The sequence below is a fragment of the Spodoptera frugiperda genome, chromosome 6, assembly GCF_023101765.2.
Source record: "Spodoptera frugiperda isolate SF20-4 chromosome 6, AGI-APGP_CSIRO_Sfru_2.0, whole genome shotgun sequence".
In the NCBI taxonomy this organism is placed as follows: domain Eukaryota; kingdom Metazoa; phylum Arthropoda; class Insecta; order Lepidoptera; family Noctuidae; genus Spodoptera; species Spodoptera frugiperda.
In genome coordinates this window covers 2,584,289-2,656,377 of record NC_064217.1, presented here as the reverse complement: position 1 = coordinate 2,656,377, position 72,089 = coordinate 2,584,289, and the positions used below count along the sequence as shown (strand labels likewise).

The 72,089-nt window shown below is 33.6% G+C and overlaps 1 protein-coding gene across 1 annotated transcript; it reads right to left on the bottom strand.

Moving 5' to 3' along the window:
* Nucleotides 1-17,239: 17,239 nt before the first annotated feature.
* LOC118267788 (connectin-like) lies at nucleotides 17,240-67,833 on the bottom strand. The gene is made up of 3 exons (XM_035581977.2): nucleotides 67,574-67,833; nucleotides 21,615-22,687; nucleotides 17,240-20,258 (listed from the first exon to the last, which is right to left on the bottom strand). The coding sequence occupies exons 2-3, from the start codon at nucleotides 22,651-22,653 to the stop codon at nucleotides 19,807-19,809; spliced, it is 1,491 nt and encodes a 496-aa protein (XP_035437870.1). The 5' UTR covers nucleotides 22,654-22,687; nucleotides 67,574-67,833; the 3' UTR covers nucleotides 17,240-19,806.
* Between the last annotated feature and the right edge of the window lie 4,256 nt (nucleotides 67,834-72,089).

Genomic DNA, 72,089 nt, shown 5'->3' with positions numbered 1-72,089 from the left:
TCAGTCATGATTATTAATAATACCTAAGTAGTAATTTTTGTTTATGTTGTTGTAATATAATCATTTTCACAATTCTGCTAAGTTTTCGTCCACGACTCTGACCGTGTTCTGGAAAAGTAATCTATGTCACTCTCTAGCCTCCTAGCAATGTCTAGACATACAAATAAAATAAAACTATAGAAACGCTGCGTTTTAATGTGTACGAAACTTTTCAATGCAGGTTGGTTGGATTTCAGATTTATAATTAGAAATTATAGTAATTCAAACCTAGGCAGATTTGAATCACGATGTTTTCCTTCACCGTTTGTCAGTGGTGTCTAAATAAATTTAAAAAGTACATATCTCAGCAAAAGTCACATTGGTACTTGTCGTTAGTAGGTTTCGAACCGTCTACATCTGGCCACCACGACCACTAAGATAATAAATTCATATTAATTGTGTCTCTCATAAAAACATGATTCAAAAGAAGAAGTTATTTTCCAGTGTAAATACAAAAGTAGACAAAAGTTAAACGAATATTTCTCCTTATTTATTGTCTACATTTAACACTAAGCTTTTGAGTCTAACTGTACTTGAAGACCGCCTACCTACTTAATCTTGTTTCATTTATTCTAGACCAAATAAATACTTAGAAGATTAGGCTTATAAAAATGTAACAAACAGTCTGCGTAAAGTGAGAATGATCATTTTAAATTCTTCTTAGTTTTGATACTTAGTTTTTTATTATGAAAAATGATTGTTAATTAGAACTAATTTCTATCCACCATTTTTATAGTAGACTAGCTTCTGCCCGCGGCTTCCCTCGCATTTGCGTAGAATAAAAAGTAACCTATGGTAGTAAAGAAATTTTATACCGATCCTTTCAGTCGTTTTGACATAATTGAGTAACAAGTTTGTAAGAAAGTGTGTTTATGTATACGGTACACATTAATGATGAAAAGTAGATGAACATTGTATAGTGGCTTATTGTCTACCATACACTCAATATTTCAGTAACTAAAGCATAATAATAATGATGTATGCAGATTGCATTAGCACCATTTAAGGCGCCTAACTTAGTTGAAGAACATTCTAGCAAGTAATTTAGGTTTAACCAAGTATTGTCTAATGAGGCTGGCGGTACCAAAGGTAATTTGTGCAGCAACTTGATTTGTTATTATTATACACTCTTAGTTGAGTTAGTTAACTCAGAGGAAAATTATTCAAGTTATTGTAATGAAGCTATTAAAATAATAACTTTAAAATTGATTACCTCTAACAATGCACATTGTTCCAGTTGTTGTCTTTAACTTAATTCTTGAAAATAATTTTATAACAGTCTCAATAGTAAATGAACCCTCGACATAGGATAAAACTAGAATGGGGCAACGCTTTTTTTTAATATTTAGGGAACAGAGAGTAAAGTTCTCTAAGAAAAGGAGGATCCTACGACCAGGCGAGGTGATCGTGCCTGCCGGGCTTTTGCATAACTGTTTTAATCTGGATTTTCTATCCATGTTTATTCGCATGTAAACTTCATATTATTTGTGATGTAGGACTTATGACATCATCCGTTGATTTGTTCGTTGATCTCGTCTATGTGCGACTTCTGTCATCTATCACTTGTCACGTATAGCCACAAATATATAAAAAAGAAAGAAAATAAACGATTTGCCTTCAAAAACCCAACAAACAAAGTACCCAGCCCAAGCCTAGCCATAGTTATTACGTCAAATAAATATCATAACAGCAACATCCACTGAGTGAGTAGTAAATATGTATTTTTCAATTTCAAACGTAATGGGTAGCCGGGGGCTTTACAGGCTTATAACATTGTTAGTAATAGAATAGTTGGCTTGCCAAAGGCTAGTGCTCAATATAGATAGCGATCCTGTATACCAGCCAATACTTGTTTGTATTGAGTGTCTACATATTTCAGTTCACTTTTTTCCTTGTGTTAGTTTATGTGTGTTTTCATTCACAGTTTTGGTGGTTAAATTGATTATAGGAAATATTTGTTATATTAAATCAAGTGTATGATAAAGTTTGTAGTTTTTGTTTAATTAAAGATCGCAGTTAGTATGCAATTTTATCTTAATTATGTATCTCGATACATCCTGACGAGCAATAATTGCGACCATTTTATATTTTGTTATTAAAATGCTCTCCGTAATTTACTGCGTCAAAAATTAAAGAGAAAAATGTACGAAAGCGAGGCATTTTTATGAAAATATTTTTTGAGGGACTACTTTGCTATAATGTTGGTGTGTTTTTATGTAACTTATCCGCGGGTGGACGCGGGTGGACGCGTGGTCAACGAGTGGACATCACTTGGTCCACGAATTTTCAAGAATAGTCGTTTGTATTTGTTGATTGGCACGCGCAGTCCGTACAGGGCAACCGCGCGAGCAGCGAGTTTGTAAACGAGTGGGTCACCCGTTGACCACCCATGGTCAATGCGGCCAGCGGGGCGATGCTGTTCGCGTGCCGGGTGGCTAGTGTCAGGTGGCTCAAATGAGCGATAACCTATAAGATGCAAATCAAATCTTACAAGAAGCAAAACAATAAACAAATTAATATTCTCATCTCATTCTCACATTTATCATCATCCCTTACTAATTGCGTTCACAAAATAGTGTCGTTAAGTTACAAATCTCTTAACACTACTGCTTAAGTCGGAGCCAATATCAGTGTTAATGTGAAGACCATCTGGCGCCCCCCTCCCGTCCCTAGCGCGATGATAATGTAGCGAGACTAACGCGAGCCATTCTTTGCCCTTTAAATAATGTGTGCTGTTAAGGGGTAGTTGTATGTTCGTAGTTTTTTAACATTTTCTTAGGGTTTTTTACAACCTTGTATAATATAGAATGTTTATTGTAATATGTTTTTATTAACTAAATTATTGTAGTTATTTTATAGAGCTCACATCGCCTAATATTTTGGTTAATTGCGTTTTTGCGACTGCTAAGGTAATGAATTAGGATCAGAACGGGGTAGTTGTTAATCTACAAGAATCTAACACTCCTTCTCGCCTCGTACAAGGTGGGAGAAGTCATTGAATGATTGTCCCCCGTGTAAAAAGGGTCAGAATCAGTAAACATTTTTGGTATACAAAGCTCTCAATATAAGTAGTTGAGCTAAAATTAGCAATTGGCTTGGCTTACTCCATATTATTTCATGAAATTAATATTATAACTGGTGAAAAGTAGACAATAAATAATGTATTGTAATACGAACGTGATTGGATAATCAAAAAGCACAGCATTGTGTTACAGCATTCATTTTGCAGCTATCAAACCGAACTAAAACAAGTACGTAATTAAAATACATATTTTACATCGCCATTAATGCCCATATGATCTGATAGTCCACCCAAAAGCTCGGATTTAGCTGTTAACCGTTGAAAATTATCAATTAATTACATAATTGAAAATTTTACAAACTCATTAAACGAAAACGTATTTTGATAAAGCAATGTTTAATCGAAATAGTTGTATCTATTTAATTTTGTACGTGTATGTAATTTCCAACAATAGGGTTGTTGGTTACGTATTTATAGTGTTATTATGAAGAAGAAATATTTGATTGTTTGTATGCTTTGCATACAACAAATATTTTGGAACGAGCACGTAGATTCACTGACGGACAGACTGATAAAAAGTGCCTGTATAGAAATTATGTAATTGAAATAAATGCTTTGACTTGACGTGAATAGATTTCGAAGTATTTGTACAGCATTATTGAAATTAAATATTTTTTATATACATTGGGACATTTTACATAGGTACTATTTTATAAACACCGGTAAACACTCCCACTAACATACAAAATGATACTTCCACAGCCCTATTAGATGAAAACTACTCGTATAATACGAATAAATTCATTGATAATTTCAACTGTGACCTGGATTCGGGTGTATACTAAATTATTATATTTTATTGAATCACTTTCTAATATTTACATATCAATTCAATTTATTATCACTCGCGTAAATATGATATCGGCAAACTACCGTTATTTCGACGAATCATATTATTTTGAAAGAAAAGAAAGCTCTACACAGAAACGAGTGGAAGGAGGGTAGGGAGGCCTTTGCCCTGCAGTGGGACGACCATGGCTGAAAATAATAAATAATAATAATATTATTTTAGTCAAATCAGAATTATTTTGTTGTTTCATGTTCTAACTAAAGAATTGGTTACTATTATTACCCCTTTTAAGGGAGAAAATTCATCCAATGTCTTCTCCCGCCTTAGGCAAGGCTAGAAGGAGTGTGAGACTCTTAGTGACTAAAAACCACCCCGTTCCTACGCCTGCTTTTCTAGTCGGTGCTCTGGTAAACTCGCTGTTAGGTAGTCCGCAGATCTGGATCAGAAGTTACTATTACTTAGCTGTAAACTTCATTCGTGTAATTTCTAACAAAGTATTAATTGCTTCAATGAATAGGTATATAACAAATAACATAACAGGTGGGTAATTATTGGTAACATTCTTGTAATCACACATTGTCTGCACGGTTGTTATGGTGGCTGGGTTCCATTCTCTTACGCAACAACTCTTTCTGTGATCAAGAAATTGTTGCTTCGGGTCTGAGTGTCATGTGTATGTGAATTTATATATTTTTAAACTCACCCACGACACGAGGAAATCCTAGATAGGGGGCAACGTTTAAAAAATCAATTGCTTTCTGTCCACAGTCCACTGAACGAAAGCATCCCCCTTAGTCCTGCACATAATTACCATCCTAATATACCATCCCAATTTTTACAAACAATAATACGTACCTAAAATATCTAAAACAAATCATAACACGCTAAATAGAACGTCCCCTTAAACTATACATTCAGACTTACAATATTCGTTGCACGTCGTTTACAGCCCGTATTCTTCCAGAAATAGTGTGTCACATTTACAAACATACATTTTGCACTACTCGTTATTATATAGGGGGATATAAGCGTCCAATTTCTCTGTCAAACCGAGTCTATAAATTAAATGCTATTTTGATATTAAATTTTCTAAGATTGGCTCTGTTCTTGAAGTGGTTGGTGGGGTTGCGAGAGTAGGGGTTCTTTGCCGATTATGGCATTAGCAATTTGATTAGTGTAGGAGTATTGAAGAGGAACTTCTTAATTGATGGTAATTAAGCTTAATTATTATTATACTATGTAAAAGGGTTTCCTGGTATAACATAGCGCTCTGTCTATCATACATTTATAGAACCTGTATTTCTATATTTGTGTTACATATAAAAATAATTTCATTTGATTTGATTAATTTATATCCATTGATATAGAACCCAAAAATTTGGTGAGAGATTTTAGTCTGTTTACCTGTATGTTTGTGCGGACACCACATGAAAACTACTAATCCGATTCGAATGCGATTTTAACAAATATATTTTTCTTCTTTCAAGTTAATATCTGGAGTATAAAAAATATTTTATACATATAATAACTCCGAATTTTACGCAAAGCCGCGGGCAAAAGCTAGTCTACAATAAACCTATCAAATATTTCATATCCTTTCCGAATAACCTCTCCCAAAGACAGATATCGAATACCCATCTAGAAGTTACCAAACACCACGACCTCCGAGGTACGTTCTAATTGACAAAGCACCCCATTCTTCATCAAAACAACGGCTTCAACCCCTTACGCTGCATAGTATACCTGCATCGTATTCAAATTCTGATATTAATGCGAACCCCAGGTGTTCGAGCAAGCTGCTCTAAAATACTTTAAGACTTAATGAGGAATTTATACCAGTTTACCTGGAACTTCAGTGTTCCGTGCACTAACATCGCAAAAGATGTAGGATACCTAGATAAGAATGTTAGAGTGTGGTCTGTAAAAAGTGGCTTTTCGAAAGTCATAGTCTAATTTTGGGTTTAAAATGAAGAAAGATATAATAGTAACTCACACTTGGAGTATCTTCTTCTCTTGACATTTTTCTCTATCTCTCTTTTTGTTTCTCTCTCTATTAATCTGTTTCTTTGTTGCTCATAGTAGCTCATACCCAATCACTCACTAGACAAAACACGCTAGCGTTTTTTCTCGCTGATTCTTAAGAAAAACTGTACTGCTACGAGCAGACCGATTACCCGATGGTAAGCAATCACCGCCGCCCATGGAAAAAAATAATGAACAAGAGCGTTGCCGGCCTTTTGGGTTTGGAATTAAAAAAAGGGCTTTAGGAAGATTGGGAATAGGGGTAATTGGGCCTCTGGTAACCTCACTTACACAGCAAAACACAAAATAAGCGATGATTCACGTTGGTTTTTAAGACCGTAGTATCACTCCGGTCAAACCGACCTATTTGCTAAAGCCCACACTTAGGTATGTATTATTGACAAATAATCAACTTAATTAGCCTAGCAAAGCCATTAAAAGTTCCTTACAAAAGACATTACGGAGAATTTGCTTTTAAGAAAGACCCGTATCTAATTCTTTAGTCCTAGAATAGATTTTGTTCTCATAAAATACTGAGCTTTTAATTAATATTATCAATAATTTAACTGACTAATTAATTTTACGGGTAGGCACCTCCAATCGTCCCTTTGTTCACGTTAAACTTCTAATTATGAATCGGTGATATTGACGAGGTTTAATTAAAATTATATTATTATTATTTATACTCTATATATTAGTATTATTAGTAATATACAATTATTTGAAAAGTTTTGTTAATTTGTTCGTTTGTTTGTTTGAACGTGCTTAACTCCGTAGCTACTGATTTGAATAATATTTTTATTGTAGATGGTCCATTTATCGAGGAAGGCTCTAAAATACAGTACGTTACGACACACTACGATCAATAGAAGCTCAGCACCGAAGCTAAATAGTGTTTTGATTTCGGGTTTTTTGAGTGGTGTGGTCTGAGAGATAATCACGCACAATGATACTAAATACATACAGGTCAAACTGAGAACCCCCATTTTTTTTTATTGAAGTCATTAAAAAAGTCACCAAGAAACTAGTCAGCTAATGTGATCAAACTCAGACTAAACGATCGACTTTGTCTTTCAACATAGTATATCAAGGATATCACAAGTATATTGGTTACCCAAAGACAGGACCCCTGCTCTTCCACAAAGAGCTTAAGTAGTTCTACATACCTCTCACTAATTTAAGCTTCAAAGCATATCGTCTTCTATTCTGAGATTCCAAGTGAAATTTAATTGAAGTAAGTTGCATTCTATCTATCTAATAGATAATAGTGAACTTTATATCTTAAGAAATAAGATCACGAATCCTGTCTGAAATTGATAACTATGAAGATCTCGATGTAACGAATTGATCTTTATACTTAGTTTTGTCGTACAATCAACACTGGCCGAATTATATGCGTCTAAAGTTTTGATGACTTGAATGTCTCATACAAAATTAACGTTGTACTTTGACGTCATAGTATGTCTCATATAATATATTTTTTAATGGAGTTCTAATTAATAAGTAGTAGGTTATCATCTAACAATGTTTTAAAACTATTTAAATTTATAAATCCGTAGTAAAGGAGATGGACAAATTTTGCCCCAAGCTGTACATAATTAAAAGTATTACAATTAATTAAATTAAAATAAATAAATAATTGATAATATCTAATAATATTTCATAGCAGTCTCTGAATAAAGTACAAAAATAAAAGAATTTTAAGCGATTTTATCCGTTCAATTTCACTTTAAAAAGCATATTCAATGTTGCCATTTAATAATATCCATGCTTAGAGGAAAATATAACTAAACGCATACAGCAATTAAAATATTAATAACAAAATATTTATTTAAATATATTTTTGACGATAAGTAATCCATTAAACAAACCTTCTTTTAATGATTTTTTAGATCAAAACTGAAAGTACACAGACAATATCATATTTCAATAATTTATTTATATAAAGGTTTTACTTGAATTAACTATTACTAACAACACTCAATGAATCCGTCAAACGTCAAAACTGACATGACATATTATGCACTTGAAGTACTCTTTGTTTATATTGTGTTCACTGTATTTGTTTGCTTCGTATTATTATTTTATGGTGTCGTAGCCCCATGCAAATGCTCCACTAATTATAATAAATATAATATTAGGTTATAATATACCTAATATTCGGACAACTATCACACAACATTGTAAAATCATGATGAAAACTGATTGAAAAAATCAAGAGTTTCAATTCTTTATAACTTTATTCCACGACTGCATAGCTATATGTAACTTACGATTCTTAATTATTGAAGATGTGCCCTATTGAACGACATATACTTCATCTCTGTACATTCTGGGGCACAGGTCCTAAACATTTTTGTCCATCTCCTTTCCTTATTTACGTACGGTAATACTAACACTACCATTCTCCATTCAAATTACTGTTTCATTCATGTTCGCAACAAGGTTTCATACAAAATTTCACATCGTATCGTATTCTAAATCCGTACCTTGGTAAGGATGTCGAGAGTGTGCAAAATATAACCGGTGTATATCATCGTTATCCTGAACCAATTTGCCAGGGGAACGTGCCACGGATTAAATCAAACTGTACGAAAGTTACTCAACAAATTTCACCGGTTTTTTTTTTATATCAATCCCTTGGATTTCGGAATTGGTCAGCGTTACGGTTGGATGTGAATTATATTCGTTCTAAATTGGAAACTGAAATTTGTTGGCCGTTTTGAGTTTTTGACTTGGTGTTCTGTACCCGTGTCCGACTTCGCTCGGATTGGATGCGGCAATTTGTTTGTTAATCGTTTGTTTGAAAGTTTGATCAATGACTCTTCTATAACAATTGATGAGGTTATCCAAAGAAACCTGAAGAATAGGGTTTTATTTATTCATTTTAAAGCACATTCGTGCATGGGTGGACATAATGCTGTTGGCATTTTCTGCCTTTTTGACCCTTGGGTGATGCAAGTAGATTTAGTATTCCGAAACTGAATAATTCACCAGTGCAGTCTTTATATACTGCCAGATTGATGAGGGTCTTTAAGACTGCTTAATTTCTATGCATTCAACAAAAAAGAACGAATCCGCAATCAATCAAGTAACCTATGGATCATATAGATGATGATTATTTCTATAATTTTCTTCTTTTTTTGCCCATTATCATTGAAACAAACCCTTGACCAGTGCAGTAACTTTTATTTCGGCAGTCACTAATGAATGTACCCCAGCACAAACTCCAACCAGGTCTTACCTACATCTGCAGTAGTAATTCCGAGGTGATCCGATCGACACGGCAACAGTATCATGACAAACTGGATCGCTGCCAAGTCAATCCGTTAGTGTTAATGGGAGGCACTACCTGTCAAAGTCAAAGTCAAAGTCAAAGCATTTATTTCAATTAATCCTAAATTAGGCACTTTTGAAACGTCAAATTGAATTGTCCGTCAGTCTGTCCGTCAGTGAAGCTAGGCGCTCGTTCCAAAGTGTTGCTTCGAATGGAGAAGAACGAGCAAGAAACTCCATCGTTACTCTTTTCAAAAAATGTTTTTTACAATATCTCTGATACATTATTTGATCATTTACCTATTGTATATATATGCAGGAACAATGTAACGACAATACGACGTCAAAACTATGGGACAATAAAACCAATTTGTAAAGAATATAAATTAAAAAAGCGGGTTGTTTCAAACATAGTGCCCACATATGTACACTTACAATTTTGAAATAATGCTTCTATACAAATAAAAAATAATCTTTAATTTAATTTTTCAAATAAAAAATAAATAAATAACTGCTTGATGCCACAGGATCCCTAGACTACATTGGAATAAATTAGTACTTTAATTTAACGTGTAACTAGTGATCGTATTAGAGCATTGTCTAGTGTGAGCGAGTGTCCAGTGGAGCCGGACCAACATGCTGCCACACATTTTTATCTTCAATATAATCTGACAGTTTATAATATGCCTGTTTACACAGTTCACGCTTTATACAAGATTTAAATTTTCTCTCGTTCAGATTCAGTATGGTGGTTGGTAGTTTATTGTAACACTTAACACAAAATCCCATGAAGGATTTCTGCACTTTGGACAATCGGAATTGCGGTATAGCTAACTTATTTTTACCTCTCGTATTAAAATTGTGTCTGTCGCTTCTTTTTTCAAACAATTGTTGATTTTTTCTCACGTACATAATATTTTCGTAAATGAATTGAGAAGGCACTGTAAGAATGTTTATAGTTTTAAATAGTTCTCTCAAAGATTCGCGACGGGGCAAGTTATATATTGCTCGAATAGCTCGCTTTTGCAAAATAAAAATTGATTCTACATCCGCAGCTCGCCCCCACAGCAAAATGCCGTAAGACATTATGCTGTGAAAATAACTAAAATAAACAAGCCTTGCCGTACCTACGTCCGTTAGCTGCCTAATCTGTCTAACTGCATAAGCAGCTGAGCTTAGTCTCCCCGAAAGTGCTTTTATATGGGGCCCCCATTGTAATCTGTCATCTAATGTGATACCCAAAAATACAGTCTCCTTAACAAATTCTAACTTTTGTCCGTTCAAAGCAACATAACATTCGTTATTTTGTACGTTTGGCAAGCAAAATTTAATACATTTGGTTTTTTTCTCATTAAGCGCCAAGTTATTAATAGTAAACCACTCATAGACTCGAAGAATGGAGCTGTTTACGTCGTCAAAATTATTCATACGTCGACCTATTTTAAAAATCAGTGATGTATCATCTGCAAACAGAACCATTTTTGGTTCATTTTCGAATATGAGTGGCAAATCGTTTATGTACACTAAAAAGAGGAAAGGACCCAATATTGAACCTTGAGGAACGCCCATTTTTATCTCAGACCCTTGTGAATTAACACCGTTAATATGAACTTTTAGCTGCCTATCTCCTAGATATGATTTCAATAGACGGAGCGCAGTGTTTCTAATCCCGTAATGATTTAATTTCAGCAAAAGTGTCTCGTGGTCAACGCAATCAAATGCTTTTGAGAGGTCACAAAAAACACCTATGGCATCCTGTGCTTCCTCCCAGGCACCAAATATTTCTTTCATTAAAGTAACACCGGCGTCAGTTGTACAACGACCTTTAGTGAAACCATACTGCTGATGGTGGAAGATGGAGTTTTTATTAAAATGATGAAGCATCTGAGACAGTATCAACTTTTCAAACACTTTGCTAAGGACCGGCAAGATAGATACAGGCCTATAATTATTAGGTTCTGTGGTTTCGCCGCTTTTAAATAGTGGGAAAACCTTGCTATATTTCATAAGGTCAGGAAAAACACCGTCATCTATACTTTTATTAAAAATCATAGCCAGATAGGGCGCTATAGTTTGAATAATTGTTTTGCAGACTTTCACTGATAGTCCCCAAAGATCTTCAGTTGATTTTATTTTAATTTCTTTAAAGACCTTTACGATCTCTAGAGGATTCGTATATTGAAAAATAAAGTCATGTTGACATGATTTTACATTTTTTTTAAGCAAACTAGCTGAGAGTGTAGCTGAAGAATTTAAATCTCTAGTTATTTTAATAGGAATATTAGTAAAAAAATTTTCAAACTCCTGTGCTACATCACATTTTGAAGAAATTTGTCCAATTTCAGATCTTAATTTAATTTCTGAATTATGTATTTTTTCCTACCAGTCTCATTTTGTATAATTTTCCATTTGTGTATATATTATGTGCCGGTATTTCGAATTGAAATGTTAGAATTATTTGTTGTTATTGATGGGCTTGGTGAAACTGAGCTTAAAGGTTAAGATGTTCACATCTATATTTTCAGTGGAGGGTTTTTTCTAACTTACATACATAATACGTAATTTTGTAATTTTGCACCAGTTGTACTACAAACTTTCTGCCGTACTCAGATACATTTAATGATTACTTAAACTGTACATAAAGATTTTGTTCCGGAAATGCTAACGACTATTAAATGTCTCTGAGTACGGCGGGTATTTTGATCCAAGTAAAAGAAATGGTTGGAATTCAGATCATCAATCGAATTAGTGATTTCATGACGTATTTGAGTTCACTTGACTAATGATACAAGACTGAATCTACTAAGTATGAACAAAGTCAGACTGATGATGATGAGTATCATGTATGCAACTAACTTACAAAACAAATTCATACTCAGCCTTTTTTCCCTTCCAATTAAACATAACCACATTACCACCTCTAGCAGTCTAAACACTCCTCGTCCCCACAAATAAACATCAACATTCAAGGCTTTCATTAATATCGCACAAAACTTTGTTCCAACAAAGATACACGACCGGTGCCCATGTCAAGCAACAAACACGTTTCGCTTCAAGCCCTACGTTATTATAAAATTAAAATTAAAGTACAAAAACCCTTAGTAACTAGGTGAATAGCGTATTGAAATTTCTCATAATGAAACTCCTTGCAAGTTTAGTTTATAAAAACATGATTCACAATTTTACAAGGGTTGTTATAAGTTTAAATGAACAAGACTAACTTCGTAACTTACCAATCTGTTGAAGTAGATATTTTTGGTGCTTATACAGGCAGTGGATTGGAGTAATTAATATTGTTATTATTAAATTTTGCTTTTGATATTCTGTAGACTTTTTTTACGGGGAAAAATATTAATAATGATTTATACATCATGTATGCTGTAAAGCGCAGAGGGTTCTCTGGACGCACGTCGCTTTTAAACAATCGTTTTCAAGGTCATTGGAGGAGGAATACTTTTTTATACTTTATAAAATGTTTTTCGGCCACCATTACTGGTGGTAAGCATTGGTATTGCCGGCAATGAAGCACGCCTACCTATGAGCAACCTGTTTACTCAGAACTTGAAGACACCAAAATTGTATTTTGGTGGAAGTACATAATTATGTTTAATAGTGAACATCTTGTGTGTGAAATGGTTATAATCATAATGATGATTCGGACGATGATATATTCTAAAAGATGCGTTTTATTATGAAATACAGAATACTAAAGTACTCTGTTACTGAAAAAGACAATTCCATGAAGCTCATTATTTCTTTTTAACATTATTTTTATAACTAATTAAATCGTTTATTTAGTTCGCTCTCTAATAGGTTTAATCGATCTTATTTCTCCATTTCGAAAAAGGCTTGCAAACACTCGATAACACGGGCGTTCTCTGAGAGAGTACTTCACTCTTTGGAAAACTAACCCTGTGTCAGCCTCAGGTCAGTTCCGAAGTAGTTTTAGGTACTATTTTAAGGAAATTGCTTGAGAATTTATAGAGTCAACACTTCGAACAGTAGACGAGGGTTGGCCTTTTCTTAAGGTAAATATTATTATATGTATATAATATAACGTATTAATGTTTGTCAGCCTCGATAAACTGTACCTTCGTTTTTCGAGACATTATGCCAGGTGATCATGTTGAAATGCTAAAACTTATCGATACTGAAATAATAATAGGTATTTACGAACTTAACTGTTGAAAAAGTTTCAATATTTAAATGTGCGTAACGTACTATTTTTTTAACACGTGGCACATATCGTATACCGTACATGTCATTGAAAAGTAAATACTAACTTAATATAATTAGCAAAATCAGTTCAAAGATCCTGTATTACCTTTAAAAATTTTTTTTTGTTACTTCCACACTTACACATAGAAAATATAATAACGTGCCGTCACACCCTATTTTGAAAAGCTAAAAAGCTTTTACCCCTCAATTGAAATTTTACTCACAAACCTCTTTTATTAGAAGCAAAGATAAATTCACAACTTTTTCGAGAACCTATTTAATCAATGGTTGTTTAAAACAATATTTATTTTAACTGTGAACAAAGTCAATAAACAAATGCTATTGTTCCTGGTTGTTAATGATTTGCCTTTATTTTACTCTTTAATTGAAGACTGATGCGAATTCACAATATTGTTTAGTTAAGACAACGAATTCGGAAAGCCTTTAAAGGTACGCGCCCACAGGCCCGCATCGTACGCATCGCACGCACCGCACGCAACGGATTTCAGTTTGTGTTGTATAGAAACTCACACAACTGCGTCCACTGATCCGCATCGTGCGTGCGATGCTACGATGCCCTGTGTTACCTTAAAGGAAAAAAGAAAAATTGTTACACGTGCTGCATATTTCTCGTGTTTCTTATTATTGTTTAAATAATAACTTTTGTGAGACATACTAAATTAATTATTGTTTTGGCTCTCTCGTTAACAGAGTGACGGTCGCCGCGTCTTGTGTCACGGGATGCTGCTCATGACTATGAGTCTTAGAATGGCTTAAAAGTATTTGAGTTCCTCGTCAGATAGTTACGTGTGTATATTAATTAATCATTGTTTAATAACATATTGTTTAAAGGATGTTTGTTCAATTAGTATCACAGCATTTATTTAAAACTTTAATAAAGAACTACTGAGCTTGCAATATTATTATCGGATACTTTAAAAATACTTTATTAAGCCTGTTATTTTCCAAATAAAATGGCGTAAGTCTTTTCGTGAGTAAGAAAGACCTTTACCAAAAAAATCACAAAGATTAAATTTCGTCCTAGACCGCCCTAATGTACAAGACGTTAGTGATAAACTAAATAAATAAAATATTACCAGTTTTAGGTACTCCTAGCTTAGGTGAGTGACAGTGCCACTCACTCCATTTTACCAAAGCCTACAGAATACTAAATTGATGAAAATTGTCACGTAAAATAGCCTAAAATGTTTCAGTGGGCGTTAACAGGAGTAACTCAAGAATGTTTCTTTAAGCCTGGGGCCTGAAGTAAAAATAGACAATATTTAGGGCCAATAAATATTTTTTTAGGGCCCAATAATTGACAGACTTAGAGCTGTGTTATTATTTTCGCTTCTAATTAAGTAGAGGTCTTGTAGACTGCCAGTCTTTTTTATGAAATAGGAGGCAAACGAACAGTCAAATCATCTGAAGGTAAGCGATTAACGTCACCCATAGACACCCGCAACACCAGAGGAGTCACAGGTGCGTTGCTGGTCTTTTATCATATTTTAATGAGCTATGAAAAGAAAAGCGAAAGAGGTTTGTAAGATTCGTAGCAATAGACGTTCCATTATTTTCCCTGCCTGTGTGTACACACATCATAATATGGTCCATGTTATACTTATGTATGTTTTATGACATGTACAATAATTATCCAATTTATTCTCGTAATAAAAATATATTGAAAAATACTTCATTTAAAAATTAATTCCAATAACACTTCCTCCAGTAGGTTACGCAATTAAATACAGAAAAAATCTAGCATATAATCATAGCCTGACTAACGATTAAATGACTAATTTCAATTTTATATATAGAAGATATATATTCCACTATTCCACTTGTACTGCTTCTAGGTCTTCAACTACATTACAGTATCTACAATCTAATCTGAAGCTACCTCGCCTGAGACCTACTTTACCAACTGTCAAAAACAACGCACGACAAAGGTAGACATCATGTTCTTGTTTTTTTTTCTTTGATCGCCACAGACATTAATTATGCATTCCGGTCACAATTCATTTCGTACGTTTCTACCTTTTCGGTTTATTTTGATGACAATTATATGAGAAAGAAAGAAAGAAAAAAATGTACCAGTTTCTTTAGGTGTACGTTTTTGTATCAAGATTTTTAATAGAAAGAGGAATTATTGTTTTGCTTCGCTTTTTAATCATTTGAACAATGATTTATTCTCCTTTGTTAATAATGGTGATGTTCCTGAAATAGATTCGTTTGTTATTTTCCAGACAGAGCTAAATCCTTGTATTGTTATAAGATCAAAGTTCTTTAAGTAGTAACCTACGAAAGTGATGTCAGATTTGACCACATTTCACGCACACAACAGCCACTACTAAATAATATAAGATAATATATTACCTTTATATGGAATTAAACATCTTTAGAAAGCATTGTATACAGACCTACGTAATGTTTCATTGATATTAATTGTAGTATTGAAGCCATTATTTATTATCTCTGTAAACACAAGAAAACATATACGGTATCTTAAAAGAAAAATGCTTTAAACTACAACAAACCATAGAAAAATAGACTTTATAATCACATTAGGTCTTCTTTTATACTCTAGACATGGGTATTATCATCTATTAAACACCTAGTACATTGTACGAACCTAAGTACCACTTAAAAAATCAATGTCTGTCATATCATTATGATGGCGCCGTAGTGATTTATAAAGTACTATACCTTGTTGCCAAGGCTCACCAACAATGAACTGTTTAGTACAGTCAATAAAAAGGCTCTAACGTATATATAACCTTCGATTTTATTATTAACTAGCTTCTGTCTTCAATATTATAGACTGAAAACATATGTTCCAGTTTTCAAAACCATTTCATCATCATCATATCAGCCACAAGACGTCCACTGCTAAACATAGGCCTTCCCCAATGACTTCTAGATAGGCCGGTTGGAAGCAACCTGCATCCAGTAGTTCCCTGCAATCTCAATCTGCTCGTCCGTCCACCTTGTGGGTGGACGTCCTTTGCTGTGCTTGCTGGTACGTGGTTTCCACTAGAATCTTTCTGCCTCAAAATCCTGTTTTGACCCCAATGTGGGAAATTCTCATGGAGCCTCGTTGTCTGTTCATTATTTCTCGAAATTAGTGATTGAGACAAACATACAAACAGAACAAAAATAATGTCCAAAAACACTTGGTTATTGTTCTTTTAAGTACATATTTACAATAAAAAAATATAAAACATGTTTCAACAAAGAAATAAAACGTCCAATTTGGAAAAGTATCAATTTATTGTTTCCACACTCTGAATAGAAGTTAGATAATTGGTAATGAAGATGTGTTTATTTACATTGTGAAGAAAAAAATGTGTGAAGAAAGCGTAAAATAAATTGTTTATTAATATTTGGTTGAATATTCAGACACTGCTCAGAGCTGTTATCATTAACAAATTGGATAGGAAAGGCGTGGAATAAAAAGACAGTGTTTTAAAAAAAAACCTTTTCTCCTGATTTCTCCTGTGTCGTGGGGGCGTATGATTTGATATGGGTACTTGGGTAGTGGTTGAATATTCGACCATAAATGTTTAATTAAATCTTTGGTATGTTATTCATAAAAGTAGATCTATTTATTTTGTAGCAAAAGGTCCATTTTATATAATTTAAATAATTTTCTTACAAGCTTAAAGACAATAGAAAGTAAAATATAAACTAAACTGAAGACTTACTATTTAATATTAAATAATTAGGTACTTCAACTATTTCTAAGTAATTGCTAAGAACTGGTGTAAGTAGCTATTAAATGACTAAGCAAAAAATTGACATACTGCTGTAGCAGTATCACCTAATGTCTTCATTAGTATGGTATGGCATAAATAAATAAATACGTCTTACGATGGCTCAATATACAGTAATTTGTAAATCAATTTAGGCAATTTAGTAATAACGGGTTAATAGCCTATAAAACTGCTTGTTATTTTGATTTTTTAATTAATGTACTGGAGACATGTTAGTCACCAAGTTTAACGTTTTAATTTAGGCTTTAATCAATGTCCAATAGCCCGCATCGACTTATGTATTTAATGTTAAAAAAAACATAATAAATTACTTAACCAAAAATCACAATTCACTCAATGGAGAAAAACTCTAATAGTTTCGAGTCACCAGAAGGACTCTTCACCATGAGCAGCGTATGCAGACGCGGCGACTACGGCGATTTACGTGAGTGAACCGTGATTTTTGGTTAATTTAATATGTCTAATGATACTTATTATAAAAAAGGCATAATAATGCAATAATATATGTTTTTAAAGCAACTGTTTCAGAAAGTTTGAAAAAATCTAAATATCGGAATGGACCTTCTGCCAATATTACAACAATGTAACCCGATAAAATGAATTCAAAACTTCAACAATAAAAAAAGAACTCTTAGGTCTAATACAGTCTTTTGAAAATAAAATGGAAAGAGAAAAAAAAAACTAACGAATCTATTCAGAAATCAAACGTTTCAAAACTATTGACAAAGTTTAGGTTTTAATGGGAATCGCTGAAGAGACACAATTTTCAATCATCGTCTGTGACGAACCGAATTCTATTTCAAGGATTTGCCCAAAGTTGAGGGCTGATTAATTAATTGAAATGTATAAACTTTATTAATTATAATTTCTATTGACATGTCAGGGTTAAACGATTTATTTTTGGATTGATTGGAGTAAATTCCTTGGTTTGAAAACGACAAGAAACAGGTCTCTCAGTTTCACATGTAGACTTTTTTTCTGAACAGTGGATGTAAGACTAAACTCAGTGACATTATTAGATCTATTCCTATAAAAATCTGGCTTGTTGGTTGGGCTTGTTGGTTGTCTGGACCAACAAGCCAGATTTTTATAGGAACTTAGCACAACTGCTAAGTAAGCTTTGGCTTGGACAAAGTATTATTAATTTCTTTTTCAATTTTGTGAAAATACTGGAAGTGTCCAAACCCAAATTCCTAATCTGCGACAGTCTAGCGACTACACAACCAAACAATCAGTATTTAAAACAATATTTATTTTCATTGTCATTGTCTGTTTACTAGACAACAATTTGATATTTATGACTAAAGTAGCAATATATTATTTACTGTTATTAGCTAGGCAACATTTTTTAAATGAGTTCAAGGTCAAATATAATGAAAGTCACTCGTCGATAGCATGAATATCACTCATATTGCTGCCTTTGAACATTTGTTGCCAAGAAACAATATACAGGTCAATGAACTAGCTTTAATATAGACTGATTTTTATATCAATAAAACAGTAAGGTTAGTTACACCACTTAAAACATATTCTTCGTATTAATTTTATGAGTAGTCTCGGTAAAATATAATGAGAAAATAATTAAAAAGAGATGTGATGTAGTGGACAAACGTTATTGAAAGCATTATTTTGATAACCATCACAACCTCAAGCTGCCTCTATGATTATTCACTTATAATAAAAATGTGTCAAATGTTTGAGATAAAATTAAGACCTACACGCTTTAGAAACATGACATAGCAAATAATTATTACGAATTAATTGAAAAAAAAAACTCTTAAAAATATGATCAAATGGTTGAAATTCTAATGAAAATCATGGTAAGTACAAATCAAGACTGCGGTACATCGTCATTGAAATTTCTAGTTTATGTTCAAAATCTTAAGTTACATTTTCATTCACCGCAATTAATGTTCTTTGCCATGCCATTAAAGCGCTCGAGGTTCATATAAAATAAGTATTTAAGTTCACACTGATTCCTTAATGCTACGGTGAAGTGATAAATAATTAAAATTGATTCAAAGCATGCAACATTGTTCTTACACTCTTAACCATACTTAACTGCAATAACAAATACCATTCTTTCATAAATTGTAATAATGTAAAATTCTTAGTATACTGCAAAACTTACTTAGGTCATGAATGTTATGTACAGAGAAAATATGACTTACATGAGTGTATTTTATATACAGCATTAGCTCTTTGGGTCCAAATTCACCTAAATCTATCAATTCCTATACATAGCCTAAGATCTAAGACTTAAAGAAATCAGTGAAAAAGATGATTATACAAGACTAATTTAGTAAAAAAGACCTTACGTATAAGAAAATATGTATTAATATCTAGTACCTATAAACTCAGGTCACGTATATGCATTGCACTTGTATAAGACACGTGAGCAAATATCGCACTCACTAAAGCAAATCAATTCCAATCGACTTCGAAATGGAAAATTAATTACAATTTAAGTTCAAACTATGAATAAAATTCACAATATTCAAGTCTATTTTAATAATAACGTGTGTAATGAATTTAATAATATGAATGAAGCTCAATAATAAATGCATAATGAAAATCACAGAATTATTTACATTTCAATTTGTACGCTACAATATTGCTAGTGCGGTGAGTAGCACGTTCAGTGTTGTTGCTACTAGCATATGGCTTGATGAAGTCTTGTAGTACTTGACCTCGTCTTGGGTGGGTGGTGAAAACGATGCCTCGTAAATTAAACGGTTCGGACAAGGAAGCATCTCCGTTGGTATTTCAAGCAATTTCCTCTTGTACTCAATTTTAGTATCATCATTGTCGGTTTCTTGGTCTTGCATCGCATCGTCGTAATGCTTCTCTTCGAATTCATCTTCTTCATAATCAATCTCCTTTTTGTATGAACCTTGAATAGCTTTTTGTGGCTTTTCTATTTTTAACGTACCTATGTTCGTCTTAGTGTCCATGATGCAGTTGAGGCGGGACAGCGAGGCTTTGACGCGTTTGCTTTTCGTTTCGTTGCGCAGCTTGTGTAACCAGGACAGACGGCAGTCACAGGTCAGCTTATTGCCTGGAGAAAAGAGTCGTGTTATGATATTGATAAAAATAGATTGTTTTTATATAAGGAAAGCGTTTGTAAATGGCGTCTCTAAAATAAAGAATTACTTTAAACAGTGAAAGATGATTAAAAAATAATTTCCTGCTAAGGGTATTTTGATAATCTGGCTTAGAATGAAATTCTATTAACTTTTTGCGGAAGAACCATCCAACAAAACCTGAGTCAGATTAAAATGAACTCTATTATATTCATCACTGAATATTTCTTTGATAAACCAAAACCCGTGTAACAGGAGTAGGTTCATCTCTACAACGAACGAGCTAACAGAACAAAACTACATTAACAGTGGACAAAGGGTATTAAATCATAGAGTGCAATGGCTGGCCAGTTGCAGAAAATATAACATCTAGTCCGCAACAAAATATAGATGCTATTAAATTGTCACAGGGCACTTAAACACAGTATTTCAAGACCTGATTCATTGTAGTTGGAGGTACTACCGTCTCTGGACAGTTTAAGTATGCGGATTGTGGACGGTGTTTTTTGGCCAGTTAGTTTGTTGTAAGTAGATTTTGTTTGAAGATTAATGGGAGTTTGTGGCGCAGTGTATGAGACTGTGCTGTTGTAAGAATGGTTTTTCTATGTTTTAGAGGCAGTTTTGTACAAGAAACCTACAAACCGACTTTTTTTAAATACCAATAATCTCTAAAAAATGTCTTCTACTGAAAATGTAATAAGATTTTATTCAAAGCAATCACTCCTAACGCCTCACCTATAAAATACAAATACATCACGATAACCAAAGAACCGTGTCATAATAGCGTTGGCAACTAATCGTGCGGTTAATTGAACCATTCCGGTTAATTTTCAACGCGGGATATGTTACCCAACGGGTTACTGAAGGAGCATACATCACTGCGGTCCGGTAATTAACCGCTCACACAGATGTTATTAATGATAGTTTTTTTACCGTTTTATGACCCCTCGAAACGGTAGTTTGCATTTTAAATGATATCCTCGCTCAAACGTGTAGCACTGCATTAATTATAATGAGTCCATTATGTAATACACGTTTCACATAAATTATACCTTTATTCATTACATAAGCAATACGTTTCCCTTTTAATGTCAAACAAAATTGTTTCCTGTTTCTAACTTTCCTACAAAGATGTGAGCAGGTCGAGTTGTCACGACGTTCTCATTTGTTCGACTCCTGCCACGGTTCAAAAGCGTTAGCGGAAACAAAGAACAAAATTCGTATTTATCTTAACAAATGTCAGCAGTTACAAAGTACATTGACATTTGTTAGGGATTACAAAACTGAAAGCAAAGACGAATGACGAACAAACTTGTCAAAATTAAACTCACCGTCTAAAGAGATTAACGCATAATTGGACTTCATGTTCTCCAAAACATTTTGCACTGCTTCTTGTTTCAATGTTTCCAAGTTATTGTTCCTCAAATCCAAAATATTCAACTTTTGAATATCATCGAGCACGCCGTCGTCTAATGTCCCCAACTTATTATCGGCCAGCGAAAGTTTTCGCAGCTGAGTCAATCCACCGAAACCCCTCTCGGATATAAATTCTATTTCGTTGCCGTCCAGGTAAAGTTCTTGAAGGCTCCAAAGTTCCGCGAAGGCAAGGTCCCCTATCATCGTTAATTTATTGTTTCTCATATCCAACGTGATCAGATTAGACAGGCCTTGGAAGTTTTCCCTAATGACAACTGTCAACTGATTGTTGTCGAGGTCCAATTTTATGAGATTGTTCAGATGTTTGAAACATCCGTCGTGGAGAACGCTAATTATGTTCTTCGACAGATACAGCCTCTGCAAATTGGGTAGGACGTAGAACACGTCCCGTTTCAATTCAGATATCTGATTTTCCACTAAGCTGACGTTTGACAGCATTATTAGATGGGCGAATGACATCTTTTCCAATTTCGCTATTTTGTTCTTCGGCAGGGTTATTTCCCGGAGCGTGGTGGAGTTGGTGAACGCAAATGATGGTATACTATAGATGTTGGCGTACTGGATGTTGAGGTACTGTAATCGTTCCAGCCTAACGATCACTTTTGCGGGTATGTACGTCAATCCGCCGTCGGCTCTGACGTTGAATGTTAACTTTTCTATTTTTGGTTGTGAATAAAAATTGGACCAGAACGGATCGTCTTCAGCTATCCCGCCGTTGAATACCCAACAATCGGCCTTTGTGGCGGTTTTTATCTTTATACTCTCGCAGTAACAATGAACTTTGGACCCTCGGTCCTGTATATCACAAATATTAACGTAGTGTGAGTAAATCTTGTCGTTCTTCCATCGTCTTTTGTCGTTCTGTCGACTCTCAGTTACATTTATTTCGACTGTAGCGAAGGCAATCATTAGGATCAGATATTTAAGGTCCATCTTTGTTCCCTTTTCACATCAGAGCGATTTTTATCTGTAACAAAAGAGAGAGCATTTAGTGAGAACCTTTTGTTTTCTTTATCCGTATTTTGTACATTAGCGAAGTCGATGATTCGATTCTATGGAAGTCGGATAAGCTGTTATTACGACGTCACTAATTGACACTCGGAACTACAATTATTTAGAGATTTAAGCGCTAACAATACGTGTTTACGACCGTTTGTTGTTATATAGTTGGACCTAATGAGTCTATTTATAACTTGGAGCGAAATTCTGTACTACAATAAAATTACTTTGAACATAATTAATATATTAGTACAATCCGTTTTCTTTTCTCGGCACATACTTTTTACACAAACCTGATTCTATTTTAGTGACTGCATAAACAATCTAAAGTAACTTTTGCAATAAATTGGTATGACTATCCAAAAACGTGTTTAATTTTAAATTGGAATACTTTAAAATTAATACAATGTTTGACAAAATCAGCGAGTATTACTGGTAAGTTCAATGACCTATTTATAAAAGCCCACATGACATGAAATTGAAGATGTTATGACGTTATTAAGTAACATTTTTAATTCCTTCTAATAATCCTTTAGAGCCGCCTGCATCCTGCCGCGGAACTAATTAAGCTTAATAAGACAATTATAAAGACGTTTTGTTTTAACTCTTGTTGTTGCATTTCGTTCTAGTTACTAATGCGGAACGGAATGGCGTAATGTTTTGATACATAGGTACATGATGCAGTACCTATATACGGAGTTATTTAGTGAGTAGTATATAAGCGGTTTACCTGATACCATTTTAGTTGTTTTTTTAAAGTATAAGCCGGTAAACGAGTAGACGAATCACCTGATGGTAAGCAATCACCGCCACACATGGATACCCGAAACACTAAAGGTGTTACTAGTGTCTCCAGAGAACGTTTGCATAAATTTTCAAACTGGATACATTTTAATAACAACGTAATAGCATGCTAAATAAACTACCGTGAGTAGATAAGTATTGGCAAACCCCCATTAATTATTATCACATTTTCTACTACCGTGCTTCTTCTACTGACTTCAAACATTGTGCACATATCTATAAAACAACTATAGTACACAGAGCAATGGGGTTACATATCCTGTGATCACTCAAAGCCTCCTTTGAGCTCTTGAGCCAGTTCTCCCCTAAGCAGGGTGCCCTCAATACCAACCCTTTAGGCTTCAATCTGTAGCGGTCATATGAAGTGCCTGCTGTGCCCTTTGAAGTAACTAGCATTATGCTATATGACTAAGCTATTTGTTTAACACACTCTTGTTAGGGAAGGGATTATTGAATTCGCTGAGGTTGCAATATGTAACTGGTTATGGTATCTGGTCGTATTTGATGTTGGTTGTCACTGTTAGTGATGTTCTTCGCATAGATTGAGACAGTTTTGTTTTTAGTGATTTATCATTGAATATTATAATAGCACTAATAATTTACTAGCTATTGTTAAAAATCTCCATTCTCTTACAGTATTTTTAGTACATTATTGGAAATATGCTATTAAACTAACAGGACATAGCAGAAAAAATATTATAATTAAAGATTTCGTGGTATTATTGAGAATTACCCGGAGCTGCGGTCTACCTAGCGGGCTAACCGGGGCTCCGGTTCGAAAAGCAGAAGTAGGAATGCGGTGGTTTTTATTCAATAAGAGATTGACACTCCCTCTCGCCTCGCCCAAGGCGAGACAAGACATTGGATGATTTTTTCACTCAAAAAAAAAGTGTCGAGAATTAACCCGATGATTGAACACAATAAACATAATCAACAGACGAGTTTAGGTAATAGGAGAATAGGTAATAACTATGAAACAATCGAGGCAGTCAATTTCCAAATTAGTTCCATTAAATTATTACCGAAGTCCTTTTCACCATTCTCTATAATATTGTCCCAAACTAAACAATTTCACAATAGAAACATAGAAATTAACATTGAAAATGAGCGTGACTTCCACACATTATATTTCGAATGAAACAATCGAAAATTGGAATGAATCGATATTTCGCCGTTACCTTGAGAATATTATAATAAGAATTAATTGCCGGCCATATTGTATTGTGTGACAGTGTTTCTCTGTAATAATAATTATTGGAATATTTCGTTCGGAAAAAGAGAATTTTTGTTTTTCTGTTGTATCTAGGTATTTATGGGAATGAAGTTTATTTATCATTTTTATGGAATGCTTTGACGAATGAATACATTTATTATTCTATTAATTTGAAATTCAAAAAGAATTTGTTAATATTAATACTAGTTTTTTTATTAATAACAGACTTTTAACATATAATAAGACGGCTAGCTAGTAGCGACCAATCATCATCACATCACACATCGACAGCCTATAAGTGGCCACTGCTGACTGAAGGCTTCTTCTCGCACGGAGAAGGTTTGAGCATTAATCACCACGCTTGCTCAATACGTGTTGGTGATTTTAAACTAATGATGGGAAACTATAAGTTCAGGTTTTCTCACAATGTTTTTCTTCACCGTTTGTCACCGGTGTCTGAATAATCTTAGAAAGTATTTTTAACTCGAAAAAGTCACATTAGTATTTGCCTTTGGGCAGGTTTCACCTCGCCTTAACCCGCACCCTCGTGCATGAGAAGCGGGCGTTTTAAACCTCCGGGTCACTATGACCTTCAACCCACTACGACCGACCAATACTAACCTATAACTACCGCTAAGCATTTTTTAATTAAGTTATGTACGAAGTTATAAATAACTAATCGTATACAATAACTTCACCCCCGAATGTGATTTCAACCTAAAAATAAAAGTTTCGTAACCATTAACCTACATACGAAATAATTGCCGCAGACTGAGTAATTAACTTCACCAAATGACTGACTGACTGACTTATTGTATTTAAAAACGTCTTATAAATTGACATAATTGTCTTAGTTATGATTGCAATGACATTGCGACAATTGTCATAGAACATTATGTTATAGACTTTAGTTCTAATTGCTAGATATTGTAAATGGTCTATTGTATTTTAAAAAGAAATCGAAAATTGTAATTTGGAATATTGTCTTCGAGTACCTTTTGAAGAATTAACCTGTAGCTACTCTGTTATTACTTGATAGTATAACATTATCAACCAAATTAAGTTAACAATACAAATTATAAAAAAATAGATGATTACTTTATTAGACCTATTAAAAATATTATGCAATCAAATGGATGGATTAACAAGAAAATAGTTATCTATAGTGGTAAAAGTATAGGTAAAATTCAAGTCTTACAATTTTCACGAAATTTGAAAAACTTTACTTAGACTTAGACTAAAACTCTTTTTCGCTTCACCCAAGGCTAGGAGAAGTCACTGGATGATGATGTTTTTCCCCTTTAAAAAAGCCTCTAGGTTAGAAATTTCAGGGCAATTGGGGAGGGGTGTAATTAGGCCTCCGGTCAATTCGGACTTTCAGATAGGTCGTAAAAAGATCATAGTTAAACAATATATTTAATTGTTTGTATTTTATATCGAAAACAAACCTCTTCAAGTCATTAACTGGTCCAGTATAACTCATCATCATCAAACACAAGCCAAACTTGTACTGCAGTACAGTCACGGAACTCCTACTAAACGTCAATTAAATGTAACACTACCGAAGTTTACGCTCTTAATGTTGACCATTAAATTTCATTTAGCCTGCTAACGACTTTCATTATAAAGCATGCAGTACTGGTTTATGAGTAAGTATCCAACAAACGGACGACCGTATTTACGTTTATAATTAACACGTGACCATACATCTAAATGCTAGATGCGCCTCGTGAACAGAACTAATGTTTGAGTATAAGAGCGCCATCTCTCGGCACTAAAGGAAACTAAAAGCATTTGTTGAAATGTTAAGAACTGAGATGTGAGTTTGAAACTTAATGTCCATTACCAAGTCGTGTTTGTCTTTTAAATTAAATTGATATTTGTGACCTTTTTGTTACACTCTAAAGGCTATTCAAGTTGACGATATGAGTTTAGCTAGCATTAAGGATAATATGGCGAAAACTAAAAGCAACAAAGTCAACACTATAGTTTCTTAACAACATAGGTTTCTTCATACATTTTTTTTTCCTTTACAGGTAGCCTTTCGTACACTAATTCGCAAGTACCTAACCAACCAAATTGTCGCATGTCTCTTCCAGCTCATTAACTCTACGTTCCAAAGATAATTAAGCTAGTGCATTGTGCATAAGACCACCTACGGGTGTAAACAGCCTTTTGACTAACAGACTGTGTAACTGGGGACCCCGGCCCCTAGGATCATCGTCTAATAAATTTATAGCGCTACTTATGACACACACACAAGCGACAATCAACCTTAAAATGAAACACTTAAGGTTCGTTTCCCAATGTGTGGTAGCGTAATTTTATATAAACTGCAGGTACAAAGATGTAGTAGTTGGATTAGAGTGTGTATGACCATGTTTATTATTTATAAAAGGATATTTCGTGCTGGAAAAATGTTGGAGATAATACAGTTTGGAGGGAATTAGGAGGACATTGCACTTTGGCTTCGAATTACGAGGAGATTGAGTAATTTTATGTTTTAAGGACCATCCTCTTGTATAACTTTATATTAAAGTTTAAACCACATGATATGAAGCCATAAAGGACTTGAATTACGTCGTTGTTGTGTACGACCAAACTACGATGTATAAGAGAATCATGTACATAAACCGAGACATAAACTAGGGATGTTTTACCGAGTCAGAAGCAAAATCATAGAACATGTTGATACACATGACATATAATATTTATGTTAAGAATATTTTGAAAATAACAATGTTATTATTTGTTTTTTATTATGTACCATTTTACAGCTACTATTCTTGAAGGAAATAAGATGTAGTTTTAAAACCTGTAATAAGTCAGTCTGCTCAGCTGAGTCAGTCTGGTTATAATGGAAAAAACTAACTACCAAATTAATAAATTAAGCCCGGTATCTCATGCTACTTTTTATGTTATTTTGTTTTGGGTTTATGTCGAAATTCTATTCTTTATAGCCTATAGAATAATATGGAGTCGATTCGTTAGCACCAATAACCAAAATATACGAAAATATAGCAAGCATAGAAGAGGCTTCAGAATGTCATTTATCAAGCACGTCACAATTAAAACTACTAAACAAACCTTACCTAGACAAATCGGGTCAAAAAGAATTAAGCGAAAATAATCCAAAGATACCCAAACGTTTTCGTTAGACGTAACCGTTCCCCGGTATAATTCCCAAAACGTACTCGAAGCCTCACTCCGAAGCTCGGCGGAATGAGCCGAAAAACTCTTCGGTTTTAAAAAGTACGCTTCAATTTAATACTGCAGTGCTAACTGCTTTGCGGCTTAAAGTGAGTACGATTTCTTTTAGCCAGTTATGTTACGGAATCATGCAATGCATTTTATTTTTGCTTAAAATTAAAAATAAGTTAAGTTTCGCTGATTTATTATAAACTTTTTCTAAGTGCTATTTTTATGGAATAAGCTGGTAAACGAGCAGACGGAACACCTGATGGTAAGAAATCACCGCCGCCCGTGAACACTTGAAACACCAGTGGCGTTGCCGGATTTTGGGGGTTAGGAATTTAAGGGTTGTTGGAGAATCGGGGATTGGGAAGGGAAATGGTAATTGGGCCTTCGGTAACCTCACTCACACAACGAAAGCGTTGTTTCACGTCGGTTTTCTGTGAGGCCGTGGTATCACTTTGGTCGGTCGGGCCTTTCGTGCCGAAGCATGGCTCTCTAACACTTAAATATTATAAAAGTATGCAACTGTTAAAAAGGTGTCATATTTTATGAATTAATAAAAAACTCTTTTATATCAGCTAATAAAAAAAAAAACAAACACAATGATCTAAAAGATTAGTTATATTGACACTGACTATCTTACTTTGGAGAATGTTTACTTAATCTTTAAGATAAGGTTATTTTTTTACTTTCCATATTATTAAACGTACGAGATAAAGCTACACTCTCCGTGATATTGTATGAATTTAAATTTCTTTCTGTACTAGTTCAAGTAAGAATGAGGTCACTGCTGCCTTAGCTTAACATTGATCATTAAGTATCTATGTAAGTAAACGGCGACGACAGACTAGTAAGACTAGATATGTGGGCGACACATGACAAATGACAGATAACAAAGGTCGCACATACAGGATCGATGAACAAATCAACGGATGACGTCATAATATCCCAATCTCAATGAATATCTGTTGGGCAGAAAGCCCGCCAGCCACGATCACCTCGCCTGATCCTCCTTTCCTTAGGGAACTTTACTCTCTGTTCCTTAAAGGTAAATGTTTATATCACCACTCTTTTTCTTCTTCAGGTGTTCTTACTGGTTCTTACTGAGTGACTTATATACGAAGTGAGTGCTGATAATATACATAGTTCTGTAGATTAGACATTTACCTGAAATATAAATTACTTCACTGTTTGTTCCAAAAATTCTTATTTACTCCCATAATAATACAACAATTTTCTAAACTACGAAACAGAAAATGTTTGTACGCAACCTACAAAACCGGAGTTTAAACTATGTATGCATGCATGCTATAGAATACTGTTTTTAGTAACTCGTTCGTCGTACAAAGTTTGTTGAACAGGGAACGTATCAGGGCGGCAAAAAAGTTGGACTGCATGAGTTGTGGACCATATAGTACATAGTTTTATTTTGCTAGTTGCGCTTGTGAAATCATATGTGACGTCTTTTCCCTGTTTAGCTGACAGTAATGCATTTTGTTTGTTGATTTATTTTTATTACAGCGATGTCTGGTGCGTTGTGGTTTATTTTACTACAGTGCCCTTAGTACGAGTTTGCTTTACGTTGAACGAGTTTGAAACAAAGCACTGTTCGGGCTCTGATTGGTTGATTTATTCGAGCTGGCCAATCGAGTTTCGTTTCAATTACTTTAAACATAAAGCAAACTCATACTAAGGGTATAGTTCAGGATATTTGGTGAGATGTAACTAATTAGAGTTGCTAATACCATTTTCATGACCGTGCTAGCAATCTTCGTAATACAAGAAATCTCTGTTATGGCTAACAGTGTATTCACACAATGTTATGAAAACGTTTATGAGTACAAAGATAGTACGTGTGAGTAGAAAATAGTGTGCAACTAAACTCATTAAAACTTATATGATTATATCATCATGAGCGAATTTATTAAGCCACATTCAAAAACATTTTCACTAATCAACATCAAACAAATTTCCCTGACATTATCAAAGTAAATTTACCACAAAAGATATACAAAATCCATCGGCCATTTCCGACGTAAAATTATGCGGTCACCTTGAACTTATTTCTCGGCAATCACCGCTAATTGAACTATATCCTCATCTTGAGGCAATTTATTATGTAAATAAATAGCAGATCTTTTTGATTGTGGGCCAGGGGCCGTCCCTAATTAAGGGCGGTTACACACGCGAAAATCCGGTAGCCGAAACTGACCACAAATCGCAAAATCCGAACGTCAATTCATGAGTGCCTAGCTTTAATTAAATGTTTGATTTCAACGTTTTAAGTTTGTATTTCTAGTTCGGTTGAAATATTAATCCTTAGTTAAATAAAAAGTTATTATTTTGATCCCTTCTTGGGATCATACTGTTTTTGTTGAGGCAATTATGATGGGAACGATTGAGGAAAACACTTCGTTTCTAAATGAGTAGTGGATGCGTGATTCGTTATATCCCCATTAAGGCATGTGTTAGTTTTGTTTGTCGTTAATGTAAATCTAAAATAAATAAATATAATATAAATTGCAGAGAATAGGTACAGCAGCTATTGCACCAATTCTATTTCACAAAACATTTATTCTACATTCCCCATATCACTTCACTATTACAAACGCGTTACGCTACGAAAAGTTCGAACCGCAACCCGAAAAAAAAACACAACAATCAAAAATTCGTCGAAATTTTTCATTCGGAGAACAAAAGCTGCGGTATCGGCACAAAACCCAATTCACCCCTATCGAACTAACAATTTCCCGTACAAATACGGTTCGTGGCCCAAAATCATAGGTAACCCTCGACATTCAAGTGTCAGCGTTCAGTCCTGATTAAGCCGACCGCACCGGCCCGGATTGTCGAGTTAATTGCACGGTAAAAACCGGTACGGTCGAACTACAATGGCTTCATTAGTGGATGCAGAACCGGATTTCAATTTGTACGGCACGCTAAAATCGGGAGTCATAATTGACAAATATGGAAGTTATCAGGGGACAATTTAATTGTGGTGATTGAGTTCGTTTTTGTGAATGAGTCTTTATTCGTTGAGTACTAAAGAACATTTTTCTTTGTTTTAAGTAAGTAGCTGGTTTAAGTTTTATTAACACTTTCTATGTTTATGGAATCGACTACCTCTTTTGTTGGTTGAGTGGACATAAGCGCGATTGTGGAGCAGATGTCGGTTTGGACATATTTGTTTTAAAGACGTTCGTTCGATTTTTAAAGATTCCCAATCTTTTCACATTCACATTTAGTTATGTAATAAATAACAATGAATCTAGAATTTTTAACCAATAAAAAGTGAGTAATGGAATAAAAATCGTGATTTAATATTCAATTTCAAACACCAAACTACGTATGTAGGTAATTCTTGCAATAAATGAAAAATTTGCGTAGCCGCGTAGCTGCTACGCATATTCGTAGCATTATCTCGTAGCACTAATTTGTAACACTAACTACCAGTTTCATGTAACGAAACATTTTGTGATGTTATAGCAAGGTGAATGAATACCAAAATTAATTAGCATCGGCCTGTTTCAAATGCCAAAGGAACATGGGCCTTTTGTACGTCAGATTACAGTTCCGAATATTGGGATTGGAAGCGAATAGGTAAAGGGAAGTTGATGACAGTGTATTGAATTTGTAACGTGATGATTTTGGTGTACGTTATGTATAGGTACAAAGGATACTGGTAATTAATATATAGAGATGTGATTTCAAAATATAGTGTTTGGAAGTATTTTCGAAACTGTCATTTGATCTCAGTGTTGATCATAAAAATGTCTGTCAAATTAATAATACATTTTTATAAGGAAACAAATCATCAAAGTTACTACTAAGCAATACAAAATGAGCGGCGCCCGTAAACGCGCAGAATCCAAACTCTAAGCAATACGGTCAATTTTTGAAAACCCTAAAAAAAAAATTAAGTTTTTTTCCGACGCAGGAATATGAACCCTTGTTCGACATTAGTGAGAAATTATTTTTTTACTTCTCAGACTAACATAACGGGACAAAAACATTATTCCCAGTTTTCAGGTTCAATGGTCAGCATTTCATCGAGAAATAAATTGTCAAGGGGGTAACAGACAAACTTTCGCATGCTATTAACAAACTGTTATACATTTTATTTGCTTTTCATTTACTTTCAAACACTCAAAGGACCGAACAACGCCTTTCTATAATCATTCGTATATTTGTTCAAAAATCTTTTTTAATGATATGTATTTTATATCTGTTGGTATATGTGCGTTGCGCGCATATAAAGGGTGTCCCAACAAGAACGCAAGATTTAAATTTTAAATAAAACGCAGATATTATTAAAAAAAACGTGAAAGCTTTATAATATCGTAAAGTAGAGAGGATGAGGTTATCTATGGAAAAAACATCGGGCAGATGGCTGCCGCTGGTTTGCTGAAACATACGCGATCTTTCAATGAAAAAAAGCGAGTTTTCAATGACTGTTTCATGCATAAATTTCATCTCGCTGCGGTAACAAAGATACAAACATTTCGGATTAATACAAGATAAGTTTTATTTTAAGGCTTTCGTCGTCGGCTTATCGCATAAACCATCGACTTTAAGAAACCCCAAAGAAAAAGTCTAATGGTGATAAATCAATAATCAGGCGGGCAATTCTGGTCTCCAAAGTGAAATAACACGACCGGGACAACTGATGCAGCAATTCAATTGTTTTTCTATGAATGTGGTGCATCTTGTTGAAACCACATACCCTCCAAATCCATTTCTTCAATTCGAGGTACGAAAAGACTGGTTATCATTTTACGATACCGAACACCATGATTGACTGTTTGCGCTTGACCTATTTTTAATCGTGTAGCGCTCCCTTTTTACTAACCTCGTACCTTATACTAACAAACAATAACACTTGTTCAAATGTCAAACAAGGATACTTCGAATGCCGCCAAATTTAAATCTTGCGTTCTTATTGGGACACCCGTTAGAAATATGCGCTGTAAAATAATATTATATTTTTTATTAATTTCCATGTTTTTTTTTTCCTTGTGGATGCAAGTGCTGATATTTTTTTGTATATCAAACATAACTTAGTTAAATGTGTTTCTTTACTAACATTTTTAACCGAGAATGCGGGCAAAGACGCTAGCAGAAGCTGGTATTAAATAAGTTTTAATTTTTAATTAAGAGAACGACAGAACTTCAACTGCCAAATATTAAAAAAACAGAACTTCAACTAGCCAAATCTTTATATATATAATTCTTCTGTAAGTGTGTAACTGAACTTCTTTTAAACGACTGGACTTTATGATGAAATTTTTTGTGTGTGTTCAAGGGGATCTAGAATGGTTTAGGTTCACAAACAATGTTTTTTTTTAATAATTTTTAATTTATTAGTAGTTGTTGATTTTGGAATGTTTTACATTGATCGGACAGACGGCGCTACCATCGCAGTGTCAAATATTAATGACGTTAGATATTGTCATAACATTTGTATAATAATAATATAATTTTCATCAAAATGGTCCAGAATGTTTTAGCTTACGAGTATTAAAAAAATTTTAAAATTTTCAAATTAAAGACGTGTTGACAGGACAACTCAGTCGGGTCCGCTAGTATTAAAAAAAGTTAGTGGTATATGTATTATAACTGTGTCATTCCAGACCATAATCTACCCCTATTCCAAATTTCATCTCGATTCCTTCAGCTGTTTTAACGAGAAGGAGTAACAAAGATACAAACATAAAAACATTCGGAATTATAATATTAGTAAGATAAGTTATATTTAGAATAAGCCTATTCCATGTCCAGTTTGCCAAAAATAAATCGAGATATCGTTCCCCCAGAGAGATAAAGCTCTCTGTTCGTAGCTTATATAATTTAAAGTATATTCAAGTAAATATTGAAGAATGCAAAGAAACTTATTTACGTGCGTACAAAATTAAGGCAATACATTATTCTATTAAGCAACATAACGTATGATAACAACAATCTTACGAAATAAAATATAAATATTCCACAGCAAAAAACTAGGTCATACATTTGAAGTCTGATTTAGTTTTCTTCACATAATAATAAGTGCTAGTCTAGAGTACTTTTTCGTCTGTGTCTAATAAAAGATGTCTAGGTACTCAGCACAAAAAATATGTGAGACAAAGTCTAGAAATCTAGATTTTGTAACTAAACTGTGATATATGAACGTCCTTCAGGGACTACTCTGTGAAAATCTGTGTACCCAATGTCAGAAGTAACTCGAGTATTTATTTAAGTTGAATTATTACTAAAAGTTTATATATTGTGTCATGTCTTACACGATGGATGGTGTTTATATTTAGGTTTATATTTTGTACGAATAAAATAAAAATAATATTATTAAAAACGCCTGAGTGGGTTGGTTAAGTAAAACTTCGCGAACTATTTGAATGAATTCAAATTGTCATAGAAACTCGTTACTTTATTTTGTGGAAAATAAATGTGGATATTAATGATCGTCAAAGACAAAACATTTTTCTTTTTATGAAAACGTGCCCCACACTTGAATTTTCTCCTATGTCGTGGGTGCTTTTACAAACATACACATCACACCCACACCCGAAACAACAATTATCTTTATCTATATTTACTCTAACTGTAATGACTAACTGCAAAATGAACGTTTAACTACAAACTGCCGAATTTTAATCAACAACATTAGAACAATATATAGATACTCGTAAAACCAAATCATAAATAAAATTCATAGAAATAAAATAAACAATTTCAAAATTTCATTTTCAAGAAATTTACGCGGTTCCATAAAAATACTCGTATTTCATTAAAATATTTATAATTCATAACAACTTTATTAATACAAATATTTGACTAAAAATGAATACAAGGGGCATTTCTCGTTAAAGTCAATATTTAATACAATAAATTATACAGTAGAGTTATTTTATTCGCGCATTTTAATAAAATTAAAAACCCTCTCTATAGTTCTATAATTAAATATTCGGAGAACTATGAAATCAAAATGTATATAATCGTTCTTTTATTTCAAAAATTAATTTCTGTGGAAATAATTGTGTGAATATTACACTGTATATGTATGATTCATAGTGACTTTGACTCCAGTGTATAGCATTAAGAAGTAAGTAAATATGTTATATGTCTATAATAACTTCGTAATACGTAGAATATCAATTATTTTCATTCATGTTACTATTCGAATAGTCTCAAAGTACTCTTTAAATTCCCCTAGAAGCCTTCAACTCAAATGTCAACTTCTTATAACTAGCAGTTTGACAATCGATCATTTAATCACTCATTCGGTTCCCTAGATAAATAGTATTTGAAGTAAACAGAAAATTCAACGTACAAGTTTAAAATATGTCATACAATGTTAATCACTCACTCGTTCGGCACCCAAGGCGATATGTCTGTCACAAAACCCTATTACTACTTAAAACTTTAGGCACATTTGAAATGAATCTTCTTATTAAGATCAAGCACTCTAAATACAACTTAATAGCACATCTAATATGCATCAAATTAATCTGCAAATTGCCCCTAATAAGCCACTAATTTATCCTACTCAACGATAGTCAAATTAAGACTGAAAATCTGTAGTAAATGTAGCAGCTCATTCGATTAAAATTTTCATAGGTTGGGAGCGATTTAACGAAATTTTACATGAAGAGTGGAGAAACTTCGTTGTAAATTAGGCGAAGTTGCTCGCTCTAGTCTATGGATATGAAATTAAATACTAACTTTTATACCGAGTAGGTAGCTTGTTTATCAGTATCTAGAACTTAAGCGCTGATTATGAATTTGGTTTCTATTAATTTATGAGTTTCAAGTTCGAGGCGGCTTTAAGGAGAGTGAGAGTAAAAGTTGTGTCGATATTCAATGTAAACTGTTGGAAATGTTATTTGTATTTTGTAAGATATCAACCACTAGGAATGAGATAGGCATCCTGAGGTGCCAGGAGGTACCAATGGTATCAAAAGCATTTATCTTTTTGTCGAAGATTGTGAATAGTGCACAGATGAAAATTAAGTATTTGGGGAATATTATCGTATTAATAATGTATTTTGACATCATTATTATGTTAAATATTATACTTAACTATGCATTCTTATTACTAATGCTTTATTACTACTTAAGTACTTACCCAAGTTTAAGAACATGGTTTTAACATGCAATACTAAGAATACCTTCTTCTATTTACTGTTTCGATTCGTGGAACGTTACGCCATTGAAATATTAAATGCAAAACAGTGGGCGGTCCCATTTAAATGTAACACGCATTTGCATAAAATAATTATTATTAGAATACATTAATGATTTATTTTCTTGGAAAAAATTAGCTAGTTTCAGGCGAAATATTTATCAATGAGTAAATATAAAATATGGTTCATTTTTTCGCTCATTTAAATGAAAAGTAATTAGTATATTTTCTCACAAAATTTCAGGTTTACTAATTGAGAAAGCGTATTTTCTCTTAAACTTATTTTTTTTTCAATTATATGTTCAATTAGGCACAACGTTTGGAGTTCGGTAAACCAAACTTCAAATTACGTTAGGAAATACACCTGGAACCTATGTCGAGCAACCAATCGTTAAGTAAAAGAGACACAACTGAGAAATAATAATACTTTAATTTGAATTAAGCAATGACTTATTCCAAGTAAGACCATTCATAAATATTAATCTCCCAAAAAGACTCGCATTAACACCAATAAATAATTCAAACGTCCATCCGAAAATAATCAATTAAAATAATTAATAGTCATCGCGATTACTTATTATCCAATTTTAATAACGTATGTGGTTGGATCCCCTACTATATGTTTTAATTAACTCGATAGCTGAACGTTTAATTATAATAAATGTGAATTTTTATAGCGATAAGTCTGTGGTGAGGGTTCGGGAATGTATGATTGTCTGTGAATCACATTTAATAACGACAAGGCAAGTACCAATGTGACCCGGAGCCTCGGACTACCGGATTTACCGGGGCTCCGGCTCAAAAAGCTGGAGTAGGAACGAGGTGATTTTAGTCTATAAGAGTCTGACACTATCTCTCGCCTCGCCCAAGGCGGGAGAAGTCATTGGATGATTATCCTCCTTTAAAAAAGGACTACCATTGTGACATTTTCCAAGTTTTTCCATGTTATATGTACTTTCAAAGATTATTTAAACATCACTGACAAACGGTGAAGGAAAACATCATGAGGAAAACTGGGCTTATAATTTCTAATTATAAGTTTGAAATCGCATTGAACAAATGTGGTGAATAATGCTTAAACCTTCTCCGTGCTAAAAGAGGCTTTTGTCAACAGTGGCTACTTATACTGTTGATGTGTCATCATACATCACATCTGATTTGTAATACATAATATGAATGAATTCGAATTATGCTAGTAGCTGTATAATATTACCAAATTACACAAAACAAAGTAGATATATTATAAATACATTAATTTCTGGTATAGGTACCCATTGATGGGGAAACGAACATTTCAACAGCTAACATAAAGTAAATTTCCTCATAGCAACGTCGACTTTAAAACTTTTATTGACCCTTGAGAAAAGTTGAGTATTTTGTTACCATCCAATATTTGAATAAAAATGTCATTAAAATTTCAATTTGTCTGGCTTCTATACGTTAAGGGACATTAGGACAGGGGTACGAATTAAGAAAAGAGATTTTTCTCCCACATAGAGTATAATATTTTTAAACATTAACACTCCGTAACGAGTACCACAGTACAACTTCTTTAAAGGCCTAATTTTTCAACAAGAGGCAAGATAAGTTTTATCGGATCTAATGTCAATTTTATTCTAAAGTTAAGAATTATCGGTAGATTGAAAAATCAGACATAAGAGGTGTAGCGTTTTGTACAAGTTAAATTACGAGTCCTAAATGTAATAAGAGGCAGTGTTAGTAATAATATAATATTATTATTTCACCTTGTCATATATACCTATGCCTATGATGCAATCTAAAGTTCCTACCAGCGAATATGGTCTAAAAAACTTTTGTTAAGTAAAGGGAACCACCTTCAATTTTCTTTCCATTTCACCCCTTAAACCTTCTACTAAATTATAAAATACTGTGCTGAAAACAGACTCAAGATCGGTTCAGCCAAACGCGAGTTAATCGCGCACATACATACGTACAGGTCAAACTGAGAACCTATTTTTTTGTAGTCGCTTAAAAATGATATAATTATTTTTCTTCAACCCAATTATGGCTATCATATTTATTCACACAATAATAGCAAGAGTATCAATGAATAAAAAAATACAGTCAGTAATACCAAAAGTGTAGTATGAAGTAATTTGGCACGAGCGCGAGATCAACACGCCAATGTTTGGTCAGCGTTCGTTATTGAAGTTTACGCAGTAATGAAAATTACTTTCAGTAAACGATTTTATTCATTATTTTTTATTTTACTTAAGAATGTGATTTAAATAAACATTCGATGGTTATTTTTAATAGTATCTTTTAACGGTGAATTGTGAAGTTTTTTTTTATGGTATAAACGAGTAGACGGATAACCTAATATAATCAGCAATTGCCGCCGCCCATGGATACCCGAAACACCAGAGGCGTTACAAGTGCCTCCAGTAACCTCACTCATATAACGAAACACAACGCAAGCATTGTTGTTGGACATTGTAGAAACCGAAAAATACAGGAATCGATTTCGCCCTGGCCCAGCAGTCGCACTTGCAACCACAAGACCAACGAGGCAGTCTAACAACGCAACATAAAACTAGTTTCTTATAATATTGTAATTCAAGTACACCTCTACCTTGTAACTTATTATTAACGAATGCAAACATACAACTTAAACTGCTTCTTTTTTAAAAAGCCAATAAATTTAAAATAGCGTAGGTATATCAGAAATCTATCAGAATGTAACATTCATGAAGCCAAGTGATTTATTTATTCACTATCGTATCGTACGACCTCTGCGTTTATTTTAAAATTCAATTTTGTCCTGTTTGTACCTATCTAAAGATACGTCATACAACTTACAGGTAGGTTACATAATGAATAAAAAAATACAACCTTTTCAAGCAAACTCTGGTCTCGGTGTCATGTGTATGTGAACTAGTATGATTGTAAACGCGCCGACGACACTAAAGGCAATCTGAGTGTGGGGCAATTTTTTTTTTAAACAAAAAAACAAAACTGTTCGATTAAATCTCTACTAGTTTCAAGTCACATGGGGACTCACATTCATGAGTTATGCCTCAATAATGTTATTATACCAAAACGTTTTGTTCATTCATGAATTCATCTCTGATCTTTGACCTTTAGAAAGGAATGTACTAGGCGAAATATAAAATCTGGATGGAATTGGGTGGAAGAGAAATTATTTTCCAAATGACTCACGACATATACGTACCTACATGTTCAACATGTATGTTATGTTGTAATTATATTATGTTAATCTAAGACTCTATTCCATTGTGACTAGAAATTGCCTGAAAAGAAAATATATTTCTTTGTATTAATTTTTCACTGATATGAATACTTAATACTTAGACCTAGCTTTTTACAAGAAACACTATTAAATTCTCGATACGTGATCAGTAAATGAAACAAAATAACAAATTCAATAACAAAATCTTGAATATCGACTTTCGTAATTCATTTTAGTTTTCAATGTAATTACGAAACTGATAAGTTTGATTGATTGCTATTGTTTCTTTGTGTTTTTGAAATATTTTATTACACCATTTGTTTTTAGTTATAATCATTAGTAGGTATATGTTTGTTGCAGCCAGACTTACAATGAAAAAATGTATTAAGAAAAAAAATACGTAAAAATATTAGGTGCACACATATGCTGTTGAATAGGTTTACTATCTTAACTGGTATTTACGTTGGCCTCAATACTGACAAAAATATTTAATATGGTGTTTATATAAAATAATCACACATCATATTCATCAGTCAACAGTTTTCATTCTGCGATTAATGTAATCACCAAAAATCAGACTTTCAACACTTTGACCCATTGAACCTTAACCTTTCGTATGTATATAAGACAACAATAGAAAACATATTGTGTCTCGTGTGGATCCGCATTCCGGCACACGAAGGGTTAATACTTACATCTTCAAACCAATCACTTCACTAGTGACTGGCACTACAATCTAAGAATTTTATCTTTAAATAAACTATTTTTATTTAAGAGAGAGGCCGGCACAAAAGCAAATTGATCACCTGTTCTTGTGCACCTGATTCATCAGTATGAATCACCTGATGGTAAGAAATCAGTACCGCCTCTTGACACACGCAACACCTAAGGCGTTACCAATGCCTTACCAACATTTTGTGTTAGAGGATCTTCGATCAAAATGTCACATAAAAGGCTTAAACAAAAGCTAACACCAAATCAATGAGTTTTTAATGATAATGTAAAGTGTTAGTAGTAATTTAATTATGAAAGAACACGCGAGCCAGTGCCGGAGTATATTATAAACAATATTTTGTCACACCTCTACACATACCCTACCTGAGATCATACTTCAGATAGTAACGTTGTATATGGTGGGTTGAGAAGGTTCACTTTGAAAAGTTACGTTAAAATGCTTATCGACGACGAGAGAAAAGACATAGGCACTCTTTTAGTGTTTTTTTTCTTTTTCTTCTCAGATAAACTATATGTGATTATGTTTAAAGTTTTATAGATATGATATGGTAAACATAAGCATAACTTTCATAGGTAAAATTGCGTTAAAATAATGACTTGAAACTGCGAACAGTCTACGGGTAATCATCAAGCATCAAAGCAAAGCATCTTTTTGACGGCCTTGATTTATTGCAATCATCAAAGTATGAGGATAGGCAAACTTCTCCTTACACCGTAGGCATTTTAATCTTTCACTCAGCATTTCTACGATTTTACACATATAATATCAATAAAATAATAGACAAGATTAAAACAAAAGCCCAATTATTTAGTACAAATTTACTATTTACACTTTACTACGTAATAAAACCTGGAAATCAAAGTTAAACTACTGTCTTTTCCACATGTTGCCGACAGACAGGTGTGTCGTAATAATATATGAGCTGAGTCGAGGTCAACCCTGCACTATATCAAATCTTTTGTGAAGAATTGCGTGCGGGGTAAACTGGGTTCAGTACATAAATAATAATTAGTGCCCTCACTGGCTTAGCCGTAATATGATTTAGCTGGAGAAAGAAGCCAATATTGATATTGTTTTTATATTATTATATTAATATTCTCGAGGCTGTAGACATGAGAGTGTTTGATATGACTTTTTGTCTCTTATTTTATTAGGTTTATGTAAGATTTCATTGTGTTATTGTGTGAAAAGATCGCAGTAGTAAAGTTATTCTCTCTAGCATATCGAACACTATTAATTCAAGTGTTCATAGTAAAATATCACTTTGGCCATTTCATAATATTATAATCATAAAGCGACTAGATTGCCAATATATTAATGAAGGGTATGCATGAAAAGACTGATGACTGTCGATGAAGCGAAAGAGGTATGTAAGATTCATAACAATTGGCGTTCTATTGTCTCTGCTTACCCCCATGGGAGACAGGCGTGAAGTTATGTATGGATGGAAATCTAAATAAATCTACGACTGTTTATCTCTTCTAAAATCCACTTCGAGGAATCTTTTACTAATTCGTTATGTCAAAACGATTTACGTCAATAATATAAAATTTTAAGACTATAAAACAATGTCTTTCTTTTTTATCTGTTAATAGAAATCTGAAAGAAAAACGTGGGTGTAAGACACCCACGGTTTCTTACAATATCTATAAACAACAGCGTACTTCAATTTTATTTAAACTATACCAAAGACATAGCAAAGGTTTTGAAATCAAATCCCGAATGGAATAATGGATTTTCTGAGAAATATACTGATCACTCAATGGAGCGAAGAAAATAGCTAGGTACAATGGAAATGCTTAGATTTCTTACGTATACGTGGGTGGATGTTTTTGTATAAAACTGAATGTACTACCTTTTTCAGTATTTATGTTCATAGAAAGGATAAAAATCGAGACTTTTTCCAAATATTCAAAGTCAAAGCATTTATATCAATTAATCCTAAATTAGGCACTTTTGAAACGTCAAATTGAATTGTCCGTCAGTCTGTCTGTCAGTGAAGCTAGGTGTATCATATTTCGAGAACAAATCCAGATTCCTTGATATTTACTGATAATTTGTCGCCAAACATACTAAATTAACTTACTAAAAATATGATTAAGATTAAGATTATGATAAGAATAATGATTTATTCACATTAATATTCTGAAAAAAAAACTTTACATTAGTTAAAGTAGTTTCGTATCACAGAGGGACTCTTTGTCATGAGCAGCGTGTGCGCACGAGGCGACGTAGCGTAGCCTATTTATTTCAGCCTTCTTGATAATTTCAATAGGTATCCATTAGCGACTATTTGCCAGGACACTGAACGGCATCCGACTTTAATGGGAGAAAGATCTGCCAACAAAAAATAACTACAAATGTTTTACCTTACTTTTTTTTTTTTTTTTTTTTGAGGGGGGAAAATCATCCAATGACTTTTCTCGCCTTGGGCGAGGCGAGAGGGAGTGTCAGACTCTTACTGACTAAAAACCACCCCGTTCCTTCTCCTGCTTTTCGAGCCGGAGCCCCGGTAAACCCGCTAGGTAGTCCGCAGCTCCGGATCGTAGGCAAATTTAACGATACCCACAAATATAAGTTAAATATTTAATTTTCTAACTTACTCCTAGGTAGATTTCTCTCCCTTCTGTTTGTTTACATTGCTTACAATCTAGAAGTTACCTTTATAGATCTTATACTGGAATGTTGGTAACAATATTTACATTCTGTCGAACTTTATTAAGACCATGAACTCTTTCCTTTGTTAGAAAGTTCAATGACATTATTTATACAACGGCTCAGTGAATAGCCCGTGTAACCTCAGATTGATTACCGCTTGTCACATTATTTTTTAAGAAACTGTATTATATTTCCTCAGACTTAAAGACATAGTGTGTTTTATTATAACTTTCGTGAGACATACTAAAATTATATAAATATGTTATGGGCTTACTCACGTAATTGTTTGACGGAGAACTCGACTAGTTTCAAGCCATGCTGGAGGCTCATATTCATGAACAGCATTTCGTGTCATGTTCGCGCTGCTACTCGTAGCTACTCATATGAGCATATGAGCCTCTGGCATGGCTTGAAACTAGTCGAGTTCCTCGTCAAACAGTTACGTGAGTAAGCCGATAACATAATAACTGACATATTGAGGTGCTGTTAAAAGTATGGTTTACACGCTCTAAAAGTCGTGAGAGAAGAAAATTTTAGTAAAAATATAAATTCTTAACAATGAGCTCGTAAAATAAATACATAGCAAGTTTATATCGCGCTCGTGAAAATAATCGTTTCAAAAAGTTCGGACGGACAATCGCACGTCAAACCGACACATGTGACGCCCGCCTTAGATTTAAACATCGATATATAATTTGGTGATCAATCAAACACGTAGACCCGTTTTTTGATTGATAACTCTTTATTTCCCAACGGTCGGTTGACATATGTTACAAGTAAAAACATACCTAAATTCTATTTGATTACACAAATATGATAAAATACAAATAACAGCCGACGAGATTACGGTCGCAAACCGACGAAAAAAAATGCTCCACTGACATAAAACTCGGCAAAAAAACAGTATAAAAAATTCGTAAAATTGTCAAAACAGGCGTCAGAACTTAAAATTACGAACAAAAAATTTTCGTTTGGAACATTTGTGTGGAATGACGTAATATATCGTGTAAAATATGGGCACACGTGGCGTGGTGTGCGTGACACCCCTTGCTCTGCTTTATTAGCTTTAGTAACGCTTCGGGCGTCGTGTACTCCTGGTACCTTAGTTAAACAAATAGTACATTTTTATGTTGAAATATTATTCGTAGTTTTTTATTTATATTTAAAGTCTAATTAATTAACGAGCCTGTCCTCTTTTTTCATTGAGAATTTTAATTAAAAACGTTTTCCGTTATATTTTTTGACAATGATATATTATGTTTATGCCAGCTTATTAAGTAATTATTAGCTTCAAGAACGGCGCTAGGACACGTTTTAAAAAAAATACAAGTAATGTCATAGTTTCATAGTCATATGCCCGAATACTCAAACGCTACTTAATTTTAAGACGCTCCCAAATGTAGTTCTGTCACCAGTAATTCTTAATAAAATGACAAAGACAGAACGATATTTAAGTACAACTTAAAATTGAGTAGCGTTTGAGTATTAGGGCAATAGTTTCATATCACGGAATTTAACAATAGACTCACTTTGACAAAAAACTGTTGTCTGACAAAGATAGAATTATGCACCAACATTTTGACAGTCACAAAATAACTAACAACGACTAAACAGAGAGGATTCTATATAAATCATTACTCTTAACAAGGATATATTGAAACCGCGTCACACCACAACTGTAGCGTAAAACCAAATATTATTTTAAACACCGAAAAAAGTCTCATGAAATATTACCACACGTGTCGTTGGATGCGTGACAGCCCCCTTTTGTCCCGGTTTATTATAACACACGGTTAATTATCTCGACAACTGACGCCTCGGGTTTTTGTTCATAAACTTTACAAGCCTTACAAAAGTCTAATGCATGGCACGCTACTCTATTCACTTAACCCTTGAACAGTGCAGTATAAGTATAGCTACATATAAACTTGAAGAGCGTTTACACGGCACGGGTTTTCATATAAACTATTTAGGCTAAATAAACAAAAATTACAGTCAGTTCCATGAATTTCCAGTCTTCTTTGGTTCATGATAACTACATAGCATTTAACCGACTTCAAAAAAGAGATTGTCGGCTGAACCTGTATCTATGTATGTTTTACACGCGATTATCTTGCAATTGGCTAAACCAATTTTAATACGGTTTTCAGCATAGTATTTTTCAAATTTAGGTTCTCCTAAGTTTAAACCTTCTCGTTTTAAGGAAAATACGTGACTTAAAAAATGGAAGCGATTAAGAAAATTGAAGGCGTTTCCCAATTATTTTAAATGGAAATCTAGTGCATTCTGCACTGCTTTCTAATTACTTTTAAATTTCAAATGGAAACTGTAATTTCTGTTTTTAATGGCTTTAAACAATTTTACATACTAACTTACATTTGACGAAGTTAGATAATCCCACGTCATAACAATAATAATCATGTTTTTATTCAATTATAGTTTGCACACCCACACACGTTACGTCTGAAATACATGTCTAGGGCAAAGTTTATCAAAATAAAACCTTAATTTTATATTATAACATTCTATTTTAGTCCTAATAATTGAATTAAGAAAGGCGAAAATAGATCGTCTTGAAGTATACTTATAGAAAAAGTTTAATAAAACAAATCTTGGCTACTTCATTTAATTACGTTGGCGTTTTGTATATTATATTATATTTGTTTTCTATTTGCCAGTGTTAATATACTTATAAAGTAATGTTTTTTTTTTTTATCAAATATCTGCTCTCGGCCTCTGTTATTATAGCAGTCATATTATTATGAATTGCGTCGTTGGTCGAGTGATCGCAATTGTAACTACCGGGTAAGCGGTCTTTGGGTTCGCTTTCTATGTTGGGAAAAGTATTACTGGGCTTTTTTCAGTTTTTCGAAAATATCTCAGTAGTAACACGGACACGGCATTGTGCCTGGTATATGCCAATAGACTCATCCACTATTATATGGGACTTATAACACAAGTGGTAAAAAGTGGGTATACATTGTACATTGGCATTACGTGTTGTAATGTGCACCTCTGATTATGGTCTAATGGACTGATAGGCTACTTTTTATCCCACGGGAACGCAAACAAAGCTACTAGCAGAAGCTAGTAATTTGATAAACAAAAATCACCAGAGTAACATCAAAAGTTAGCAACTTAAATCGAATCATCAAAAAAAAAAAAATTGCAATGTCACGCCTTTTATCCCCGAAGGTGTAGGCAAAGGTGCACATTACGGCACGTAGAAAAAAAATATATATTCGAAAAATCTTCCAAACATTTTCCCTCGCTTCATACGTGTAATATTGGATGTAATCTTCGTCACATTTGACACATGACACGACATGTGTAATTAAAACCGATTTTCGGTGATCAATCACCGACGTGATCGACCGTGACCTATCTAATGACGTCACAGGGCGCCAATTGATATCGATTACATTTTGACACCTCAAGTGTTTGTGAAGATTATGCTTTTACGAGGATTTAATTGTTGTTGATTGCCTCGTTGGTCGAGTGTTCGCAAGTGCCGGGCAAGGCATTTCGGGTACGATTCCCGGGTCTTGCAAAGAATTACTGGGCAAAAAATTGCTCGGTAGTACCACTGAGTCTGGAATTGTTCCCAGTATATGGCAATAGGCTCACCGCCTATTATTGAGTAGGTGTCGACGCGAAACTCGAAGTACCGCGAGAAGCTGCTCATGAATATGACCTTCTAGCATGGCTTGAAACTAGTTGAGTTCCTCGTCAAATAATTAATTAAGTGAGTAAGCACGAAAAACATAATAATTCAAAGTCAAAGTCAAAATCATTTATTTCAAATAGACCAGGAAGGCACTTTTGAACGTCAAAGCAAATATAATAATATTAATAACGTCTGTCTGTCGGTCAGTCAATTGATCTGTCTACTTGGTTGTTTAAAACCGTGGTTAACATTAGCATTCCCTATTACAAAACAAATAATACTATGTGTCAATTTACAACTATTGAGTACTAAACCCCTTTATTCCCCTTTAGAGGGAATAAAACAAGTCATTAAGTGATAAAGACGTACTCGATGCAGCTTGTATCGCACCTCGGTACTAAACTTACCACTAAGAACATTATGATAGGATGTTAGGAACTTTAATGGTTCTATCGATTATGATTTAAGATATGCAGAGTATGGACGATAAACTGAATGAAAATGTGCATTATTTAGGTACTTAATCGAGATATTTTAATAGGGATATTATTGTTAGAGTAGTAGGTAAGATTTAGATTTTTTTCTGGAGTGACTTATTTTTTACAAGCTCGCTACATATTCCTAACTATTTGCAATAGTTCATGTTAACCATTTTTTTTTCATAGATACTGCTATGAAAAAAAATCTAGCAAAAATAGTGCCAAACCATGAAACCAAGTTTTACACTATTTTACATTCATTGGTCTGAACTTTTATACATACATTTATTCCAATCGTGGATTTAATCACATTGGCCAAAGCTATTACGAATAGGTGACAATTTGAATGAGAGAGGGAATGTAAATGACGTTACTAAATTATGGAAAACTAATAAACTGATTTATGTACATTTGACCACACAACTGCCATTACCAATTCTCTTTACACGGTCAAAGCCAAGGCCAGACTCGTTGAAGTAAATATCTCCTACGTATACCCAAATTAGAACATAATATACCCACTACACATATTGGTATCACTCCAAAATTCTAAATTGAAATCTATAGGTACCATCCCAAAGGAATACCTCAACCAATTATCGAAAACTTAATTCGAACCGAACGCCACATACATACGTTTCAATTTGGCTTACCATTCGAAGTTAGATATAACCGTAAAGTTTTATTGTTACTCGTTAGATCCTATTAAACCGTATCGGACTTGCAGTTTAACTTTGCTAAATGTTACGGGTTAAGGTTTCGTTGTTTTTGAATTTTAAACTGGGCTTTTCAATGGGCCAATTGGAAATGTTGGTTAATTGAAAGGACTACGTGCGGTTTAGAGTTTATTAAAATAGAATACTTATAATCAAAAGTAAAATTCTTATTAATAGTCTCCTTGTAAAAAAATTAACAGTTCTTATAAAAGATATGTAATGACCTTCACCTTATGATATCAAAGAAAATGAACATGAATTTTAGATGAGCTACTTAAAAAGTAACAGAAATCACACATTTGTAGGCCTAATCAAATAAAATTAAGCCTTAACTTACTATGTAAAAGGTCCAAAATTCTGTGAAACACAAGTTATTAAAATATTAAAATTGAAACTGTCATTTACAAGATGGCTTGAATAAAAAAAAAAATGTTTTCTAAATTAAAAACACGAATTCGCCATTTACCTAATCATCAAAAAATTAAAGAAGAAGTTAAAAAAAATAAAATCTTTAATAAACGCCAAGCAAGCTGGCGAGAGAAAACTGTAGCCCGTTTTACATCTTAAACATTTAACTTGTGAAAAGTGGGCGAAAATGAGTCGCGACCTAATTTCCTACATTTTCGGTTTACGCTAGTGAAATTTTTCTAATATCCGTAAAGTAGCCTTAACTGTTACCTAGACACTTTTAACTAGAAACAACATAGGTTTAACAGGAGAACGAAAGAAAACAACATCATTGGCTTAAGAGGAGAATAGAAAAAATCTGCTAATCCCATAGAAATACGGTGTAAGTTAGGTACAGCTTATATCAGAGAAAAATAACAGATTCTAATAAATCATAATAGACTTTTAATAAATAAAAAACATAACCTAAGAAGTTTTATTATAGTATACTTTTAATCCTTTTGCTCTTTCATTATCGTCATCACCACGATCATCAGGCTTTTTTCATCCACTGCGGCTTATGCCTTAGGGTGCTTTCCACCAGAGATTTGCTACGTAACTATGCTACGAAAATGTAATAGCTAAGTTGTAAAACTATGTGACCGTTTTTACAGCAAAGTAGCTATGCGAGGAAGATGCGCAGCTACAATATAGCCATCCATAGCACACATCTTTCCGTATAAAAAACATAGTTTAGCTGAGTCCGTTTCCACCAGTGCTAAGCTATGTGTACCAATAAATATGACTGGTGGATCCCCAATATACCTTCAGCAACGTAGCATAGCATATACTTATCTGGTAGAACGCATCCACAGCAATGTAGCATAGCACATCTTTGATAGAAAAGCACCCTAATACTCGACAACCACTTAACAAACAAAGCGAGCAAACCACAACAATAATATCCACAAAATCAATTTCAATACTTATTACATCTATCACGCACAGAAATCCGGTTTTGTTTCAGTACTCGTCGTGATTACCTGATTTGACTCGGTTACAATGTCTATTTCGATATCGTCCTGCAATTTAGTATGCAGGCGGGAACTACCTCAAGCAATCCAATCAACTGACTTCAATAGAATACTATCCTATTCCAATCTGGACCTTAGTTTACAAAAGACCTTATTGATTGTGTCATGAAATTGAGAGTAATACCCGAAATTAATCAAAGGTGACGTGAATAGTAAATGTACAAAGGTTTCCTATAAACCCGTAGTAGGTATAGGTAGGTAGTAATATTTCTACTAGTGTAACTGGATTGGATTTCCCAGAAATCGACTACTTAGATTAGGGATATTTTTGAAATCGAGAGACGCATATTGAAGTGTTTTCTGAAAACACACTAATTAATATAAATGTGAAAGTTTATTTGTTTGTCCTTCAAACACGCTGGAACTAGTAAACCGATTTTGATGAAATTCGCTATACAGACAGGGTATGAGCTGACTTGTGTGTAAGGATAATTTTTATCCCAAGGGAACATGGCAGAAGCTAGTCTTTTATAACTATAACTTCTGAATTAGAATCAAGTCACAACAACTTAAGTCAAATCTAAAGCATTTATATCAGTTATTTCGTTTGTATATTTCGGTTGTATGTGAAAACAGGTATAATATACAGTAATGTCACTTATCCTATCAGTAAATACAAGTATATAAAACTGGATATCAGTAACACAGTTGGCCGGTTGCCGAAAATACGAATAAGAGACACGTATCTAAAGCACTTCTGTGCAAGCAGAAACGTTTCAATGTATGTAGTTCTATTTTCTCTTTTATTTTCTGTAACATCTTCCTTTCTTTCTGACACACTATTTAAAAAGTGTAAAAGAAATGATAATATGTAATAAATACAAAGTTCAAATGTAAACAGTGAAAATGTGTAGTTAAAATTATTATGTTATCGGCTTACTCACGTAACTGTTTGACGAGGAACTCGACTAGTTTCAAGCCATGCTAAAGGCTTCATATTCATGAGCAGCATTCCGCGACACATGACGCGGCGATTGTCGTGTGTCTACGCGACAAGCCGATAACATAATAATTAATTTAGTATATCTCACGAAAGTTATAATAAAATTAAAATTATTTTTGTCTCCGCTAGCATTTTAAACTTCCTTGACGATAGAACTAACGTAGGTACATGCAGCAACGAACGCTTCCTTCATAGCAACAAAATATTAAGACGAAGCTGTATTTTACATGGCGAAACTCATGAATAAACTGAGTGTCATAACTTGGCTACGAACATAATGTGAATTTACGATCCTACCAATGTGTATTATCATAAACCTTGTTCTAGCAACGTATAAAACTTACAATTTCAGAAACAATCGAATTGCAATCGATTTTCTCTCGAACATATCACAATCGATTGTTGGAATTGTAGGCAGAAACTATTTTGAATTTAGAAGTCAATGTAGAATTGTAGCGTCATAGAACAACCATTAGTGATTAATGCGCGAATGAAAAGTTATAATTTTTAGAGACTATACAACGAGACTACAAGAGAGACTATAGATCATAATTATGTTACTGGGTATGAAATGTGTATGACAACATTTTAAGTTATAAATTCTGCCAAAAGGGTTCAATAAAAATGACCACGTGTAAAATGAGGAACTTACTTACTGCACGTAAAAATATACTAAGAATGAATTGAACAAAAAGCACTTTTGAATGAGCAATTTTAAAGTTACCTAAGCCAAATTGGATAAAATGAAATTTTCAAAAGCATTACAAAACTAGAAGAAGGATAAAAGAAAGAAAATTTTGCAACGTGAACAACTTATACCAAAAATCCTCTACCGGGAAGTCAATGCAGATTGTAGAGCTGCAACATTTAATCGTAAGCTAAAAGCAACAACAGCATTTTTGTTCCGATGTCGTGTATCCGACACATTTTACTATCCGACAGCATTTTGCCCGAATATTCTACGCTAGAGAATCAATTTAAAAACAAAAGCGCGCGGGAATCGATACTGTATCGTTGCTGACACGTTTAGCAGGGAGCACTCTACTACTCGGCTCACTTGGTAACTTTTAGAATACCGGTAGAACATGTGTTTAAGTTAATTTTATTAAAGTGATATGAAATGTATCGTCACGCCTTTTATCCCTGAAGGAGTAGGCAGATGTGCACATTACTTCATTAAAACGTATAATTTGAAATTATAAGTTCAGATTTCTTTTACCATATGAGTAAAACAATAGTATTTTATTTTTACTAAACAATTTTATTTAGACATGTTTGTTTGTTCGGACCAAATTTAGTAATTGGAATATTTTACCCCCTCCCTGACGTCCGATCAATCTGAAGTACACGCTTATAGTATACTTGATAACCATAAAACATAAGTCCATTAAAATCGTTTAACATAAAACATAATATACTATTACTTACTGTTAGATGAATAAATCTATTCATTCAATTTGTATTTTAGATAAAATATCTACTAAAACACGACATCAATGTAAGAATAAATGTCTGATATAAAGTTTATTCACACAGTTCTCTTATCAATGGAGTCCTTGACACATCCAACGCGTGTTATATTTAAGCTAAATTATTCTCAGAACGTTTACCAAGAACGGTTCAGTTACATTAAACAAATATTATGAAAATGAATGTGTGAACGATTAAATTTGACATTGAGCACGCTTGTAAAGAAACAAAGTGAAATAATGTTGATTTAATGTTTCTAAGAAGTAGGGTTCACAAGTTTAAGCCATTATAAACTTTACAAGTTACGCAATAGATTTCATTTTTGCATAAATTTGAAAGGGAAAAACGATCGCAATTATATTTTATAGCTTTGTAAATATTGTTTGTTTTTCACTAATAAAATAAATAATTTACTTTATCATTTTTAAAGATAACATACGATCCGAATTTCCCGTGTTTTCGTGGTACAAAAGTACAAAAAGTACCTTATCACTCAAGTCAGCTGTCCTAAAGAAAGCTGTTCCTGTCAAAATAATTTCAGCAGTTTCGGCACGATTGACGGATAAACATCTAAACAAACAAACGCCTCTAACAGCCATCAGACCACCACAGATGGGGCCCAGTAGGGTTGATGCCTGATCCGGAGCCGTGGACTACCTAGCGGGTTTACTGGAACTCCGGCTCTAGAAATAGGAGAAGGAACGGGGTGGTTTTTAGTCAGTAAGAGTCTGACAATACCTCTCGCCTCCCACCCTTAAAAAAACATCATAATATAATCTCTATCACTCGAAGAAATTATAAGACTTACAATCATCGTTTATTTCTATGACCATCCACCAACACACTTAAAATTCTAAGAATACATTCAATACTTAACCACACAACTTCAAATAATAAATACAATCATGTATTGGAAACTAGACGTACCTAATAATGGTCGCACTTAGCATGTACAGGCTTCTCAAACATAGCCAATCATATTGGAGTGCTCTAGTACTGTTATCTAACTTCTGATAATCTTGTTATTAAACTGAGTATTATGTGTATGCTTATGTCATATTATTGTGAAGTCTCAATAGTATAGAAGGTATTGTTGCTTAAGATGTATTTTATTAGTTTAGTAGAATTTCTTCTATAGTTTCCTAATATCAATATAGGTTATCAAAATAAGTTCAGGATCAACCTAAAATATACTCAGATATAATGCTCAAAGTCAAAATCAAAGAGAAAGTCAAAGTCAAAGTAAATTCAAAGTCAAAATCATTTATTTCAATTAGACTTTTGAACGTTCATACTATTAAATCCACTGAAGTACCATTTATGCTATAAACAGTTCAAATAAAATTTATTTTCAAATCCTTAACCAACCAATGAGATAATCACATGCCAACCAAGTACACTCACACACTCGCAATGCAATATAAACCCATCATTCCACATAGATAAACAAAAGAAAAACAGTAGAATGTAAAGCACAGTACACACTAGTGGAATACGTGTAGTCGACATTTACTTTGAACACACGCTTTGTATCAGGACAAACAAATGGCACTTAATGATGTCGCGGTCAACAAAAAAGGGTCCTGTGTGTAAGCACCCGTTTTCATAGAATCCTAGGTACGTACTATTTCACACAATGGATGTTGGTATGTAAAATAGTTGGAGATTTATAGGCTATTGTAAAAAAGTTTGTGAATGTTCTTTTTGGGTGAAAATGGGTATGACGTAATATACCTATATAAGAGTTTTAACCTTTGAAAAACTGGTTGAAGATGATCGACGATAAGGGTCGTCGCACACATAAACAGCACGGATACGGTACGGCTGTGGCACAGCGTTTTTTTATGCTGCAAGCGCACTGTCAGCGCCCGGACCTCGCGCTTGCAGCCTTTCTGTATTGACGTTATGATATATATCATACGAGTTTGTTTGATTGTTTGTTTGTTTGTTTGAAGATTTAATGTACAAATTTAAATGACAAATTTCTTGCTGAAAGTGTGATATGTCCTTAAATCTTTTCTTAACAGTAACGTTCAACCCAACATTCCTGGCCTGACTATTATGTGTGAGAATTTTGGAATTAATCTCAAGTACACTTTACCTAATTCTGTATGAATTGAAAAACTCTATAATATTTTACTCCAATGAATTTTAAACCTGGTGCTCCATCGTTTCCCTAGCGACTAGATTTGAAACATTTTGTAATTAATTCTCAGCAAAAACAATTTGGCTAGCAACCTCTTCTATTGGAATTTAACAACAAACAATTTAGAAATTCCTGTTTCAACAACAAACAGCAAATACTCCAGGAAATTTCATGGATATAAACCTAGTATTTAAAATATAAACCTACCAAATTATATTCAAATTAGCTCAGACTTATAGCGTGATAAATTCGTCCAACATTTCCGAATAAATTACGAAAATTGTTTCACAAAAAATATTTCTCAGAAAATTGCTATTCTTTCTTTTATTTAAAAACAAATGAACATTGATTAGAAATGGTTCATTTAATAATGGATTCACGGTCAACGAACTGTCCTTGATAAAATCGTTTTTAATCAAAAATATGTTTTATGGAGCTTCTAATAAGAGTGGTTTTCAAATACTACGAACACCCCATAGATCTAATGTCAAGATAATCTATACCATAGTTATTATATTCAACAGCTTCTAATAAACACCCTACAATTTATGAATTAAAAATTTAATAAATAATTAGTCAAGTACGAATGGAACTAGTATACTGAGTTCCGTAAATAAACTTTCATTATTTTCTATAATGCCATTAAAAAATCGTTTGCGGATAATGTTTCCTATTAGGTACATTCCCCGTCACATAATATTTTTCCCCATCATCGATTCTATGAGTTCTTTATTTCAAATATTAAGGTAGGTATGACTTCTAGGAAGAACAGACCTTCCTATTTGATTGTTATTATTTTTTCCATAACTGTAGTTGTTTGCAGAATTACGCGTCATTATCACAAAAACATACGAAAAATGTAACGTAAAATTCTATTGCCATATAGCAATAAGCTCACCCCCTATTACATGAAACTTATAACACAACTAGTGGAAAATGGTTGGACTTAATATATTCGGCATTACGAGTATTACGAGCCACCTCAACATACCTACATTACATTGGGTATAAAAGGCGATATAAAAAAAATCCATTCAGTTTAATTTTCTTTTTGACATACATAACCCTAAAACGAAGTATAATTACAGTGTATATACAACGCGATACGGCGCTAATTCTATGCAAATCACCATAGGACAATCACGCTCAATCAATAATTAAAATATACAAGTCGACGTCGACAGCGTGAAACTCATGAATATTCACGTGATTACGGATTGTCACGAATAATTCTCCTGCGTGTACCTACAACAGTTTTTAAGAGAATTCAACAATTATATTTATGTGTTAAAGATGGAGATTTTCTTTATCATATTTTAATAATATGAAGTTTAATGATGTAAGTAATATTAACGATATGTATCTTTTAGGGTTTCCAATTAGAGTACAATTCATCCATCATTAAGTCTAGAATTCGAGCTCTGGTATATAGTGAAAAGTACTGAAATGGAACCTAGGTCATTGATAGATGAACATTTGGAAGTTATAATTTTTAAAACAATTTTATAATTGTATATCAAGAAGAAGCTCAAAAGGTGTTCATCATAAAAACATTAAATGAACATAAAATCGAAATAGATTCGCTTCTTTATAAAATCAACCCACATAGCCCCTACAAAATTTAACAAACATAACAATTTCAATACTCAACCCTATAATAATGCAAATACGATTCAAAACTCAGTAAAAGGAAATATGACATTTAAAGACGTTTGATACGGTTTCTGATCTAAGGAAATACTAAAGACGCTCCTGATTTGTGATATAAGCCTAACTGTCAGGAACAAATGCCTTTGTAATTAAGCTATCGACGAAGATAACGAGGATTAAAGGAGTGTACCTCATTCTCTACAATATTATCAAAGAGAGATAAATCGCTTTCAAGTAGTGCGATGAATAATGTAGTAAGAAGGTATACGTAGCTTACAAATCTTTGCATAGTTGTGAATCCAACATTTTGTAGCTTTTTTTTTTGAGGGAGGAAAATCATCCAGTGACTTCTCCCGTCTTGAGCGAGGCGAGAGGGAGTCAGACTCTTACTGACTAAAAACCACCCCGTTCCTACTCCTGCTTTTCGAGCCGGAGCCCCGGTAACCCGCTAGGCAGTCCGCAGCTCTGGGTCGGCATCAGCCCTATTGGGCCCCATCCATTTTGTAGCTTACATAATATATGGTTAGGCGTGAAATGTCTTTATTTTATCTATACCGCTCGAGGTTTTGTTATGTATATGGTGTTGAAAAAATTACAACTGAAAACGGGTTATTCGAAAAAAATTACAATTTCTGTAAATACATACGAAAATTAATGCTCAATATAAAAAAAAATGATTAATCAATGTTTCGTATTACTTTGAAAATTACCTGTAAAATTAGTACGAGAACGAAAACGAATGAACGAAACGAAAGCGCGTTCGGCGCTCTGATTGGCCGGCTCAAATAAACCAACCACCGTACTAAAGTATTTACTACTTAATATTATTTTAAGACGAATTTTTCAATCATTAAGCATAATATATTGTTCCATCACATAATTATAATTACACATACAATACATAAAACTAATAAATCAAAGCCTACACGCACACAGACGCACACAGCTGACGTATCAAGTGCTATACGAACTTCAGTGAGTATTTGCAAAAATAAAAAGAAAATCTAATTGAAAAAAAAATGCTTTGACTTTGATCACGGTCCTTCATTACTTGTCGAACGCCTAAGGCTTTGGACAGACAGACAGAGGTTCTCTACTAGGGCTTTTTTACAACAAAAAATTACATGCGAATCGTAGCACAGATGGGTTTCTGTTAAGTCTTGTGTGGTAATCTGGAGAATAATGATGACTCGATCTCCTTCCCTTCTATAATAATGACATTTACGAGTTGTTGTGACATGATATAAGCTATCACACTAACATAATAAACGTGTAAGTTTGTTTGTATATTTCTATGTCAATCACGCTAAAACTACTGAACGGATTCTGAAAAATTTGGCATACAGACAGGATATTAGCGGACTTGGGTGATAGGATATTTTTTATCCCACGGGAACGCGGGCGAAGCCGCTGGCAGAAGCTTGTACCATAATAATTGATTGATATTGTCAATCCTCTACTTAGAGTTTTATTACTCGTTAGACAATTACACAGATCTGATCACAAAAAACAATTAATTTAGATTGCTAAAGGTGTACAGAACATAGCACAAAATTACTGTATATAAATACAACATCAACGAAAACGAAAAATTCAATTATAAACCTTATCCTCTACACAATAAGATAAATTCTCAATTCAAGCATTCATGTCTCCGCTCAAGTACTTTGCAAGTTTCATTTAGTTTTATAAAGAAAAATATTGCACTTTCAAATGGTACGCTAAGCTTGTCTTGGGAATATGTCTCTGGTATAAATATTTTACTTGGAGCGAAAGGGTGGGTGTGCAAAGCCATCGCCTCAGGAATACATACGAGCCTCTCATACCTTTTGTCAGACTTATTTCTTTATAGACAAGGCCTTACTATAAATGTGTTGGATTTTTGTTTAATAAAATCGAATTTTCTTATTGGGAGGTTAAATTGATCTAGCAGTGACAAGCAAAACTAGAAACCACACAACTTAAATTTGAATCACTCAAGTACTCCTCAGTTTAAGAATAGAGGTTGAATATAGAATAGAGTGTAACATAATCATGAAGAACTGAAACAAAAAGAACTGAATTTGTTTGACTTTGAAAGCTAAAAGATCTCAGTCACAACCTTCTTGGAAAAACAGCTGTTACATTACATAACAATCTATTTTCTCTCACTAACCTACTTCCACAGTAACAATATAAGACTAACATTGTCATAGTACAGTTACAAGTCCAGTCTCCAAATAAACTTACTTCATAATAAACAGTCTGTATTTTCAAGGCATTCAAACAAACAGACGCTTCCGTCTCGACCAGCCGTGCCAAGCGATCCAATATTTTCTTCATATTGTGCCCCCCTCCCCACTGGCCCAGTATTACAATATCTTTGTCCAACTTGACTGCCGGTCGCTGCATTCAAGTCGCGTCTATTTGATGTCCAACCTAACAGGTGGTTACACCTGTCGACATTTTCCAGATATTACACATTGGAACTTTAATAAAAACGTACAGAATTCTTGGGTCACTTTGGTTCTTTAGCAATTTTGTTGCGCGTGAATGGGCTCCGGTTATGCCTTTTGCGATTGTGTCCTTGAATGAAGGTTTACCTTGTTGAGGGAAGGAGATTTTGGTGTGGTTCGAGCCAATGGTTCTGGGTTAGTATAATCTGGCTAGAATGTAATATGAAAACGCTGGCACTGACCTTTGTTTTTTGCAGCTCATTGGGTCTTATTTAGTAAAAAAATATAATGTAATGTGTGTTTATGACATCCTACATACAAATAATAAAACAAATGTTAACCGACTTATATTCCTCAAGGCCCCCTTTCATCATCAGAACACAACCAATAACTATAACAAACTAGTTTAAATCCAATTAACAAGGAGTTATTGATCCAACAACATGTTTCCCCATACAAAACTGGATTAACAAAGTTAAACACATAAAGCTCACATTGGCTTGAATGAGTTTTAAATACATTCCATATAAAACGTCTATATTTTAATGTCCCAAAAGATCAATTTTCAAAGCATTTTCCTCTTTGCGTGAAACTTAATTTCCTTGCCCCATGGGCATCATAAGTGTTTGGCTCAGTTGAAATACGTAAAATTTAAACCAAATCCATTAGGTGTTCAGAATGTTCAAACAAACTTGTGGCTCAAACCACTTTTCTGGCATCTCCCTTGGGTTATAGGTAGACAGGAACAATTTGCGTTTGTGACGACACTCAATACTTTTTCGCGTATAATTGAGGAAAATGTTTTCAAATAAACTGTAATGATATTTATTTTTAAATTGTTCTGAGAACAAAAGTAGATTATTGTTTTATTTATGGACAATAAATATTGCCTTTTAATTCGACTTTATTTTTTATGGTAGATAGCACCAAGACTATACCTATATCTTGATCGATATATTAATACTAACTTTCTTAAACATACATAGATTTCGCTACTGTTACTAAATGAAGAAAACTAATAAATACCTATTTGGACAATCCCTTCTTCAGAAGCCAAACAAATAAGTATAATTATATTACTTTCATTAACCTTACTGGAAATATGTCAAAAAAGGCTAAATATACAATTATGGATGTCAAGGAAGCCAAATGTATTACGCGATATTAGATTACAATACTCAAATAGTCTTTGGTTTTACAAAATATAACTCATACGACTATAATCATATTAACGCCAGTCTTACATATATACCTTGTAAACATATATAAGTAGTAACATAGGTATATCTACAATCAGGAAAACACAATTTTCTATTTTATCACTAAAGTCAAACGGTCGCTTTTGCCATGCAGTGCAGTGACCCAAAAGCATTTTGTCCATATAGATATTATCCATACAAGTCTGATGTGTACGCTTAATGATCTGAACACAAATTTGTCTTTGGTGATAAATGGATTTCAACCTTTTCTATGTATATTTAATGTCGTTAATGACATGGCATGGCGATAACAGATTCTTGTGTATTTTGTATGTATTTACATTTACCAATGCATTTCTGGGTTAATCGAATAAACCTTTATTTACTTATATACGGCATGATTTATAAGGCGGTCTTAAATCGATAGTGGCGCCAACCAATAAGAACTAAACATTGTAGGTTTTTACAAAACTTTTAACATTATACGAAACGTCACGCCTTTTATCCCGATGGGGTAGGCAGAGATGCACATTGCGGCACGTAATTCCGCTATACAATGTACACCCACTTTTCACCATTTGTGTTATAAATCCCATGTAATAGGGGGTGAGCCTTTTAGCTACTATAATAGTAGGAAATAAAATAGTATGAAACATTAACTGTAAGTATGCCTAAGACCTTCTAAAAATAATGTCCTTGATTAGTAAATCATCTAACCTTCCAATCATCTTGAAACTTAAACAGTAACAATTAATCAAAATCCTCGAACCCAGAAACAGCTTATCGAAAACTATCGCAAACTCTTCAAGAAGGCAAACTTATATTTATCCAATATCCTGTTAAACCTAGTATCCATTTTCAATCAGTACCACAATATTATACTCCTTTAATTACCGTACACAGGGTGTGCTATATGTATGAAATGAAGTATACCTTATAGACTTTAACTTGGCCAAGTCAAAGGTTTTGAAAAACGGATCATATGTTCTCATAAAAAAAAAACAATTATTTAGGAAACATGTTATTGATAACCCTAATTTACATAGCTACCTACGTGCACAGTTGTAGCTAGTAGGCCCTGCGCCTTAAATACCTTAACGCGTGAATAATATCATCAGCGAAAAGTTCTCACTCTAATCTTTAAAGCAAAACAATTATCAAACCGTTACACATAATATGTAACTCATTACCGATGCAATAGATTTGTAACATACTTTTGCATATTGAAAGTATAATTTCATATTTATAAGACACGCTGTATATCCCTTTAATTACCGTATATTAATGCTCCCCTACTTGACGATAAGGAACTAATTGCTTACAAATTAACAGGAAAACTAGTTCATTTAAACTTGCAGTAACGCTATATGGGTTAAACTTCAGGCACCCTAATTAGCCACAGTTTATTGACAGGTTTTACATAAACTGAGAATTAATTAACTTTTCTACGTTTGTGGTTGTTGGTTTTACTCGTAGTCATTTTAGGGTTAGATTAAAATACTTTTTGGTTCAGAGTCTAATTGCTATAGAGGATGCGGTAATAAAATATTTGCCATTTTTATATGGATGAATATATTTCTTTGTTATTTCAAATTCGTGCATTGGTGGACTTAATGACCATTGAAAAAAATATATAAAATGTTAATAATATTATATTAAATGTTAATATAGTTTTATATTTGAAACAGTTCCATCTAATATTTATCTCATTCACATTGACAACAAAATAAGTGGCCACTGCTGACCAAAGGCCTCTCCTCCCACGGAGAAGCTATGAGCAATAAACACTACACTTGCTCAATGCGGGTTGGCGATTTTAAACTTATAGTCACTGACTAACGGTGTGACAGTCAGTGGTGTCTAAATAATCTTAGAAAGTACATATAATTCGGAAAAAGTCACATTGGTACTTTACCGTTGGTAGGTTTTATGCATGAGAAGCGGGCGTCTTAAACCTCCGGGCCACCATGGCATTGCCGCTTTTATATCGCAATTAATAACTAAATTCACAGACTTGAACAATGAAAAGCGTCATTAGAAAATTAGTTGTCTAGAATCTAGAATGTACTAAAGACAAATTTAGTTACAACTTCAATGATCTATTAACTCAAAGACATCATAATAGACTACCGTTAACATTGTTGCTAGTGCAAATTGGCAATCTCGTTCACAATGACAAGCCATCATGCACAACTTGAATGGTGTTGGAATGACAGATTACATAAAATAGCAGGCTTGGGATGTTGTAAACACGCTGTCAGTGTTTGGACTAGGAATATAATATTAGTTCTATTATGGAACTAGCCTTATAACATAGTGACTGCCTCGTCGCAAGTGCGACTGCCAGGCAAGCAGTCTTGGGCTCATTTCCCGGCTCACTCAAAGTATTGCTGGGCTTTTTTCGACTTTTCGAAAATTTCTCAGTAGTAATACAGAGTCTGGAATTGTGCCCAGTATATGGCAATAGGCTCACCGCCTGTTATATGGAACTATAACACAAATGGTTAAATTGAAAAGTGGGTGTACATTATACAGTGACTACCGCATTGCGTGCCCTACCCCTTCGGGGATAAACGACGTGACGACACAACAACAACTTTATATCATAATATACAACATCAACAGCCCGTGACAGCCCACTGCTGGACTATGGGCTTCGTTTACGTAAGAGAGATTTCTGAAAATCTTCATGTTTGGAGGATAACTTAAAAATCATTTTTAAAAAGGTTCAGATTTAGTGAACGTTACTTGTTCTTTGTTACATTTGTATTCCTTTAGTTGATTCATACTTGTACTTGTTTTCCAAACAAAACAATAACAAACGTTATTCGAAAGTAACAAGTATACTCAATTTATTGAGTTCGTAACAGATAAATTGTTTCCTGAAACTTAGGAATAAATAAAAAAGTCGTGACTTCTGGGAATTGCTGTCAAGACTATCGACCTCACTCAATTACGAATAAAACTTATATTAACTTTTCGTATAAGATAATAAGACAGTGAACAGACAATGCGGACATATTTTCTTCTCGATAAAATCACAGAGTAAAAATAACTAATTTATTAATGCTAGTAGCTAGCACTTTGCTCGAGATTCTTTTCTTAGGCGATAATTTAATGTTTCTTAGAAGCGTCGTTTGAAAGAATAAGTTTGCAGAATGAGCACAGTTTGCATGGTACTGACACACCTTATCTGAAAAATATTTTTTTATGAGAGCTTTGTCAAAGATTACCTACATGTGCGATTGTACGCGTCTCTAGTTCCTATTAGTAACTTATTAAAAACATAATTTGGTTTGAATTTCCCAACTTAGTTAAGATAATCAGGACGCTAAATAAAAACAAAATTTTAACTAATTATTATGGTACGGCGCGCGTAGGCAAACGGCGCAGCGTAGCGATTAGTTGCTACGAACGCTACGAGTTCGTAGCCCGCTCGTAGACTTGCTACGAACGGAGTTTTTTTTGTGAATACCCTCAAAGTTATAACTCAAAGTGGATTACCCTTACGAAACTCCATTATCCCTTCATAACTAAACAGCGGGTGTACAAAAGGTAAGTTAAATTAAACTGTAAATATTTAATAATACAGTTTCATTTCGTTTGTTTTAAGACTTCACTTGCAAAGTTTAAACAATAAAATTCACAATAGTTAAATGGAAGTGGGTTAAAGTTATGAAGTTGTAACTTTGTATTTCTTTTAATAAAATAAAACATAAGTTATGAAAATGTTGTGCAAATGTTTTATCTTGAAATACAGTTCGTAGTTCTAATTAGTTCATGTGTTTGTAAACTTGTCTCTTTTAGCTCTCGATGTCTTCATATTTTTGTCACAAAATAAAAAAAAATCCTGTTACGTATATGTAATAAGAAAAAAAATTAACCGAAGCACTGTAGCAAGACAGGCCGGAGGTTATGTATGTATGTATGTATTTACTTTAGGCAAAGTATAAACTGAACTTATTTTCATCAGTAAATGTACTGTTTATAACATGGAAAAGTTAACCCAATGACCTTATGTTATTATTACCAAAATCATTCAAAACTCAAAACACATAATACCGTGTTCTGTGCTACCTAAGAATCAAACCCGGCACCACTTGCTCTAAATGTCAAAATCATTACTTAAATTCTGCAAATAAAAAGAAATACATCAATATATTATATCCCCATGGTAACTAATAAAACTTAGCACAGTACATACATATAGCGCCCCGCGGCGTTGCGGCTTGATTATTTATTACACCGAACATCATTCGGCACTGGGCCCATTTGTTTTAATGACCTATTTTACCCAAATAACTATAACGCACGCATACAGACTGTGTTACACGTAAAACGTGGAATTTTTAATTTTTTACCAAACTGTAATATGCTTATAATGGTTATAAAATTATAATGTGTACGGTGTAGTCTTTGTTTTTTTGGGAAAAGTTGTGACCCATTTTCTGTGTTTAGGTGCCAGAGGTGTTTAGTTGAACTGTTCAATGTATTGTACTGGATAGAAATTGGTTGCAGTATTTTGTTTATATTATAAAACTTAACATACACACTATACCCAACACAATAATTTGTAACAACAATAAACACAAAAAATTACTCCGTGCGGACATCGAATCCGCAATACATTATACAGCAGCCAGTTGTCCATACAAAATAATTTTACCTCTACTAAAAACGTGATGTGATGATACTCGTAAACCAATATTTTAAAATAAAATACCAACATTCAAATAAGATATGAATTCATTAAAATTTTAAAAACACGTTTTTAAATTACCGCTCCAACTGACTGGTTAGCATCTGTCAAATTGGAACGTACCCAAATTGGTAAAAAAAATACGAAATGTATTCATATTTTATTCTCATTTCAATGTTGAAAGATTGGTATGGATCATTTTTAAAAAGTGGGTTAAGTTCAATTTATAGAGGTAAGACTCTCTTTGGGGTCAATGGATCAATTTTATTTATACATAACATATTGTCAAGACTTTAATCCCCACAGGTAAAGGCAGAGCCTAATTTTTTTGAGGAGGCCAAATCATCCAATGACTTTTCCCGCCTTGGGTAAAGCAAGAGGGAGTGTCAGATTCTTACTGAACAAAAACCCCGTTCCTACTCCTGCTTTTGGAGCCGGAGCCGTGATACCCTGCTATCCTTTAGTCCATAGCTCCAAATCGGCCTCAGCTCTATAGGGCCCGGTATCTGTGGCGGTCTGACTACTGAAGGCAGAGGCTAGGAACATGATCATTACACACAATATAATACCTACTCATCACCACATCAGCTAATAAATAAAGCTATAAGGAGCCTAGATTCATAATTATACTGGGTCAATTCCAGAGTCCGACCAAAATCATAATCCATTACAAAAAAAAACACTTATTGGTCCTTCTATTATAACAGTCCAATAATAACTTATTGGCACACTAAATAAACAGGCTGTCGAAAACACCTTAATTATAAAAATTATAAGCAAGCACGATAAAAAAGGAAAACCAACAGGAATCCCTATTACGGTACACAAAATCCGAAACTAATTAAACTTGCTTCCCCAAGCGAATACTTCCCGAAAACTAGTGAAATTTTCTAAACATTTTCATCTACTATAAAAACAGTTACTTGTATCACGTTTCATTTTTAAATTATTAATTAAATACGGCTTCCATTCGTAATTATAAAAGCCTAATTAACTAGAAATAACGCTCTAATTACAAGATAATTATATGATAATAAGTTGGCTGTAATAATTATTACAGTAGGTAGGTACCTTTTGAATTGACAGGTGACAATTTTCAATATTTCATAATTTGATACCAATGAGTTACATGTTACATACTTTGTATATTCGGGGTGATTATTATATAATCAACGGTACATTTACAGTGAAGTTTGAATTGGACAAAGATATATTTCGAAGCTCTATGTATAAAGTTACTAATAAATATTTATTTTCATAGCTGTTGACTATGAAATTGTCCTATGATATCTGACTATACCATATTGTGTTTAGAATTGACGGTAAGCCTTGACAATAGGTTTATCAACACTTAGTTTATATTTAATTTTACTTATGTCCTATTAACGGATACATTTTAATTGTATGACTGAGTTTACTGCACGGTTGGTGCGGTGTCAGAGCAACCGGCTGCCGCGCAAGGTGCAGCGGGTACGATTCCCGCACGGAGCAACTCTTTGTGTGATCCATAAATTATTTTTTGGATCTGGGTGTCATGTGTATGTGAACTTTTATGTTTGTAAACGCATACATGACACAGGAGAAAATCCTAGTTTAGGGCAACGATATTAAAAAGAAGAAAAAAATTGTGTGTAGTGTAATATCAAATCCAAATTTTGCAACGTATTAAAGCCAAATACTAAGCTAACGTAGACAATGTGACTAATAAATAATACAATTTAGAAAAAAAATCGCAGGTCTATACAGTATTCACCGCGTAATTTACCGACACCCTTCGAACCGGGACACGGCAATGCCGTTGCGAGTAGAAATGGGTAATGCGGGCAAACTTCTTCCAACGATGCCTTGCACAAAGAGTAGCACTTCTACTCACTGTATAAACTTTAAGTTGATTACTACTCTGTCGAGTGTATACAAATCTGTTAAATGTATAATGGGAGGTAGAATAAGGACAACACAACGCTGTAGAATGGGAGAACACAATGGAGTAGAATGGGGATATGGGGATATATGGACAAAAATATATCAATTAATGTTTTTACAATTTTTGGTCTTGTGAATACTACTTTTTGCCAAGAGTTTTTCATGAGTTATCTGAATAAAAATATGCTTAATGTGATTTCAGAATATAAATCGATTTCTGTGTCAAGTTTTATCTGCATTCGTTCAGTACTTGCGGCGTGAAAGAATAAACAGTCAGTCACAACACACACTCATACAATAGTTGGATTGGACAGTGTAGGCTTCTGAATTCGTGATATAATTTCAAATAGTGTCGTTATGTGAATAGAGCTATTATAAAATAGAATTAAACGTAAAATGCAACAGCTGTTGCAGCTGGCAATAGGCCATTTGTGATGAATTAATTGCAATTGTTTATGACGCGTGTACATAATGGTCCATACTGGCCACACTGCATTTTAAATATGTTAATTACTACCTAAATGGACCTATATTACAGATAATATGCACACAATTTCAACTAACATTACGCTCAATCAACCATTCAAATAATCACTTTATCACCATCATATTGATAAATCCATTCACGTAAAATCAGCGTCTAAAACTAAACAAGTAATTGAAAATAATAACACAACGGCCATCCATTAATTTACCTTTCATTTACAAATAATAACCTAATAAATGGCTGCCTTTGATAACAAATAATTGACAAGCAACCACTGAATGCAAGGCATAAAATAAATTCCACAGAAATTACTTCATAATTTTCTATCGTTCATAATCAATTACAGATTAAACAAACATAATATACGTACTCTTTAATCAAATCACAAATGCGCGGGAAAAGTGACAGCTGCCATTGTCTATGGCTCACTCTATAATTTCTTTGCTCTACGTTGTATGAAAATGAAATTATTAGACTCCAATTGCACGTCTGGTGTATAATGATGGAAAATCTATGCGTTGTTTTTTTAGAAAGGACTTTTAATTTATAGGGTGGTAACGTTTAGATACAGTGTATAATCAAAGCAAATTTACCTTCCTACATAATTGTATTGTATTTTTGTGGTAAAATTGTCATTTCCTATCATAACAGGGAACGGTTTAATATTTTTATTGTGTGTGTTCTGTGTCAGCATATTTTTCAAAACTGTAAAATTAGCTATGGTGAAGAAATCAGTGAAGCATTAATCTTTAAAAATAATATGCTGTTCACAGGTTTTCTTTACTTACAATACTTTTAAAACATTTAAATTTAAAATATTTTTCCTGTAGTTTTCAAAAATAACGTATGTTTATTTTAATTCATAGTCGAATTTTTTGGTATATTCATTTTATAATTGCTACGTCAGTCCTGTACAAAATCTTTTAGAAACCCAGACCCAGCTACACTTTGAACTAACCACGGTTTTAATGATAAACCATTAGTTTTCCAGTACCTGATAACTTGACATTTTAAATAAACTTCGGTGGTCAACGAGGCACAGTCACTCTTATTACAAAAAAAATATGAAAGCACTTTTAACATATTTCTATTCGTAAATATGCTAAAATAGCCTATATCATCAACAATATATTACTTTATTTTATCAATAAAGTCTATCATTTCACTCTATTCAATATCTCTATCTCTGTTTACCACACGAAGATATTCACAATCTCAATAATATAAACAATACGATTGAATCAGATTCACGTCAAAATGTCAAGGAGAGTTCATATACCTAAGTGATATAATCGAACAACAAATACAATATAGCTAAAGTTAAGATGTTACAAAATAATGTTCTTATATTTTTCCATTGATTCTATCTCGTTGCTAGCAATTTCACAGCTTATCCAACTTGATAGGTTATTAAAAAAAAATCCTATTCTAGTATGCGACTTCACTACTACGTTTAAAAATACTAGCTCAGAATAATTATAAAACCTTCAAATCCAACTTATTTGGTAAGAAAATTTAAATTAATAAAAAAAGAAAATTATATAAAAAAAATATTTCCATACATACTTGTCCAAAATTCCCGACTTCACCTTTGCGAACCACTAATACTTAATACTTAAAATCACTAAAACCAAGTCTTTTACTCGAAAAAATAAAATTAAGTAATTATTTTAACACTGTCAAAAACCCCATTGAGGGTACCCCATAGGGGATAAAAAAAAAATATTTCTCAATTTTATATACAGATCGTAATAAGTCGTGCACAACACGCGATACGCCAGGTACCGAGAGACGCGACCGCCTGCCGCCACGAATTCATACGAACTGAGCTTTTGTGTGCACGGAAGAAAGTTGACGACGTTCGGTAAAGATTACTTATAAATGGATGTGGTATGAGCGTGGTTGCAAAGTCATTCTAATTACGAATATTAACGTTACGTATATTTTTTAATTTGTTGTTGATTTCGTTCGTGGGTCGTAATATGATTGTTAATTACCATTAATACTGAAGTGTGTGAAACTCAACGAGTGCTTAGATTTTTTTATGAAATATCAAAGAACTTAACATATTTCAAAGGAGCGGTTTATTTGTCATCCTTTTCTATGTCAAAAATTGTAGTTCATGACTAGAAGATATTTTTAATATTACCCTTTTTTCTACAATATTCATCAGATTTTGAAGTGATTGATAGAACAAACTAACCCTACATTTTACATAAAAAAACATGTATGTATATTTTTATCACTTCCAGCAATACATAGCAACTAAATCTATGCAATATCAAACAACCAGTATAAATGTATCGTATTGTATCGCGGCTACCTCTCGGCTACTTGCCATTTACCTAAGTCCTCATTATAGCCAATATCGAATTCATTCATTATAACCACGCCGTGAAACTTCTTTGCAGATTCTTTTTATATCTTTTTTGTGAGATTTTCATGCTTCGCTTTTCTTTAGGAATCGAATTTAAAATGAATGGTCTTTAGTGAATAAATTGCATTCGAGTGTACTCGTGTTCTTATCTATTAGTAGCTTGTTAACTGAATGAGTTTTAATACTTTTTTCTGTACTAAAGCTGAAGAGTTAATTTAAACTCGTTTTTCTATGAAAGTACTAGACTGTATTGAAAAATAAAATCTGTTACAAGTATTTGAAGAAAGGCTACAGATCTATCGAACATTACTCTGAAGCAGATGCTTCAGATTGATCAGAGCAATCTACAAGATTGTAACAAAAACTACTTTAGCGAAACAATATTATAGTGAAAATGTTACAATACAATAACATTCTACGCCTTCATATATAACAAAGAAACAGGAGAAATACACATATATTCATGTTATACCCACCTTTTACCAGTCATGATTTAAGTGCCATGTAATAGGAAACAAACCTATTGCTATAGACAAAACTTCAGTGCCAACTTTTACTACTCTTTATAAATTTTAGACCCCTCGCATAAATCATAAGTCATATTTGAAACATATTGGAAAAAGTCTAATCTCAACATATCCCCGAATCAGAATCGATCTGCAGTCCACTTGAAATAGTTCATCCATACGATGCAGTAACCGCGGCCAGTTGAAGTGATACCTGAGCCGTTCATTATGTTCCATACCGTTCATTCGTTCAGTACTTGTTCACACTGAACGCGCGGGAGCGATAGCGGGCGCGGTGGACATCGCGAGTTTGTATTCGCGTTAATCCTCATGTATTTGCGCGAGCGATAAGTTCAAACCGTTTGAACTTACATACCTGATAGCGCGAGTGAATTGCACTCTCCGCCGCTAGTTCGCAGTACACCTAACATACGTCTTAAGTCGTTTGATATTGCGCTGCTTATACCGCACCTGCGTTTTGTGCGTGAACACTTTTTTTAAGGAGGAAAAACATCCAATTACGCCTTAGGCGTGGCGAGAAGGAGTGTCAGTCTCTTTCTGACTAAAAACTACCGCATTCCTACTCTTGCTCTTTGAGCCCGAGCCTTGTGTATGTCTTCCGAGCAGTCCTCGTAGTAATGACACCCTCATATGTTTGATATTTAGCGATCGCGCCCGCGATTAGGATTGCCATCGCACCCGCGACCGCTTTCGCCAGTCAGTGTAGACAAGCACTCATACTTATACGGCAGAATCCAATTAATGAGTAGCCTTTAACTTTATATGCAAGGAAAATATTCAATGTTTAGTTATCGTCGCATGGACGGAACTTAATGAATTCGGTCCATGCCTTTAGCTATATACCTAATAACATTTCACGTAATAAGTAATTTAATTTCGTCTTTGTTTTTTATAGCTTTTCTTGTGTGGTTTTGTTCATGCGTATTATGAAAGATTGTCAGTATTTGGGTTGTTAGTTTCGACAGATGTTGATGGAAGTTTACTCAATTTTATTTCTGTAATATTATGCACACGAAATCTTCTCCCAGTGCAGGCTACCGTTAGAAACTACACACCATACATGTGACTACAAGTGTGATTCCACCATATACATATACATTACCATGTATATGACTAAACTATAAAAATACCTACTTATATTAATTACTAAAGAAATAAAAATAAAACATAATAAAAAACAGAACAGGATTTAACGAGGTACCTTTTATTACCGTATATAAATATTTTATTAAAAAGTTCAACACAGTTTTTATTAATTAATTACAATGTAATAATCATATTTCTCATTTCAGATTACTCTTACTCATTACTACCGTGTTCTCAATACTAGTTTTCCAATTAATTAGTTTTATTGTATGTATTTACTCTTCTCATTTCCTTGATCTTACCTTATCATTCATCTCTCATCTTGGAACCATTTAGTTAATTACGTTCCATATCATTGCTACATAATACAAATACATAATAGTACTATTTATTACGCATCTTAACAAATGGGGTCTTGGATTATTTTAATCGGGAAAAATATAACCAAGGCTGTACGGTTGGTGCAGTGACTGGGCAACTGGCTGCCGTGCAACGGGTAGCGGGTTTGTTTCAAGCACGGAACATTTCGGATGATTAGCAGTCTGGGTGTCTTGTGTGTATGAAATTGTATGTTTGTAACCACACCCACGACACAGGAGAAAAATCCTAGTGTGGGACAACGTTTCATTAAATAAAGAAAACAAAGAAACAAGTGACGACCTTTCTTTCTTTTTTTTTCTTTATCGTTTTCTTTAACGTTAGTTGTGATAGAATGGCATAGAACGTTAACATGGTAGGCAGACATAAAGACCACAAATAATTCTGAGATTAGAATAAAATTAGTCTCTGACATCACGAACGAACATCTGTGTCAGAAATAATTCTGATTCAGACATTCTTAGCAACATCATTCTAGGTACGCGTGATTGTTAATAATAGTACAAAAGCAAATCCGTTAATAAGAGCTACCAATACACATATAGCTTTGAACTGCTACAACTACAACTGAGTCAAAAGAGCGTATTCCTTTTTAAAAGGCCGGCAACGCGCCTGTGACTCCTCTGGTGTTGCGGGCGTCCATAGGCGGCGCTGATCGCTAACCATCAAGTGACCCGTCAGCTAGTTTGCCCCCTATTCCATAAAAATAATAATTGTCTCTTAAGGCGACAAATAAAAAAACATTTCGTTAGGTCCTCGTCTGATGATGTTTTACAATTTACTCCTATATGACAAGAAACAGAAATAAAGTCCAGGGAATCATCTTCATAAAATACTTTAAAAACTTCCACACATTGTATCTAACTCGTTTATCTTTTGTAGCAGTTAACCACTTCGTTTTGTTGTAACAATCCAACGGTTTATGACTCGCCAAACTTTTGCTACAAAACCATTGTGCGAAGTGACAACTTAATTATCTTTACTTCAAGTTCACACAGTTGAGTAAAGTGTTGTTGTGTGTTTTTGTTGTTATATTGTACCTACAAAGCTTTATTTGTAGTCGATAATTTGTAGCGTTCTACTTTTGCTTTGATTTATTGTTCGAAAAACAGACAAACACATTAGCCTTTTAATATAACTTTCGAGAGACATACTAAATTAATTATTATGTTATCGACGACGGCACGACGCGGCGATGCGACAATCGCGTCGTGTGTCGCGGAATACGGCTCATGAATATGAGCCTCTAGCGTAGCTTGAAACTAGTTGAGTTCATCATTAAACTCACATACAAAAAACACAGAAAACAAAAATATAAGACATGAATAACTAAGTTATAGATCTTTTAAACGCAGTGAGAATATCTTCATTTAACTTAAATGCATGCAAACTAATTGAACTCCTAAAATAGTGAATAAAATTTTCTCTCTCAATTCCGTCGACTAAAAGGGTTTTACTCAAACCTCGCAGTATTATCACGTTGAATGGCAATACTAAAACCGTGTGCTGTGATAGTACAGTATCTATCTATTATACCCTTATACCTGCCCTATATTTCATCAAGTCGACTGATTATAATCTTAGTACATATCTTGACATAAACTAATTATATTGGTCTCATTTTTCTCTTTTTATAATGTTATGTTTCTGTTCAACGTGTGTATGATTATCATCTACTTAAATGATTAACATAAATGGTTAATATAATATCCTA

Coding starts and splice junctions, on each gene's coding strand:
- LOC118267788 (XM_035581977.2), bottom strand. CDS start 22,653: ATGGACCTTAAATATCTGATCCTAATGATTGCCTTCGCTACAGTCGAA. Junction 20,259..21,614: donor TGCGTTAATCTCTTTAGACG/GTGAGTTTAATT, acceptor TCTTTTCTCCAG/GCAATAAGCTGACCTGTGAC.